This window comes from Coffea arabica, chromosome 4c (assembly GCF_036785885.1).
Source record: "Coffea arabica cultivar ET-39 chromosome 4c, Coffea Arabica ET-39 HiFi, whole genome shotgun sequence".
Lineage (NCBI taxonomy): Eukaryota > Viridiplantae > Streptophyta > Magnoliopsida > Gentianales > Rubiaceae > Coffea > Coffea arabica.
This window is the reverse complement of record NC_092316.1, coordinates 13,236,166-13,308,254: the sequence shown is the minus strand read 5'-3', so window position 1 is coordinate 13,308,254 and position 72,089 is coordinate 13,236,166. Positions and strand designations below refer to the sequence as shown.

Here is a 72,089-nt window from a genome sequence, read left to right as displayed (position 1 = left end):
TAAAAACATGATTTGAGCCTAACATTGTTTTTGTTGGTTAGGAACCCGAATATGGGTGGTGTGGTTTTCTTGGAGATGGGGTTTAGGGATTGGAGGGATATTGGGGCGACTTGGGGGGAGAGTGGGGAGATTTTTCCCGTGGTACTTTAGATAAGTTCTAATAACAATTTATGTGGTTTTATAATGTACTACAAATTTTTATGCATATGTTGGATCGAGTTTTTTTCCTTTACTCTAAGCTTTTTTTTTTTTTTTTGCTACCAAAAGAAAGAAAAAGAATTTACCTCAAAGGAAAAAAGGCAACTAAAGATCGAGACATGTTTGAACTATAAATATAAATATAAAAATCATTAAAATTAAGAAGTTGAACCATCATTTAATTTGTGTCTGTTGTACAGGTAGTAATATGTCGTTTAGAGTGGATTTTTGAATTTAAAGAATTATTCTGTTTCGTATCCTTTAAAGTGCTAGATAAAAAGTACTCTTGGAAAAAAGGGTAAGAATGTACTATAAGAATTATAAAATAGTAACCATTATGGATACTTTCTTGGAAAAAAAATATACCGTCTTGTGAAAAGGTTATATGTAGCTCATCTTCTATCTTGCGCTCTAGGGCACTAATTAGAAGGATCACAATTTAATGGGTCCAAGTTTCTTAATTATACTTAAAAGCAGTTGTCCTCTAAAATCTTCATTTCTCCTTAGTCTCATTGTTGTTTCTCCATTATTATGGAAAGGAGGGATGGACTGAAGAACTTCACAATTCTTAATCCCAATGGCTAATGGTGAAAGGTTAACTATGTGAGGAAAGCTTAGCCAGTAATGTACTTGGACACAGAAAGGTTAACTAAATAGGTACTATGTTGCAAATTAATGATTTCAGGGGTTGACCTACAATTATATCATTCTTTTAGGGTAAAAATTTGAAGAGGGAGTAATCAAATAGACAAAGGGATTGCGACTATTGGAATAAGTAAAAGGTCAAGGGGCTGCTACGCAAACCTAGATGGAATTGAACTGGGACGGGGGACTCATACGTGTGTGTATACGTGTATGCATTGTGGGCAGAACGTCTGTCCAAAGTGTTCCAATAAAAAAAATATTGTTGTGTGTCGATAAAATGCATTGGCATAAAGAATTGACTAAAGCCCCAGTCATTCAAAATTCTCTTGAATTCTCATTCTGTATACGTTTGAAGCTATCGACACTTGGAAATAAACAATAGATAAGGGTTTTGACCATTCAAATGGTCAATAGGCACATATCCAAAATGCACATGATATTAGTAATTTTGGCACCCTTCAGATATGTGTAGAGTGCAGTGTGCTAAATAAACAAAAAAAAAAAAAAGAAGAAAAAAAAAGATTAATTTTTCCTACACCAACAACAGTATATACAGTGATAGCGTTAGATGAATGATAATTATGCAAAATTTAAATTTAAAATTTAACTTTTACATATATATCATGGATCGAACGGTAATTGTGCATACACTGTCCGTAAATACAAAATTTACTCAAAAAAAAAAAAAAAAAAGAAAGGAAGATGGAAAGGACAAGGAATTATAAAACAATGGTGAGATTAGAGTAGACTACCAGTAGGGAGAGTTGCCAGTAAATAATTGTCAATATATATGCGGCAAAGATCTATTGAACAACACAATAAAACTTGACAGCCAGGGTGATATCATGCAATGTAATTGCTACAAAAGTGACACGTACAAGGCCACGTCAACAGCAGCTTAATATTATACCTTTGTTATAAATTTGTATGAATAGATTGCTACGAATTATAACGTATTTGAGAGCAGTTACACTGTTCAAGAATGACTGTATTGACAATTGTTACTGCCTCTGTTCTTGCATTGTGTGGCGTACTTCCTTAATTTATAGTGTGTTATTGGTAGGGATATCACGATCTTGTCCTGGCGTGTGAGGGCATTGTTGATATTTGAGAAAGTAACATAAAATGAGTAAAGTACCAAATCAGTTGCTCTTCCTTCATGTACAGTGTAATTAGACAAGCATGCCTATAATAGCATAACGTATATATACATGTCTCATGCTAGGCATGGGTGTAACATATTATATCCAAAAGTAGTTGTAAAAAGAAAAGACAATTTATTTAATTTGCAATTTTACCTTCTTTGATTCATCATTCATAGAAGCATGTAATGTTAAAAATACCAATAACTACTTATGATTTTGACACTATAACAGTCAGAATCTTTTACTAGAATTGTTTTCTTTTGATTTAGATGTGAAGGACGTTCCTTTAGAAAATATAATCCTTAACCATAAAAAATCTTATCCCTCCCCTGCCATCATGTATCTTGAATAAATGGAAATTATTACTCCCTCCGTCCCACTTTAATAGTTCTGTTTTCCTTTTTCGTCTGTCCCAAATTGTAGTCCACTTTTCAATTGAAAAATATAGTTATATTTTAATTTTTCTAAAATACCCTTATTAAATGTAAGTTGTTATTATTATAAATCTACCCCATTTAATGAGAGCTCATTCTTTTTTTTACCATCAATTCAAGTTCCCATAAAATTGTACTCTATTTAATTTGAGGGTATTTTAAGAAAATAGCAATCTAAATTTACTTTTTCAATAAAATTAACTATTTTTTCTTAAACTGTGTGAAAAAAGAAACAGAACTATCAAAGTGGAACGGAGGGAGTACTTTTAATTTTTCTCTAAAATTAGCCCATGTTCTTTGAGTCTTAGAACAATGAATCAAAGTTAATTTGGTGCAGCATGAACTTCAATGAGATGAGAAAATCATGATATCATGGAGTGGTAAAGCGGTATCATTCTTTAACGTTTTCCTACAAGCATCAAGTATCAACTACCATAGGTTTCAAGAATTTGAAGCCACTTCAATTTCCCACTTCACAAAAGTCAAGAAGAAAAAAAAGAACCGTAAAGTTTCATAACCACGTAGATGGTCACGTGCAACGGGAGAGTATTAGTAGAAAAACCGTGGTCGGCGCAGCTGATCATTTCAGCTCGATAGATAGCTATCAAAATATTTACTACTATTTCTTGAAACATGGAGCTAATACCCGGTGAAAATTATTACCAGCTCATTTGGGCAATTGCTCAGTCAATAGGTTATTATTATTACTGGCTCCTTTTGGCCAATTGCTCACCCAATAGGTTTCTTGGTCTGTTTTATTCGTTTTAGGTGGATGGGATTAAGGATGTCTAGCTTATACCTTTTCCCCATACATAGAGGAGGTAGAACTTTTACTGCGGGGTAAAAATAGTAACATATGAACTGAATAGTACAATGGCAAGTTCTGCAATTAAGTTCTTGTGGAATTAATCAGTTGTTTTATTGCTAAAGAAATCGAATTGAAAATTATAGAATTTTTAAAATCATGTCCCTTTCTCTTGCTCCGTCATGTCCCTATGGATTGTACCAGCAAGGATACAAGGGGTCAGGTGAAATTAAACTAAATCAAAGCTTTGTTTGAATTGTAATTTTTTAATGAAAAATTTTTATATTTTTGTGAATATATTTACTGATCATTTTTTTACTTCACATTCATCAAATCTCTATGATATTATTTTACAAAAATTTCAAAAATAGCAATCCAAACAGAACCTAACTTTTCTAGACGTGCAACCAAATTATAGAAACATTTCTTTCATCATTTTTTTTTTGACTACGTTATGCTTCTTTCTGATTTCAAAACTATTGGATGTATCCTTATCCTTGTGACACAGTCTAAAAGAATTGCTGCAATTTTCTTCAGTTAGATAGTTCACTTGACCAAGAGAAAGGAAGAAGCTATATGGTTCATTGACGATGAAATATCAAAAACATATTTCGTTGTACCAAAACTAGAGTAACTTTTTAACTACTTGGGAGTACAAATGACTAGAACGTAAAATGGATTCTAAAAGGTTGGTGTTTCAGTTCAGATAAGGATTACCTGATCTAAGTATGCAAACTATATGGGGTGGGCCGAGTGCTGCTTCTCATAAAAGGATGTACCATAAACTCTTATCACAACAGTTCTATTGATGTTCATCGAACATGCAGATATGCAATTGCTCTTTTGCCAATAGTAGATTCCTCATGAAGTATTTGCCAGAGATAAGTAAACTTTTTTTAGTACGTACGTTGTGAGAAAGGAACTTTCATTTCCTAGTTTTTCAACAAGATAAATATATATATATATATATATATATATATATTTATTTATTTATATGGTAACGATAGGCCAAGTTTTTATTTGTTTCATTTTGCCGCTTCTTTTTTTTGGGGGGGGGGGGTAAAATTAAAATTCTTTGAACCATGTAAACCCATTTTGAGATTCACTTGCACTTGCATATTTATTGATTAATCACAGATAAAGTAAAGAATAAAGATAGTAATCACTCCTACAACATATATTTTATGTTACATGTGCATGATTTGAATTCATATTATTGGTATGATCTAAATCTGTTAGTATAAAAAAAAATTACTATACTATTATGCCATTCTTAGTATAAAAAAATTTATGCCACTGTTCAGGTCTAATTCCCTACAAAAAAATTGGACCCCAAGCTATTACTATCACTAGCAGTATTAATTATTGACATCTACTTAACATTAATATCGAGTCAATTTGCCTTTTACTTGTAAGACAATGAACCTAACACTAAATTACGTGTGTTTGGATAATTGTTTATTTGGAAAATTTTTTATTATACCATAAACACATTTTTCAATAGCCTTTTTATCTTACGTACATTACATTAAAAAAAATGTTATAGTATATTTTCAAAATATTATTCCAAATAATCTCTTATTCAGACACATTATTTTTTGTCGGTTCGGATCAAAATTGGGTTAAGCCCAAATAATCCCATACACAATCCGGTCAACTTTGGGTCAACTTGCAAAACTGCCAAAATCATCCTACCTTAACCCATTTAAAGCATCTATTAGACATCTGTTAACTGTTTGCGCATTTCATGATTTCTGTTATCTGTTTAAGTTTAACCCATTTCATGAAAAAATGAACCATTTTCACCACCATCAGCCTTGAAAAATAGAGCTTCATTCTTTATTATCGTAAAAGCAAAAACTTTGTTCCGGGCATTCTTCATTTTCTGTGCTATAGAGCAATGAATTTGGATAATTGAGAGTATGCTTTTTTTAAACAACTAGGGTCAGTTCAGTGGTCAAAAGAGGGTTTTAGAATCCTTTCCATTATCAGGTTCAAAGTTTGATTCTTGTGCCTGACATAGCAAAACTTTTGCCCTATGTCATCTAATGGCTTTTGGTGCAGTGCAGTGGAGTAGGAATTTAAGAATTGACATCGAATTCTATACTTGGTAATGTAGTATCATTGTGTACATTTTTAGAAATTTTATTTAGGTGACATTCATCTAATCATAATAATATATATTGTCAATATATATAAAATTTATTCAAAAAAAAAATCATAAAAGTTTCATGCCCACGTGAATGGCCACGTGCCATCCTCGGGTCTTAGTAGAAAAACCGTGGTCGGCAAAGCTGATCATTTCATCTCTATAGCTATCAAAATACTTGTTTCTTGAAACGTGGAGTGAATACCAGATGAAAATTATTACTAGCTTATATTGGCAATTGCTCCTCCAATAGGTTTTATGGTCTATTTACTCATTTTAATGGATAGGGAAGGATTAAGTCTAGCTTTTACCCTTTTCCTACATACATATAGAAGCCAGCTAGAGCTTTTACTGAACGGTAAAAGTAGTTATCGTATGAACTGAATAGTGGAATGTGAAGTTTTACAAAAGTTTGGTGGAATCAAATATTTCATTGTTCATGTCAAAATTTTAAATTTTACACGGAACGTAATCAAACTAGATTAAATTAAACAACAAGGGGTCAGATGAAATTAAACTAGACTAATTTTCTTGACGTGCATGAAAATTAAAGAACCGTTTCTTTCAAGATTTTTCCGACTACATTATGCTTCTTTGTGATTTAAAAACTAATTGAAATATCCAAATCCTCGTGATAAAGTCTAAAAGAATCGATGAAATTTTCTTAAGTTAGACAATTCATTAGACCCAAAAAAAAAAAAAAAAAAAAGCTATATGTTCGCTAACAATGAAATATCTAACATATTTCGTTGTACCAAAACTAGAGTAATTAAGTTTTTAACTACTTGGGAGTACCAATGACCATTCATTTCGAGAAGTCAAAATGGCTTCAAAAAGGTTGGTATTTCAGTTCAGATGAGGATTCCAAGTGCTGCTTCCCATAGAAGGGTGTACCAAAACTCTTACCATCACAGTTCTATTGATGTTTACTGAACTTGCATTCGTATTGGGTGCAATTGCTCTTTACCTAATAGCAGCTAGATTCCTTATGAAGTGGTTGCCAAAGATATGTAGACGTTTTCTAAATACGTAGTGAGAAAGGGACTTTTTTGTCCCAGTTTTTCAACAAGACTACACATGAATGTATTTCTTGCTTCCCAAGTTTTGGTAACAATAGGCCGCCAAGTTTTTATCTTTTTCATTTTGCTGTTTCTTTTTTTTTTTGGGCAAAAGTAAAATTCTTTAAACTATTCAAACCCATTTTGGGATTTTCTTGTACTTGTATATTTACTAAAAAATCTCATATAAAGCAAAGAAAAAACACAATAATCACTATATATATATATATATAGCGACAATTTAGTTCAATTATTTATGCTCAGGTCAAATTCCTTAAAAAGATTGAACCCCAGACTATTACTATCTCTTGCAGTATTATTGACATCTATTTAACATTAATATGGAGTCAATTTGCTTTTTTGCTTGTAAGACAATCCTCCGGAATTATATGCCCCAAGATGTTAACATTCATATTACGTACTGCTAAAGAAACTTGATAGTTGATATTTATAGGCTTTTTCATCAAGATAATGTTTATTTCTTGGTTCGCAAGTTTTCACACAGGTTATTCTGAATTTATGTTTTTGTGCCTTTTATTTTCTTTTGTCCGGAAATGCATATTTTGTCATGCATAATGCATAGAGGTGGCCATGTCTGGCATGACCTAAAAACATAATTTGAGCCTAACATATTGTTTTTGTTGGTTAGGAACCCGAATAATGATCAACTCTGGGCAATTTGCAAAAAATCCAAAATCATCTCTTTTTTTTTTCTTTTTTTTGTTTTTTGTAAAAAGCAAATTTCATTAACAAATTGTTGGACGATTTCCTAAACCCTATATAAATTTTGAGTCAATGTTGGTCGTGTTTAGATAACATGCAAATATATAGGTTGGATTCAGATCAACAAATTTGACGCGAAAAGTTAAATGAGTCGTATCGTTAATTGATTATTTTTATTATGTGGGTTTGAACCTGAATCCTGAACCGGTGACATGACTTGGCTGCAACTCCTAATTTATTTTGAAAATGGAGCTAATGCTATTGGAGTTTCATACAATTTGGCTTCGTTATTGTACTTTTTACATTATTTAATGTACAACTACGTTACATTATTGTACTCATGAAAAAAGTGGTGTATATGAATAAAATATTTAACTTATATTCAATACAACGGTATAATAGAGTTGTATATCACAAATCTAAATATGTACAACAACTGCACCAAATTACATAGATCACAACCGTACTGACCTCACTCCTTTATTAGTGTATAACCAACCAGTTGTAAGTATTGCATTACCAGGTGATCCAAAGAATTTTAATTTGCAAATTTTACAAATCAATCTAAATTTAAGCAAACAAGAAAATATAATCTCTCAAAATGAAATATTTTGCAAAGTTATTTTCTTTCTTAATCTTTTTGTGGTTGTAAATTCTGTTGCAAAGCTCAATAACTCTGCACACATTGTTTGCCCCAACTCAAGATTTTCTGAAGCAAGCCGGCCAACTTCTTGAAACTAGAAGCATCATCCCTCGTAAGGAAACCCATCTTTCGTCCTATAAATAAATTAATATATAAAGAAGAATAAAGAAAAACAGTTTGGACGTTTAGTTGCTGGTCTCGTAAAATTTTCATCCTTCATTACGTTAATTTCTTGCTGGACGGCAGGCATAAAAGATGTAATACTCGCAGCAGTTTAGCATCAAACATCCATCAGTCTTGTTTAGTTACAAAAATATTGTAAGTTTCGCTGCAGTTTGACAGAAGATCCTTGGAATGCTTTCAGCATTCAGAAGATGGTATCCGTGGTCTTTTGAATTACCATGGATTTGTGAACATTGGAAATTCAATCCTTTTGTTGACAGATTTTTCGTATGCTTGCTCTAGCTGTCTCAGTGCGCTACATTTGGAGAAGTAGGAACCTGGTGTTGCTTCTACTGTGGCAATGGCAAATCAGATTATTGAAACTATTTGGCTCATTGGTGCCTCCTGGAGGAGTGTGCCTAAGTGCCATGAGAACTGGAAGCTGGTTATGGGGTGGGCTATTCCCCATGAGTGCTTTGATAGGCTTTATTACCTTGTACATGCATATTTGCCTTTGAAAGCTGTAGGTATCTTTTGTGGTATAGATAGCCTGTGCCATTACGTACAATTGACAAAGACTTAGTACAACTGTATTTTGTGCAGTTTTGTTAAGTTATTGTATATGTTAAAATTTTTAATGTACAGATATATCATAATGTTGTATTGAATATATATCAAATATTTTATTTATGTCTACCACTTTTACTCCGAATACAATAATGTAATACAATTGTACACCAAATAATATAAAATGTATAATAATCAAACAAAACCATACCAGACGGCATACTAAATATATATCAAATATTTTAATTATGTATACCACTTTTACTTTGAATACAATAATGTAATGTAATTGTATATTAAATAATGCAAAAAGTACAATAACCAAACGAAACCATACCAGAACCCAACCGTATTGTCCTATCTTCCACAACTCTTTTTTTTTTTTTTAGTTTTTTAAGTATAAGTGGGAGGTTTTGAATCCGGGACATCTCACTTATACTCACTCCCTCCATACCACCCAATCCATTCCTTCCCCTCCCCCCTCTTCCACAACATAAAAGTTAGAGTTCTTCTATTAATAAAATCTCAAAATTTACCTTTAGTGAAAAAACCTTTCATGAGGTTTTGCAATCCAAACAATTAGGTGCTTCCATCCAAATTGGGCCAAACAATATCAATTTTACCGCCATACCAAATCCATCAATAAAAAATAAACTAATTTCGCCACCATCAACCGTGAAAATAGAACTTCTTTCTTATCTTACTGTAAAGGGAAAAAAGTCCCAATGACTTTCAAACTTTTAACTACAAAAGGTTTTAACCCTTCAATAATTAGGAGTAAACTTTGGCCCCCGATTTATCAATAGTGTAATTTGCTTGCCCTTCTGTGAATTCCAGCCGTTTATGTGTGACGAAAATGAGGACATTTTTGTCCATTCAGGAATATTAATCGAATATCCAAAGTATCAACGGACACCTCAACCAAAATGGACATTAACTCACAAATATACACAGGAAAAAGCCTCAAAAATCCCATTTTTCCTATTCTCTTTTTAATGTTTTCACACAAGTCAGTGGATCTGAAACCAAACCTTATGTACCTCCTCCTCTGTGTGCTTTTCTCCATGTGAAATTGAGTGACAGAGAAAAATACTAATAAGACAAATATTCAACAATGGAGAGAGGAGGTGGCAATGGATCTATGTAATTTATGCTTTCTTCTCTGTGCTTGCTTTTCTACTTTCTCATCTTCTGTATCACGCTTCTATCAAGGATGGGTTTCTTAAGAAAAGGAAAAAGATGAAGGATGGGTTTATTGAGAAAATGAAGGATTCCAATCAAGATAATGGAAAGAAGATCAAAGAATCATTGGATTTGGGAAACCCGCTATGGATGTCATCGGACCCATCAGCTATTGTTCTTCTTTTGCTTTGAAGCCACAATGCTTACTACTTTTATCATCCAAGGGGTCACCCCTAAAGAGTTTCATATGGCATAAAATTAATGATTGTAAATATGTTGACTTTTTTTGCATTTGTAAGATTCAAAAAACCCATTTGTTGGTTTTACAAGTTCTGTACATATCTGTGTTACAGAGTGACTTTTGGGCTGTAAAAATTTGGAATTTTTGGAATTTCTTAATTTTTTTTAATTTTTTCCTTTAAATGGGCGTTCTAGGATTTGTTGCATTTGGGTAGCATTGTTAAAGTTGAGGAGAAGTTTGATTTCATAGATTTTTATTAGAGAAAATGGTTTTATTTTTTAGCAGGAGTTTGAGTTTACTGTCGTTTACTCGATTAATATTTCTACACGGACAAGAATGTCCTCATTTCCGTTACTCATAACGGCTGGAATTCACAGAAGGGTCAATAATTTACACTATTGATAGATCGGGGGCCAAAAGTTTCCTCATAATTATTGAAGGGCTAAAACTTTATCTGGCTAAAAGTTGAAGGACCATTAGGACTTTTTTCCCTACTGTAAAAACAAAACTTTGTTCAGGGTATTCTTCATTTTCCATATAACAGAGCAATGGAATTGAATAATTGAGAGTATGATGCTACTTTATCATTTTGTAGGCCCTGAAAGTTCGATCTAACACATAGTGATAAAAATGGTTGCCTATATTACACCGCCATCAACCTCAGTCTTGGAGGGCAAAAGGCATGTAATCTCAAGTAAATTTAGTATCGCCTTGGCAAGGAAAGGGATTCAGAAAATAGAGGAGGGCAAAACATATAGTAATGTATCGGCCGCGATGGTTTTTGGTGCAGCGTAGTGAAGATAGGACTTTAGGAATTAACATCAAATTCTGTACTTGGCAGTGTGGATTGCAACTTCAAATTTTGTGGCTTTGGTTGTGAGTAAATTAAAAAGTAAAAATACAAAGGAGTGTTCTCAAGATTCAACTTAATCACAAGACTTTGGTTAGGAGGCGATCATAAAGTCTCTAGTTTGATTTTCAAAAGCTTCTATATATATATATATATATGTAACTTGGAAACAATGGAAGAATTGAGAAGCAATGGACCAGACATAGAGCGGCAGTGGAGAAAATACGGAAAAAAAAGGATCACATGCGTTCAGGTCATATGTCTGCGGGAGCTCATTCTCCTTTTTTTTTTTATTCTGCAGAGAGACCGACTTCATTAAAGAGGTGAATTCTTCTAACATCAACACTACAGTCGATTTTTCTTAAATCAATTTTCACTCGTATGGATAACGAATAAAATTTGTCAATATTTATTCAATAGCGATAAAGAAACACATTATTATGGAAGATAACTCCAGATCGCTATATATGACCCAAAATGAATTTACATATATCTGTATTTCTTTATATGCCTCTGTCATGGTCACCATCCACAAGAAATCCAAGGCTGTTTTGTCAGTGAAGCTTGAGGAATATAGAGAAATAGGATGAACCTTTCTTTTTTTTTAATAGAGAAATAGGATGAACTCATTATATTACACAGGTGATCTATGCAGTGCCTATACATATTTACACTGAAAGGTGAAATGAAAATGCTCGACTTACAGCCTCACTGCATGTACGAAGTCAAGCATCGTGAACACCACCAAATAAATGGAACAAAAAGACTGAAGTGCAACCAAAAATGATGCTTAGAGAAGCAGAAGACTTCAATCTTGGATGATGGTTGTTATCACATCCAAGCCCCCCAGCCCGGAAACATTTGACTCAAACGATCAGGATCAATTGCATCTTGTACGAGTTGTTGAACCTGCCAAAAGAAATAGAAAAAAAAAAAAAAAAAAGAAAATTGAACGTTCAAGTTAAAGAACAAAAATAACCGTAGCAACCACTGCAGTCTTTTGCTTTAAAGCACAAATAGTGTTCTGTTTATGTTACCAAAATATTAAAGAAAGCCGGCTTTCCCATCATAATTACAAAATTTACCGATAGGAAGCAGATAAATAACAGAATTTCTAGATAGAGACATTCGCGTCATAAATTTCTCTTTGTATGCTAGCCGAAATACACTGTTTGAGGAGTAGTATGATATTGTTCTTGCTATCTGGAGTTACACAAACAAGGTATCTCTTCCTCTTTCAATGTGAAAGTTTCCCACCTAACCCAACAAAACAGTTTGGCTAATTTTTTTTCCTGTCAGAAACAAAGCTAGTTTTTGCCCTGCCCAAGCACTCACAACCAGATGCTCGGTACCAACCATGTCTTAAACCAATTCTACTTTTTCTGTCTTTTTAGTGTTTTTTCTCCCATTTCTGAAGAAATCCTCTGATTTCCTTATTTGTTTCTCCCCCATTACCAAACTCTCTCTCTCTCTCTCTCTCCCACAGAAAGCCACTTCCACCTTTCCAAGACCCAACAAAATAAAGGTGGAAGGTAAAAGACTGAGGATTATCTATTTCTGATCCATTAGCTAGTAGGTAACAACAATTTAATTACCTGTCCACGCACACTTCTCATTTCACCTTCTTCATATCCATCAAGTTTTTGTTTAACACGCAGCAAAGCTCTAGCAGCATCTTTGTTCCCCTCATATTCATCTTCTTCTGAGCCTTCCAAGCTTGTCTCCAAATCATAATCAGTTTCCTATACAACAGAGAAATTTCCACATAATTTAAGGACATCATAAGAAAACTGTTTGGCCACTGACATACTATGGATCATGGTGAAATGATACACCAATGTAAAAAGTCAAATGTAAAGGAATGGCTCAAGAACCTGAAAAAAAGAAAGAAAAGCATGAAAATGATGCAAATTAAAATTGAACCATGTATAAAGCTTTTGACCTAAAGGAATCTCATATTAGACTTGGCTAAATGTTTGGTCTTTTGCTTTTTTATTTTTTGTTTTTTTTTGTTTGTTTGAGGAAGCTAACCATTCTACACTTACAGATATGTCTCAATATACATACAACACTATAACCTTTTCTGTATGTTGAATTCCTAAGTCATCCAGATTAAAGTAAAACATGCTGCATTTTAAGTCTCAGCAGCAGAGATGCAACGAGGACTTGTGATCATTCTGCAACTGAGTTTTCCTCCAACTGTGGAGAGGGCTCGTGAACATTCCACAGCTGAAGAGTGCAACAATATATATATCTAAAGTTATTGATTGCTAACATATGCTCCAATAGTCCAAAATGGCTGAACTGTACTGCCTCTACTGCACATTTTCTATATGCATCTATGAAAACAATGACACTTTATACAGCATTGGCCAAAAAACTAGATGCATATAGAATACATGCACAATTTGCTAAGACCAAATTTATAATGAATATTTCTTCTTATCAGCTGCTCACCTTCAGCTTCAAAAGGTAGATGAAAAAAGAACTTTACAAGACCAAACTTTCCACAGAGGCCACGAAAAAACTCTAGGATTATTAATCATATAGTTCTGAAGACCAGAATCCATTACATTTATCTCATTTTTCTGTCCCATACTACTGCTCTAGAGCACATTGAAATCAATTTCATAGGAGATCAATACAAGAGACTTGGGCACACAAATAGTACCTTTTGACGCTGCAAAGCCTTCAAAGGGGATAAGGCCCACTTATACAGAGGATCATGGATAAAAACCTGCAGCAAAAGCCTATTTCTGTAAAGCATCTGAATACAATGTTCCAAGGGTCAAAGGATGTGCTCTCAATCAATAGTACCTCAACAATAGTCAATAATGCTTCTTTGTTTGCTCGCATGACAGAGAGAGTTTCCTCACAGCACCTCCTAAAAACCCCTTCCACACCTGTTACGCCCATACCATCTATGATATCCCTAGTCAACCGGAATGGCACCTACAAAAGAATGTTTATAAGCCAAGCACAAAGATCTTCAGTAACTGAAAGACTGCATTATTTGGACGGACTCGAGTAAGAGGAACAAACCCTCTCAGGTGTTTTCAGCATCAGGCCTTGCTCAAATGCTACACCAAGATCTATATGAACTACTTCTGCAGTTGCTTGATCAATAAGTATGTTCATGGAATGTCGATCTCCAAGCCCAACAATGTAACCAACCTGAATATCAGAAGAAGGCTTTAGTTAATTGAAACTTTGACTTATACTGCCAATAGTCAAGTAATGTTCGGGGAGCAGCCTGCTTAAGAGGTTCCATGTTTGGTAATAAATGAGAGACAAAATGATGGAAAACGAGGAATGACTGCACTAATAAGGAACCAAATGACATGATTTCCAGGCTTGCTACCCAAAAACAAATAAATATCTGCCACTCACGCTCACCATTGAACTAGTAGCCACACTTCTTGTATAAGCAAGCCTCTTTTCAAACCAATTAGCTGGATGTAGAAATCTTTCTAGGAAGAAGTAATGCATGACCGGCCTGCACTAAAAGAAAATGGATTCATCAAATGACTTAGCTCAAATTCAAACACAAGGTAGACAAGACAGAAGTAAGAAACCTGAAGTTCTCACAAACTTCTTGGAAAGCCCTGCGCTTGTCACTTTCCTGCAGACACAATCCATTTCAGCAACAAAGTATTATGTTTGAAACAGGAATAAGAAACATCAGAATATGAAAGGCAGCAAGCGGGGACGGTTTACACTTAGCCACACCACGGTGGCAAGCGCTCTTCTTCTAATTGCGGGTGACATTCAATAACTTATTGCTGGCTCTGAATACCACCCAATCCAGCAATAAGCTAAATACTTCGATAAGATAACGAATCGGCTAGTTTTATGCGGAGTAGAAAATTCTAGGGGTTAATATGCATATTTTATTCTTCGTAAAAGGACAGAAAAACATGATCCTCTTGGCTAATCTTCCTGGCATGCGACTATTGCCTAATATTCTCTTACAAATCAAGAGGCAGCAACAGCTGCTCCCCCTCCCCCCACCAAAAACACAAAAAAAAGAGCAAAAAGGAATTCAAACCCCAAAGAGGTCATCTTAACCAGAAGCACAGACCACTTTCAACTGTTCACAAACTACTTCTGACTGGAAAAAGATTAATTAAATAATATTGGCGCCTTTCAAAAGTCTTGCAGTTACAACACCATCAAAAAACAATTTCATTATGGTCATTTGAAACTAAAATAAGTTTAGAATGACAGATATGCAAAATTTAATTCAGCAGAACAAAATCAACCATGACAATGCCACTAAAATAAAAGAGGATGATCTGCAAAGATTGTCAACACTAATAAAAGATGAGGAAGAGAAAGCAGTTCCATAGACCATATTGGGAAACTGTACAGTGATATGAAAGCATTAGGAGATCACAAAGAAAGTGAATGTGCTCTGACACACCAAAGCAAAAACTTCACCTTTGGTTCCAAACATCTGAACCACATTATTTGGAAAAACATTCCCCACTCAATATCATGGAAACTAACAAGGGAAATTTTCAAATTCTCCCTGCTGTATCTTTGTGCAATATTTTTCTATTCCAGAATCCAACAAACCATCAATAATTGTATTTCACTGGTCCAACAACAGCAATAGGCAATTAAAACATTACTCAGGCCATTGAAGTGATGTTTAATCAATGGCAAATCAAAACATCAAATTACCTACTTGGAGGTCCGTGGTCATTATTAAAGTTTCTGTTCCAAACCTCTTAAACCTCATTTGCATATGCACAGTCAAGTTTGCGGAAAAATATAGAAATGATGTCGACTGGTGGTTTTCACTTCATGTTTAAAGTTGCGGTTCCTAATTTCTAAATGTCAATGATGGTAAAGTAAATGGACCAATTACAGTTCAAAGGTTTTATGTGAGTCTAAGGAACAAATGCCTTTGTCTTAGAGAACTACATCCCAGCATTGTGGAAAGTGATGTTCATCTACATACAACAATTAACTCCAACAAAGTAGAAACCTGATCTATATAAGCTTGCTTCTATTGGTCTATGCAAAACCTTAGTAAATCAATCATTTGGATTCTGATTTTTCTAAACAAATTAGAAATAGTGCAGGGAATGGATTGAAAGTTCTGGTCAAAAAAGAAAAGGAAACAATAAAGATAAGGCTATATGCTACTTGCCGTTGCCATGTGATGCCTACATTTGAGGAATGTCCAATCTCCTTGTCCATAGCGTCCATGGGCTCCTCCATTTCTCGTGCTGGAAGTAAGATCAATTATAAATTTAGTATGTAAGTGCTTTACCACATCATATTTGCCGCTTGAAAACTATGAAGTCAATGTGACTTTACTAACCTTCCGGTAAGATAATCACCTAGAGGTACAGTGCCAGTCACCCATTCAATAACGCCCGCACATGGGGTAAAAGGAACTACCTGTCTCAGGGATAACATAAATTTGTATGTATTCTGTTGTTTATAGTTGGTAGCAAAAGAATGCATTCATCTTTGCAGACTAATAATACATATCCTCATCTTTGTAGATAACCACCTTATATGTGTGTATTCTCAATCTTCTCTTCCACGTCTCCCGGTGGTTCTGTAAGAAAGTGTTAACCAAACTGAAAAACTGTTCCATTACCTGCAGATGTTGCAAGATTTCTGTTAGTGCAGTTATGCCATGCATATGAGGCTTCAAATATAATATGATAACATGTGTATGCAATCAAGCATATCCCAAGAATGACATGACAACACAAGAAAAGAAAAGTTCTTTTAAGTGAATCTGAAAGTGCATACAAGACAACAAGATTTCCATGTAATAGCAAAAGTTGTCATACGCAATTAAATTATCGTAAGCTGATAGGTAATAGGGATATTGTTCCATATAATTAGAGTTAGGAAACAAGAAATTATCTGTTTAAAATTAACTCGTACAACAATGGAATATCAATACGCAATTAAATTATTGTAAGCTGATAGGTAATAGGGACATTATTCCATATAATTTCAGTTAGGAAAAAAGAAATTATCTGTTTAAAATTAACTCATACAACAATGGAATATCAATACGCATTTGTAAAACAAAGATAAAACCAAAATTTGTCACCAGGCTAAATCTTTCATCTGCAGCTCACCATGCTGCAATGCAATTTATTATAACTTAAAATTAGAATCAATGCAACTTCTTTCCCTTTTATCCTAACATTTGTGACTTTGATTCACGGAAACACTAGGCAGTTATGCATGCTAAGCATTCAATAATTGCCTCATTTTTGTTACTAAGAACATTACTCTCCACACTGTGATATCCAAGACCAACTAGATAACATGATCTTGCATCCTACTCAGACTATAAACAGCATGATACATCAGTAAAAAGCAGAACGCAGAGGGAGTCATACAGCATCCTGCCGCAGGTCATCATTGCCTGATTTTGCAAGTTGTCGATACATTTTACCATCAGAACCCAAGCATTCAACCGCTTTTGGCGCATTTATACCATTCATCACACTGAAAAGTTGTAGCATATGGATCTAAAGTCAACATTTATGAGAAATCAGTAGCAGAACTACAAGAAGCTCGTAAGGCCCCTATCCCAATACTTACGTGACAGAATCTGTAAAGCCTTTGAAGTGAGGAAAAGATCCTTCACAATATTGGCAACTCCGGTCAACAGGAAAATTAGATGTTATGACAGGAACCTGAAGATGCACGTATCCATGTCATTGGCATGGACAGTGTTGAAGGGCATAGTTGAACAGATTAATAACCATATGAAATAGTACTTTAACAAATTCTGTAGATTAGAACAAACAGGATTTGTAAATCTAATTATCTTACGGAAATCATTTAGATGTTTTATAAACAAACACCAGCAAGCATATGCTGAATTTATTTTCACTACATTGACCCAGAAATTCCATATTTGAACATAGACTATATGTTGGAAGGCCATCCATGAACACCAAGAAACCAGAATATCTGATGCACTACTCCAAAGCAAGGCTGGGACACAAAATCCTAATTGTTGTGAAACGACAGACAAAACAATTGACATCAATTCTGTTCAGGAATGCCAAGGGAAAAATGAAAATAAACTGAACACGTAGTTGAAAGTTTTAAAGATATGGTTGCACATAAACAGGTTCATTCGTACAACACTCATTTGAAATATCCCATGCACATTCTTGTCAGGACTTTTACACATAAGCAGGAAGCTCCATGACATAATACTACCAATGACGTTGCTCATCCCTTCTTGAGACGAATTTTTGACCAGACATAAGAAATCAGACTAAACTTCCAATTCCGCATGATTGAAAGGTTCCCATTCTGCAGTTCAACAGGTTAATTCCCACTCATCAAGAAACAACAGATAGAAGTGCTGTACTTACAAGTTCGAGTTCTCGAACACTACGAATATCTCTAGGTAGTGTAACCTTTCTGTTTGTGTCCTGTTGAAAGTATCTAGTGATTAGTCATCAACAACATTTCAGTGACTGGAAACCAGACTAAATACCAAATTAAGACTGAGTTATGAGTAACTGGTAGCAACAAAGGAAATAAATGAAGAGGGAATAAAAATAACCAACTTTTGGTTTACCTCTCTCTTTGTTTCCATTTCTGCAAGTTTGATATAAATCTCCACCATTTGTTTCATCTACATAAAACACAATATTGCGTAGCAACTAATAAGAAGCCAAACCTTCAATATAGTTGCTCAAAAATTATACGAAAAACAATAGCTGGTGAAGGATTATACTTGTCTGATGACATCCCCATGATATGAATGCAGTTCTATCAAGAGATTTTCTGCAGCAACCTTTTTGTCCATATCCGCCACAAATGAATTTCTACTACGCTGCTTCTCTTTAATCCGATCACCATTTGCCAGAGCAAGGAGCTAAGAGCCACAATGGAAACAAAACGGAAGAAATAATAATGAACACACTTCAATTTGTTGACTGGAGCAGAAATAACTTACACCTTTCATTTGAATTGTATGGGACAAAATAAACATTCTTTCTTTGGACTAAATCACCAAAGGTAAGAAGTATAAAAACATATCATCAGTGTAACTTATAGGAATACTAAATAAAATACCTGGAATATGGTATGATAAGGATGTTCAATGGCCATTTTCTTCACAAGAGAAACCAAAGCAAACTGCAAAGCAGATGTTCCATACATTAAACAGATTTATATAAAATTTAGCAGAGAAAGGAAAACCCACTTTATGGTGATAAATTGCATGGCATGCATACACACCTCATACTTAAATCAGGAGGAAAGCACAAGCTAAACATCAATTAAAAACCTGAAAACTATGTGGTCCCTGATCTTTTGTGCTACCCATTCTTGAAGCAATTTGGTATGCCAATGGTATGAACTTGTGAGACTGAACCTGCACGCTCATTTTGATTGCAAGGCAAAGAAGTGTTTTCACAAAGAACCGAACGAATTATACATTAAAGGACTAGTTTCCTAAAGAGAAATACTATATTAGTAATTAATACCTGATTACCTCTGTCCAAACAAATATTGTTGAATAATTATTTAATACCATTTTTCCAGCTTACCTCCTTGATTGTGCTAATCATGCCATTGATAACAATTGGCCTGGGTGAAAGACCAAACCACAAGGAAACAAGTCGAAACACCTGAAACGATATACATGCCGTTTCAAGATCAAACCAGAACTCAATTAAAATGATCAAACTTACAATACATCTGACTGTACCAAGAATTGACTTGCTACAGAAACAGTTCATCTGGATATTTCTATTCACAGATCTCAAAAAAATGATTCAATTTATTAGTGCGAAGAAATCCAACAAATTATTAGCAATATTGTGATTGTACTTATGCAGATGGTGCCAAGCAGAGCATTCCATCTAACATTCATGTACAATGTACAAAGCACCAAAGCTGGTAAGTTATTTCCACAATAAAACCTGGATTATGAATACATACCACTCTGACATCATATTCATCCCCAATGACCAAACAGCGTTTATACCCTTCTAAAGCAGTAGTTAAGAAGTTGTCCCTGTCTTCCTGCTCAGCAAGAATAGACATCAACATGGTTTGACTAAAATCCAAGTACCAGAACATCTGATGAGATTAAAATAGATAATAGAAATAAAAGATGAAAGGGAGCAGAAGCAATTTAAACATCAATAATTTGTTAGATAACTCGGTAGAAAACAATGCATGCATAAGAAAATCCATCCAGTATTTTGGCACATCAAATACCTGATCTAGACGGGTCAACCTTTGGACCACTGTATTTACTCAACAGAGGAAAGCGCTAGGAAGCTTCCACAAGTCAGACCCATTGCAGTTAAGAATAGTTAGAATTACTCCACTTCTTCAGTAAGTTTAAAGGCAATGACAAATTATGTGAGTGAACGCTCTGACGTTCCAAGTTACCATCAACTATTCTTAAGAGATGGCTTGTACACCCAATGGTCAATAATATCTCACAGTCAAACTCAATGATCACCACATAAGGGGCAGCTATTGGCCAGTAAACATGCATGTTACACTGTTCAGTATAATATGATCATCGGCACAAGTACCTTTCCAGTCATAAACCACTAAAGCATCTTAGCCAGAAAGAGTAAAATAGGAAGGAAGTTATGGCTTTTCTCACTACTATTATATTAACTATGGGTTTTAATGTAAAATGCCTTCATGTTATAGAATATCAGTATACAAGAGAAAAGATAAACACTCTCTAATGATTGGTTGGTATTCACTATTCAAAATGACCACTCGAATACACCTTTACCAAATAAAAGGTATGGAAGTGCTCAACATATACATATTAAAAGGATTTAGAATTATGAATTTCATTGTTGTTGTTTTCTCGTCATTCGCTTTTCCTCCCTCTTTTATTCCTTAGGCAAATCAAATATGAATATAATATAATAAAGCATCAAGCAGAAGATATGACCACAATACAGTATGATTGAGAACTCGCACCAATGTGAATATTAACAAAATCTAAATAACTAGCCACCACCTGCAACTTTTCTTCCTCTTCCCCATCCATTGCAAGTTGCTTCTGCAGCTCTTGTATTTTTAATGAATACTCAGTTTGTTCTCCCTAAAACCATGTACAGAAAAGTCAGCCACCACCTAAAGGTCCATAAGCACTCTTTTGCAACAGCACCTTGAGATTCGACATTTAGAGAAGGACCTTGCCTTTGATGAACTTTTAAGACGTTTAATTAGAGCTTTCAGCTCCTTTGCCTACAATAAGTAAGCAAGTTACAGTGAATATCAAAAGCCCAGAACTCCTTCCAATTTCAGTTTCTTCAATATGATGGATTTCTTCCATTCATTATGTACCTTGAATTTCCTTAAGCGCATTGCTGCTTGCCACTCATTGGAGTTCAGTCTCTCTTCATTAGTACGATAGAGTGCATCAGCATAATGAGAAAGATGGAAATGCATTTGGCATTGTTTTGCTATAGACTTTCTGTCTGTAGCCTTGAGATTGTCTGCCAGTGATACTGCATGTTTCAGGTATTTATCCAATACAGTCCTAGAACTGCAAAAAAGGCTGTCACAAGAGAGCAAAAACTACTTGTTGACAGGCTAATCAATATGATACTGCTGGCTCCTATAATGATGTGAGACTAACTTGCTTGAACGAGTTTCGGCAAGCCATTTCCCAACTAAGCGAAATACATCTGAGGTATAATCATCAAATTGGGAATCTTGGGCTATATACTTAGCAAGGTTTATTGCCATCTCATGCTGACCTTGGGCCCGCAGAAGCTTAGCTTCTTCAAGCTGCTAAGAGAAAAAATCTATCATATACCTATCATATACAAGCAATTTCCAGATCTCTGGAAAAGCCAACATTTTACCAATTCAATGAGAACTGAGACCTTCAAGAAATAGTGGTCAGAAATAAGTTTTGGACCCGCAAATAACAAAAAACAACAATAGTGAAAATCTTCTGTAGTGATTCAACCCAAGCAACAATTTGGAGAACAAATTTTTCTGTGGAAAGATGACAACTTAAATATCCAATTAAGAAGATATACCATGACAACTTAACACTCCTGTAATAATCCAAAACAACAGCAAATATTTGGTTCATGCCAACATGAATATGAAAGTAAGGGTATGACAAAAACCATATCCAAATATTGGCTGAATGCTTCTTGATCCAACAGCAATTGAGAACATGATGCATAACACAGGAACCTATCTCCAGCTCTAAAATTCATGGAGGGATAAAGTAGAGGAGCTTTGGATTTGAGCATCACATAAATCCACAGTTGTGAAAAGAAGTTCATACCCTTCCATGCCAATAAACATTGGAATGTTCTTTCCCCATAGCTGTGCAAAGGGACTTAAATTCGTGCAAAGATGCAGCAGCCTGAGAAAACTGAATGCCCTATGTAACATGAGGAAATGTCAGACAAAGGAGACCAGGTTGCTTCCAGAAGTACTGCTGAAATTTAGGATTATTACTTTCCGAAGTGTAGATGCTGCTTCCAGAAGATGTTGCAATTTGAAGTCTCTACAATTTAAGATCTCAAATAAGACCCTCCTGAATGCTATGAATGGTTCTAGCAAATTCATGTGCAACTGCGCTTGTTCCAATATTCGCCTCCAATCTTTATTCAGCCATGACAGCTACAAGTTGGAAAAAAAAAAAAAAAAAAGTTTCGAGTGTCAGTGAAGGTAAATAGTTACAATCATGAATTACATGGTAAATACCAAGGGAAGAAGGGGTGAATCTCATTTTCGTCACTCAGCTCTTGGCTATATGCTATTATGTGAACTTGACATTCAAGATAAGGCAATTTATTTTGTCCTCTCAGCAGAACATGTTAACAATTAGTTATTTGATGAGAAAAGTTTGGAAAAACTTTGAGGAAGAAGTAAATCCCAAAAGTTTGTACCTGAAGAAACCGTTAAGATTACCTGGTCAGAAAAACAAAAATGTACACGTACTTCATGCAGGAATTTGACTTAAGCCAGTTCCTTTGCCTTTCTTTTGGTTCTTTAAGCTTCTTCTGTTAATCTTTTTCGATATGGCTCAACATTTGCTCAACAACTTTCATGGCCCTTTTCCACTTCATTCTTCTTAATACAAGGGTGGCCCTTTATTTTATATTTGTCTTGATTATTTAGTTATTTAGTAGTACAATCATCATTATTATTTTATTAATTTATTCTGTTTGGTGCAAAACAGCAGTGGCTTTATTTTCTTCTGTTGCTGATACTGTTAGAAGATCTACTTGGCACTAACGGGGATGCAAACTGACTAAAATATTTGTCAAGACAAGTGTATTAACAGCACTGCATCTAGCTATGCAAACAGTTTGTATTAAAAATGATATTTTTGTTTTACATTTTCTTTTTGGCAGGGGAGATGTTTCATGCAACTTGTTCTTCTTGCAGCTAATTGCAAAATTAAAGGAAGCATCCAAAACTCGGTGGCATGTCAATCAGCATAGAGCCCAAAGGTTAAGCATTCTAATTTATGAACACGAAACAGCAAAATTAACCATCGTCAAGGAATGGAAAACTGTCAAAAGCTGATTTGGAGTTTTAATCTGATTGATGTCACTGCATAGTCAGGAGAATAAAGAACCTAAAGCATGAACTTATTAACAGATACAGCAACTAACAGGCAAACATCTCAATCACAAGAGTACCTGGTCCATGAAGGGGTCAATAGGTTCAGATGACAACCTCAATGTCACAGACGAAGCAACTGTTTTTTTGCATAACATACTCCAACGTAAACCCCAAGCCATTCCAACATGATAAAAGATCTGCAACAAAACCCAGAAATGAAGATTACAAGGAAAATGTGATAAGAATCTTAGTTTTACATAATCCAAACCAAATTCAATTTCAAATTCTGCTGAAAAACTTCCTCATTTCTTTCCAACTGAGACTCTTATGCAATTCACAATCTTTGTATAACCTCATCTGCAATAAGATCATTTTCTGGTGGACTTTTGTCAGTTAGTTGGATTGATGTTAGAGATGAGGCTAACCAAGTTTGGCAATTTAAAAGGGTGCCAATGTAACTCGACATTGGAAGTAGAAACATGAGTTATAAATCTAGAATGATGATTACAAGGCCAACCAAATGAAATCTTTTCAGCAATAATTTTAATTCCTTGTTTCAGAAGTGGACAAATATGAATAAATATGTCCCCGTGTCTATTAGAAGAACAGCAGTATAATCTTCAACTATGGATTACCTGAAGTTTAACCATGGCTGAGTATATGTATTCAGTGCTCTCCTTACTTGCATGACAGATGGACAGCAGAAGCTCCTGAGAGACAAGAAATGTTGTAAATGATGCAATTCAAAAATGCAAGTCATTCAAATGTCAAGACCAATCACAAGACCATTAAATACCTTCTTGGAATCTCTCAATTTTGTGTGAAACTCATCAAATTCCCCTTCCTCTAAAGCCCTTAAACAGCTGCTTCACAAGATGGAAGCACAGATTACAAAATGCGCTATGAAGTGAGCATTATTAACATTTGCAGTGCCTATTTTTTAGATTAATTTGCTTTGTGGTAAGCACCATATCTAACATGAAGAAAGAAATCTCAGATCCTCAAGAGAAGAAACCTCCCTCACTTAGGTTGGATAGCCGTTGATACCTCCAGATGTTGCAATCATAATATCAAATTCCTAGACACTATACAGATCAGTCATCGAAAAGATTGCTCACACATCCTCAAAGACAAAGTATAAGACCCTGATATGGAAATCCACACAATTGTATGGCCCCTGGTGGCTTTTCTCTTTATTATCAATGTTATGAATAGTTGCAGTAGCAAATTATATTGGCTTTTCCAACAATGCAGTAGGTCTTTTCAGATAGATTGAAAAAGAAAAGTCTTTCAACAATGCATGTGCTCCCATCTCCAACATTTGAAAGCAAATTACAATAAAATTCTTGTTTTTACGAGTCTAAAACTAACTACTCGCAGGAAAAGAAAGAGTTCAGGCACTGAAATCACAGGATCATACTTTCCATCGTCTTTATGAAGAGTTGAAAAAGATTGAGTGTGTTTGGATTGTAAGTTATTTGCCCAAATATATTTACTTACATCACCATTGTAATTTCCAATACACCTTTTTATCTTCCCAATTACCTTTTTATCTCACATACATCACATCACAAAAAGTGCTACAATAAAAATATCTCAAATAACTTATAATCCAAACACACTCATTATCTCAGTAGTGGAGCAAAGCATAATGACAAGAATCAAGGAATCCCCAAAAAAAAAAGCCCACCGACCCACCAAAAACTAGGAATAGTGCAAATAAAGGAATAATGAAAAGGCAACCACATTGAGGTCAGATAGGAGATAATGATATAGTAGTGTAATGTCAAGAGACAATTTCATTCGGTAATATGTAGCCAGAAGCAGCCTTAAATCACATAGCATGAAGTCCGCATAAAAATGATACTAAAAGTTTCCATTTATTTGTTAAATTACCTGTGCAAATTCTCATTAAAATGACCACATTTAATTTTTTGATCAAGAACCGGAGTAGCTACACCATTAAGTAGAGAAAAATCCCAATTACCAGCACGCCAAGCAGCTTCATACTGCACAGTTTGACAAACACAATTCAGGAGAAAATAAATTGTATAACACATGAAGCAAAAGAAGATAACCAAAATCTGCAGACATTGGCATCCCAGTATGTGTGCCTTAATTTGTTGCTAAACACACACAAAGACCAATTTCGTTCTGGCTGTCCGTTGATGACATAAAATAAGACAGACCTGCAGTTCAGTGAATTCTAAATCGTGTTGAAGTTGGCCTTTCAGAGAAGCTAATCCCTGGCAATATACGTCCAGCACATGGGTGCAGCCAATTTGCTGCAAAGATCTAATCAAACCTTTAAAAGGTCTCTTTTGCATAATCTGATCTTTTGATTTAGAAAGCAGTGCTGGAACCACTGGTTGAGACTCGTCAGAAGAAAGACTTTTTGGATGGCCACTTATTGGCTCCTTCAGTCCCGATTGTACTAGTAAATCATAGTGCTCAAGGGCTTTAGTCCAATTTCCTTCATGTTCGAACATGGTTATTTGAGAGGTCAACTGTCAAAAAAACCACCAATAAACTTTCAAAGGCCAAAAATGCAACAATGAGGATAAAGTGCTGATATTTTAAATGGTCCAAAAATTCTCAAGGACTAGGATGCAAGTGCAATGCCAAATTATGAAGCAATCATTTTTCAATAAAAACATAAAGTTTAAATTATTTTCATTGCAATAATCTAAAATTTAAAATTTTTTCCCATAAATTCAGCATCAATTTTTCACTGCTTATGGCAACTCACAAACTTTAGGGAGAAAATTTTCAGTATATTTCACTGTTTATAATAACTCACAAAGTTTAAGAAGAAAATTGATTTACACAGCTATTGCGGCCAAAACAGTAGTACTGGGGAAGAAGATAATTGTTGGAGGAACACTATTGTAAGCTTGTTCCAGTGCTTCATAACTTAGACCAGAACAAGTTGAACCCGGATAACATCATCCCCTTGATAACAATAATACCTACAAGTTGTTTAATGCATCAGTATTAAGTAACTACTAGATGATACTTAGGCTTTGGCAAATTTTCAACCAATAAACTCCCTTGCCTCACCCATTTCATTAAGTAAATTACGTGAGTGCAAAGCTCCAGCAAGATACTCCCGGTGTCCCACAATGAGTGTCATGCTTTTCCTTTTGGCTTATGTCAAAAAATTTTAGTCACTGACCAAAATGACGAACAAATTTTTTATCTTTCCAACAAATGCATACTGTTCACGTGGTCGGAAAAGCTTTTAATAATAATTATTGGTCGGCTCCAATTGATATTTCATTTGTTTACCAAGACTGTAAGAAAAGGAGAGTGTGGCTTTGCTTAGGAGTATCAAACCACGTGAACCTCTAATGGATGTTTACCAACTATCCGAACAATTGTGGCCCCACAAACAACTGTTGACAAATAGCACAGATCCCCAAATGTGACCAAAAGATTGGGAGGGAGGGAGTACATGTTTGGTTATACAAAACACTAAATATATCTGCAAAATTCCTAGATTTCCATTCGTAGAGGCAGAGGCAGAAATGCCGTTCACTGGTCCAGGTTCACCTGATGCATCATATTAGTTTTTCATGTACAGAGGGATCCATTAAACAAGATCCTTCTTCCCTTTTTTTGGAAGAAAAGGACTATTCGAAGAAATTCGATGAAACTGGAGATCTTAGTGAATGGAAAGGAAAAAACTAAGGAAAAATTCCACTTTCACTTTACAGAGACAGGCTATAACAATATCAATTTTATGACTGAGGATTCTTATCTGAATATGAATGGGATGCTTGTGAAATGCCACTTGATATTAGAGTTTGGCCATGTAACAAATGAGATATAAGAGTCCCCAAGTTCTTTATTCAGACGAGTAGAGAATTGTTTATGTGGATGCTCAAAATTAACCAAAAGCTGCCAGCCCAGTGGATAGAATAAGATGGTGAAGCAAAGATTAGGGAAATACTATGATATATTTAAAAAAGTTGCAGTCTTAGTGCTATGGCATTTTTAGGCATTGTCTAAGAGAAATGTTCTCCATAATGTCTGAAATTTTTTCTGCACAACATATTCTAGGCCACTCATATACTAGTAAAATGATTTCGAAGCTGGTATAACAAAATACTAATAATGATATGACGAATTAGCTCAAAAAAGGCCAAAACACATCCTACTAAAGGCTACGCCCCAAATGCTATGACATTCACAAGCAACAAAAGCATTTCAGCATCAATCCATAGCCATTTATAACCCCTGACTTGCTACTTTTCAACAGCATTTCGAAACAGTATGTTCAATATACAAGTTGGTACAAGATTGTAATTCACAAAATTTGTAAACAGTAGCATGTAGAGAATAACTGACCTTGTGAGATTGAATTATCCCATAGAGGCTATCAGGCTCATTGATTTGCGTGACTGCTGAGACAAGTATTTCAATGTGGCTTGGCAGCTACAGAAAAAAGAACACTTAGGATTTCTTGAAACTTCACATTACAAGCTTCGTCTATGCAAGAGTACATATTCTACTATTCAAAATCCCAATCAATCCCTTCTTCTTTCTAGCCACATAACTAAAACTACAAACTAGTTGAAATCAACTTTAACAGTAAGCAGAGAGGAAATTCCAGAGGAAAAGCAATACAACTCACTATTTCAAGATGGGAGAAATCTGGGCTCCCTAGTGTGAGGCTATCAAAGTGGTGCTCACACCAGTGTTCCACATAGAGAACAGCAGTAAAGTAAGAACCACAATTCTGCCAGGCAAAACCAGAAACTATGAGTAAAAAAAAGGTCGGTTAAGGCAACCAACTTCCACAGCACATTTCCATGAAAAAAAGAGTGAAGTTTTGATACTTACAATGGCAGACTTTGCAACCACAAGATAATCAATAGGAAGCCAGTAAACCTAATAGAACATAGGACATAAGAAAACAACATTCCACAATCTTAACATGCTAGAAAAGCAAAGGTACAAATTTAACGGTTTATTCATGAATCTGCTCTACAATATGTTCCTATTGATAATTCCAAAAAATAAACAATAAAAAATAAAAGCAACAAATATCCACAAAAATCCCTATTAACTTTGCAATATCAGTTCAGACAATGATGGTGTCCCTGACTATATTCTAAAGCATGAGAATTAAAAGAATCCCTAGCAAATAATGTTTGCACTAAGTTCTTGTGATTTCAAAGACATTTATACATCAAATAGAAACTTTATTTGCCGGATACCCCATAAGTTTGTGGTGCAAATGGGCTTTATCTGATTAAAAACCCTGCCAAATCTTTACGCAATCTACAAGTATTGGATGCACAAAGTCATGAAACTGTCTTAGAGTTTTCTAGAGATTCAGTTCTTCATTTCACCACACCGCACCAACACACTTCAACTTTGTAGCTATCCATCTTATCCCCAATTAGTTCTTTAAAATTGTTCACTTCGTACATCAAAATCAGGAAAAGCAAGTTTGTACTTTATTCCTCTATGATTGTGGTGATTAAATTTCACCTCTCCTGAACCCATGATGGTATTTTGTTGCATAGTCAAGTAAAAGGACCTCTTATACCATCTCCATCCCTTCCCGACTGTGGGGAGAGATATAGAAAAGAAAAGATGAAGAGTAAAAGTCAAATGAAGCCCAGTAATGATAAAATTTTTCCAGAAATACTCAGCCAAATAAAAACATTCTCCATAAACTCTTTGGGCTTCTGTCTGCAATCCATTGTTCATCATTTGGTAACATTTAAAGCTATTTATTTGTAAAAGAAGAGGCAATGACTGATGAGACACAATACCTGATACAACATTAGTGCATTTTTATCAAACGCAAGGAAACCCGAAAAACAAGCTCCTGCAATTTAGGCTCTAGGAAGTACCAATTCCGCCTGGTTTACCATAATATTCACCCTTCAAATTTTATCTTTCATTTTTGTTCTTCTTCTTCTTCTTTTTTTTTTTCGGGGTGAAGAACTTGGAAACACATTTATGATCAGAGATCCATATTTGAAAAAGGTAATACTTAATTCAGAGACACTGCTATATGCCATGATAAGCAGTGAGATGAAATAAGAACAAAAGGAGGAACTGATCTTTTGGAAACAGGGTCCATAATTTACCAGGATAACAAACATACCTTTTCCCACGATAATGTTGATGTTACCAATCTAGATGACGAATTGTCCTTCGGCTTCCCTGATGTAGAATGGGATTTTGATCCATAACTAGAAGCCTTAGTGTGCTGTTGAATCATCCATCAGTATATCATTTCAGTTGATTTTCATTAAATGAAACAAAAGAACTCCTCTAGTTTACGTTTCCACTTTTTAGCAACAAAGTTGATTAAACCCACAAATAACACGCATGTATAAGGTTACCTTTGAGTTTTCTCGCTTACATGACCCAGGCAATGATGTGGATCTCTCCAGCATATGACACAGCCGAAGCTGATTAAGTGCATCCAACATAACTTTTATTGATTTCATCAGCGTATTGGACTCAATGAATATGTTTTCCCGAACCTGACCATATTCACAGTATAAGTGTTTCATCTAACAATGCAATCGATCAAACTGCTATAATCCCAAGGGGTCACAAATCAAAAAGGAAGGAATGTTATCATTCAAAACAGAACAATACAAAATTTAAGTACAACATGAACCACATCAGAAAACGAAACAATACAGGACTTCAGAAGAGACTTATGCGGTGACAGATTAATGCTATTAGAGTTTGACGGCACTAAGTATTCAAGAGGTTATGAACAAGTTATGAAGAACAGATATGATAATTCTGTTACATGAAAATTTACATTCATATTATATAATTTGCTCCACAAGTCATGTATGAGACATTCAACATCATAGCATTAACTAACTCTAAAGATTCTAATACCAAGCATCTACAGCATTGGATTAACCTATTAAGTTACAATCAAAGTCAACATTAGAAAATAAATCATAACCTAAAACTAAGAAATAAACCTTATGGAAAAGTTTGGGTAGTAAGTTTGGTCTAACTGCCCAACTAATCTTGTAGCTTGCACTACTCAAAAGAAGAAGAGGCAACGAGATGACACTTGGCAGCCCCATCGCATTTTGATGGCTCCTTTACCCTAAGAGAGCAAGGAAACAATGAAAACCAAAAGCAATAAGAAGATACTGGAGTATCTCTCTCGATCATAGCTATGCGTCAGTCTCATCCTTTTCCACCAAAGGATGCCCTGTGGTGCCTTGTCACCAAACTCAAGTCATAATCTTAGTGGACACAGGAAGAAGCTTGGGATTGGCCCCATTGGCAGGCTTCCACAGGGGTCAAATGTCAATAAAATGAAGGTCACCTACTAAAGGCAGTATAGAAGCCAAATTTCAAGCTTACAACAGAGCTAACCACAGCAAAAATATATGCTCTCTCTCTCTCTCTCTCTCTCTCTCTGTTATATCCTGAGTTTAACCACAGCTAAGCTCATTATACCCAAAATCCCTATATCTACTCCTTGTCCAAAAGCATTAGTGTCCAGATCAGTATTTCCATTGAATAAATGCGTTAACCATATCATGAGAGCAAATACAGATAGCTACAAACTTCAGGACAATGAGAAGAAAATCAATGAAATTCTATGTTCATGTTCTCCCCTCAGCCAACTCCTAATCCCAGAAGAATCATCATGGTTAACATTTCCACCAACATTGTCTAACTTTGTAAATCTTATAGAACACTGCCAATAGTATCAATTCGCCCACTACCTCAAATTCATGCAAACTTCAAGCCAAAACCTAGGGAAAAGGAGGATTAGAGATAAAAATGTTAGTCTTAAAGGAAGAGAAGTACATAGGTAATGGTCATCCATAACACTACAAAGAAAGAGGCTTAACACATTAAGTCATCCAGCTGTTGCAGGCATTTATAGAATTAGCATGCCTATTCAGTGTGATTATATGAATCAAGAAGGTTAACTCTTACCAACTCATTGCATTGGCAAAGAAAACTAAAAATTACAAAAGAAATTGATCAGCAATGGTTTTTAAGACAACCTGGAAAGATATCAACTTGCATAGGTCAACATCCAAATCTTTTCTCCATGCTAGATTAACCATGACACTTGGGAACAAAAGCTCTGCAACTTCAGATTTTACCAAACATATATCTTGACATAACCTGAAAAGAACAGGAAAATTCTAATTAAATGCTTTACAAAAAAAGAACAAAAAAATCCTAAAAAGCCAGAAGAGCACCATAACTACTAAAGCCATGCAGGTAAGAAGTACCTTATGATAATATCATCACAGTAACCAATCAGTCCATAAACCAGCGGACAAACCCACATATCAAAAGTTTTGTCACGAGTCTTCCACATAGCAGAGTTCTCCAGAGAAATTGCTTCAGCTGTTATGAAACTTTGTACTCTCAACAAACTTGGAAGATTGATATGCCATACAAACATATGGAATAATGATATAAAATAAAGAATCTGCAGCACCACAACAGCTATAGGATATCTTACAATCCTTAGACAAAGTTTGTCAGCAATCAAACTACCAAAACAATCTTCCAAAAGACACTTGGATGGTAATAGAATTATATGTCATGAAAACCTCATCTACAAAAAAAATTTTGTAGAGATCCAGGGTTCATATCCCCCCTCCCCCTCCCGGCTTCTTAAATCCCACCTCTCCCCTTCAAAGGAAAAAAAAAACTCATCTACAAAACTGGATATTGCTTAATGTAAACCATTATCTTATTAAGGACTTCTAACAAACCCTTTGACAACATGAACTAATAGAATCTGCAGTGCTGCTCTTACGATGGAAAAAGCTGAAGTACAAGTACATTCAGTTATTGAATCTACCACCCGCTAAGTTGGGATGTTTTATAGTTGTCAATGGGAATACAAATTTCAGATTACCATTGACTGTGTTCAGTACACCTCTCATGGAAATTCCAATTACCCACTTTTGGATCTTGAAGCCAACAAACCCATTAGCCAACACATCAGGCACTAACAACTCTCATTCCCTATTCTCTAAAAGTTAAAAATATAATGTGCTTCTCTCTCTCCCCTCTCTGAAACTTCCAAGTTCCAAGTTAGCTTCCTTCCCACTATTTCTTCTTTCTCAATTTTTACCAAGCTTGGGTTCTTGCAATGGACAGCCTGAAAAGCATCTCTTCACAGGAGAGATATGGAGCCGAGTAACAAAGGCAGAAAGAAATGGGAGTTGTTAAAAACAACTTGGGCAGAGTTGGAAGACTCAAATTATGATAAATGTCCAAGCAAAATAACCAAGAATACAGGGCCTTATTGGTTTTCATGAAGTCTGTTTTTATTTCTCTGATGAAGCAATAAAGATATATTTTCACTGTCTGGACAAATTTGGCTCTCATTTAGTTCCTGAGAAAATCCACAATCAGTTGATGCCGATTTTGATGTGTTTTACATATGAGAGTTTCTCAAAAATGTTCAATAGCAGAAAGAGTTGCTGCCCGATAGTGTAGAAGGTGGCATGCAGGTAGAATATTTTAGGAGAGTGAAACTATATTGACCAAGAAAAGGCAACTTCTGTGCTAGAAAATACCAACAAGAAGCATGGAAAGAAAAAAATAAAAAATAAAAAAGGAAAACCCAAAAAAAAAGACAGGGAATAAAAAGGAATGGTAAGTTCCAATTCCAGTGCAGCTGCAAATTTTAGTTCAAGAAAACGATATCCTCACAAACACATTAACATCAAGGTGGTCCTTGATACACATTGTCATTGCCACTCCTTAGTAGCTACCAAACAGGTGGCTGACACATAGCATATTACCAACTTAAACAAATGCTCAAGTTTATAAACAGGACAAATTCTTTTCTATATTCGTTCTGATTTGTCCAGAATCTCAGAATCCAGAACGATAGAGAAAAAAAATCATTGATGTTTAAATCAATGATTTCTGTTATCATTTCCCCATATTAAGCATTGTGATTAAGCTCGTTTCTCACACAAATTTCCGAACAATCTATAAAATGCCATTGAATAGAGAGTGAATTTTGGGTAAAGAAATTAAACAGGTGCTTTGGAGCCAACCATAATATTTGTGGTTTTTGAATGTGTCCAGTTTCAGAATATGCATATCAAAGGAGAAGATTAAGAGGCACTAATTAATTTAGGAGTCCTATGTGGACTTATGCCTATGGGTCTTTCTATATAAAAAGGAAATAAAAAATGTGATAAAAATTCTTTTAAAATGCCATTGAATAGAGAAGTGAATTTTGGGTAAAGAAATTAAACAGGTGCTTTGAAGCCAACCATAAGATTTGTGGTTTTTGAAATCAGTTTCAGAATATGCACATCAAAGCAGAAGATTTAAGAGGCACTAATTAATTTGGGAGTCCTATTTGGACTTACGCCTATGGGTCTTTCTATATAAAAAGGAAATATGTGATAAAAATTCTTCTAAAATGTGCAAGCATAGAATATCATCATAAAAGGAATGGGAAGACAGATGATACTTGAATAAGTTTCAGAAGAGTAGGGAAGAAAGAAAAACAAGTTAGGAAAAAACATAAGGAAAAGGTAAGGGAAAGAAGCCAATGATACTTGCAGAAACGATTAGAGAGATGGTTCTACTACAAGGTAACATCACAAAATGCATCCAGGGTACCACAAGAGAGAGAGAGAGAGAGAGAGAGAGATTTCCTCATGGGGGTTATACCATTGAACTTTGCTTCCAGATCTGATACCAGTTTCTGTACGAGCTCCGTGTTGACACCCTTGGAGTGAACCTACATCATGAAATAAATGTAGAGCCATAACTACTGGAACAATCTATCAACAGATACAGCCAGAAAAAGTACAAAATATAATGATCATGATCATAATTTAATAAACACTGTAAAATCAAGCCTTTCAATAGGAACATTACTCTAGTGGTACTAGGTTTTAATCTCACTTGCAAAGTATTCATAGACAAAAGATAATAAAAGATAGATGGCTACACATCTATAGACATTTATAAATGCATATACAACTAGGAGACAGGCAAAAATGATGTGGATCCATCATACAAACTTGCGCAAAATTATTGGAATTATGATGTAGTGGCTTCAGCAAACTACCAAATCAACAAGTTGACTTTTGTAAGCACATGATACCACAAGCCACCAACTTGTAAGCCCAGCTGATTCATATGTATCATTTATTTCATAACTATTTCGTCAAATGCCACATGTAATCTGATCAATTACTAAACATGCTAGTAATCCACAATGCAATGCAGCAGCGCTGAAAATAGTCCAATAGCTATTTTTCCAGGGACCCAAGGGGGGCCTTAAAAAGACAGTCAAAACTAAAGTATATTTATGCATAGTTTATTCTTTGAATTTTATGCACCAAAAACAAAACTAAAATCCAGCGGAAGTTGTGCATCAGCTATCATTTAGCTTTACAAGAGCTTTCCCTACAGTTTTAAGTACAAGATATCAAAAGATATGTTAGTTGACTGGCAATATTAACTCATGACAGACAAGCAGTTCATATCTCTCCTTTACTCTAAATATTTGCATTTTCAGATAGACATGGCAATGAAAAGGAGCCATGGCTTTAAACCTCCGATGATATTGCTGTAATCCAAAGTCTCTTTGTTACATACAGCCAAAGCTCCAATGAATCTATTACTGCCATAACACTTGGAATATATTAAAATTCATGTCTGAATACTTCATTCCAAATTAAGTTAATCCTAGGAAGCTAGTTAATGAAATAACCCATCCAGTGATGCAGTTTAATTTTGATCTAAAATTATTCCAAAATGCAGTGCAACAATGGTCCTGAAAAGAACTGCTCATACCTCAATAAGAGATTTCTCATGTTGATCAAATAATAGCAAAGCTCTTTGACCTTTCTCTGTTGAAAGTATCCCCTGCTCAGAAAATGTACATAAATCAGACTTTTCTTACTCCAAAAATCAGTTTTTGGAGCCACAAATACCACAGAGGCCAGCAAATTATTCTCCACAGAGGAAACATTATAAACCAAGCATCAAGATTGGCACCATAATCATCACATCATTTTAATTAAACTATCAAGCGCTCAATAAATCCAATACCAATGAGAAGCAAAAGATAAAGTCTCAAGATTGCATATTTACAATTACTGCAAGATATCAGGTACAATAAGGATCACAGCTAATCCAATATCAGGTACAATAAGCAGAAAGACAAACACCACAATCCCTAATCCAATATATGAGATTTTAAAAATCCCCATCTCCAATTATGAAAAGCAAATAACTCCTTGAACAAGAAAGCGCAACATCAGACAGACAGGAGAAACCCTGCCTTCAGACCAAATAAGAGAAATTTCAAAAGACAAGGAACAAGAAAGTGCAAGATGGAAAAGACCAGAGAATCCTACTTTCAGACAAAATAAGAGAAATTTCTAAAGCTAATAACTCCTTGAACAAGAAAGTGCAACATCGGAAAGATAGGAGAAATCCTACATTCAGACCAAAAAAGGGAAATTTCTAAAGACAAGCAACAAGAAAGTGCGACATGGGAAAAGACATGAGAATCCTACTTTCAGACCAAATAAGAGAAATTTCTCCAGACTAACAAGATATTTATCATCTTATTACCTCAAAGTGCAATGCAACACCACCTTTACCGACTGACTTTTATACTTCAGCTAAATTCTAAGACATCTCAAGAATTTCGACTTTCTTGAGAGATCGTATTCCAAAACTTACCAATTTCAGAATTACAACTTTAACTCCCAAGAAACACGATCATCTCTGATGTCAACTCTTTGACAAACTCAAAGGAATAATATAAGATTTCGCTTGATCACAAATAATGACCAATTCTACAACCCTATACATGCAATACAAAAATAACTGCCCAAAGAAGGAAATCAAGTCCACATTTCAACACAAGTAAAATCAATGCTTTCTATACACAAACCCGCAAAGCTTGAGATGTCATATCAATTATCTTAACAGAGTCATCCATCAAATACTTCTTCAAAAGCCTTATAAGTGAATTCAAAAGTTTGTCAGATACAACTGTATCCAGTTGAACAAGCCGATCTGTTCCCTTTTCAGCTTTATCTTCTTCAAAGCGAGGTGCATGGCTAATCTCCCCAGGGAGATGGAGAACAACGCGATGGGGATCATCAATACCAACCTGCATCCCAACAGAAACAGACATCAAAAGATATGAACATGCCCAAATGAAGTATTTTGAAAAGGAGAAAACAAAAATAGCAGTACCCTAGACACAAAATCAGAAACCAATGTGGCAAAGTTGTCAGTATCATCCAAGCTACACATTCGAACAAGATGCCAAATTGCAGAAACAATATCTTGGTCAGAGTGCCAATATTCATTCAAAAAACCAAGTTTTGCTCTCTTCCACCCTTGACAAGCTTCCTCTTCAAAGAATCTTTTGTGCAACGCTTGAAGGCTGCAAGAAACAATAATTATGATTATCAAAAGCAAGACTAGCAAGCTGCATGAAACCATGTACACTTCTTCCATTAACTGAAATGCCCTCTAGCTCCAGGCAACTCTTTAACTTCAGCAATACAGAAAATTTCATGCACTCCTCAAATCTCATTACTGATTTCCTGCTTCCATTTCCAGTACCCTAAAATCTATTTAGTTTAGAACAAAAGGCATCATTTATGAGGTTGATTCTTAGTACTCATTACAAAGTTATGCTCCAACAAATTTGAGTTTGGAGGATAAACTTTGGAACAAGCGTGCTCCTACCATCCACAAAAAAGGTCTAGTCTTATTGTTAGATTCAATTAAACATAAAGGACCACATAATTCACAAAAGTTACGTCTCACCTGAGCAAGAAAACATGTTCTTAAAGATCTGTGAGCAAGTAGTCTGCCAGTCAACATGCTATATTCAATCATGTTTTAGGCCATCTCTCTTTCTCTCTCTCTCTATCTCATGTGGAAAAAAAAAACCTCCAAATTCCGATCATTCAGATTAACAAAACCAAGAAATCCATAAGATAATGTTTCCCTACAAAGATATTATACAGTTTAGTCATGACCACCGTGAACTCATTCAGTTATGATGTTGTGAACCACTTCATTTAGCATCAAATAATGCAGCAAAATGAAGCATTGCACTGCCTTATAACTCCCTCTCTTTCCAAGTTGAATCTGCTTCCTTTGAATGAGAACCTTATATTCTGCTGTTCAAATATTTCATATGAATTGCATCTATTAGTGGCAACATGTTCCCACATGTTTGTCACAACTACCTAAATTTTACTTTCAGCTCTTTCACTCTTACTAACCAAGCATGTCAAACTAAAACGCTTAATTTGGAATGAGTGGAGTAACAAGCAAAGTGCTAAAGAATCAATCGCTGCGAGGTCTGAGATGTAAAAACGTCAATAATGATCTTCCTACATTGATTTAAGAGTATACTAGAGTTGACTATCCCTACCAATATAAGTCATTTAAGAAACATATATCCAAATACTTAGTTAAAGAGACAAGGAGGTGACACAGAAAATGAAAAGGACAGGAACAGAAAAAGGGATGAATAAGGAAATAAAGCATCTTGGAAAGCAACATGCACATCACTCCTGCTCCTGAAACTCATTTAACTAACAGAATCAAAAATAAAAGAATCCACACATCCACTATGTGAATGAGTTAACACACCTGGTTAAAACCATAAAGAGACATTTCAAAACAGGGAACATAACTACTGTATTAACATCATTTTCCCATCTTATTGCTACTAACACCCTAATACATTTCAAGCCAAACCTTCTGTAAGTAATGGAACAAAGAAATACAACGAATATAGGGAATGACATGAAAGCACCTCCAAACAAGTACTCTTGGTGGAAGGTAGAGAGACCTTTTTGCCAGCTGAAATCACCAATTGAGGAAAAAAAACGATAAGATGGTAATTAAGATTATGATAACAATCAATCAAATTCACAAAAGTTGCCAGAGGGCTTTACATTTACTAAGTGATTCTTTGCTGAGTAGTCTAGACATAATTCCTCATGGAACTTTCGTATGTCAGAAAACATATCCAAGTCAGGCAAGGGCTCAAGCTCCTGAAATGAAATTACTTAAGAACATTAAAACAGTCTATGATGCTAGATTACCACACAAAAAAAAAGGGCTAGCCTTTAAAATATTCTCCTCCACACTGCATAACTTACATCATAAAAACAGAGTCCTTTATTCCAGAAAACAAGGCAGAGAAAGATACCTTGATGTACTCATAAAGCGATGCATCAGAATGCAAAATAAGCTCACGGAGCAGCGGCAGAACATCAGATGAACAAGCAACGGGATTTTCACCATCATTGTCATATGGCGAATAACACAAAACCAATTTAGATATCAAAAACTGCATCAGCAAAGGCAACAGTATGAGAATAGAAACCTAACAGCAGATAACCCCCCCCCCCCAAAAAAAATCACTGCAAATGAAATAGTTAGAAACATTACCTGAAGTTGTTCACCGAGCACGCGTGTAGTCTCATCTGATGGACAATCTTTGTAAATCTTAAGCAGCGTTGAAATAATACGACAACATTGGTTAAGCAAAGCATCCCGACCAATACATTGGCCAACAAGGTTGAGAAGGTAACTAACAAAATCAAATGTCAAATTAATACTCAACAAAAATCTGGTTCGCATAAATGAGTACTCAATTTTGGAAAATAATGGGAAAAGTGCAAATATACAAACAGATTATAATAGTGGCAACAATAATTGTAATAACGCAATTGGATAGCTACAGTAATGGAAGCCCTGCTTCTTACAATTCTTGAGTAGGTAAAGTGGAAAATTGATAACAAAGGCTTTCCAAAGTAACAACAAGGAAAAATATACCCCAATATTGGGGACAATTCACTCAAACTTCAGGGTGGCTTCCAGTCCTTAACAGAATTGAAAAATAGATGAATCAGGGATCCAAGGTAAGGTCCAAAATTCTAGCATTCATAAGCAACACTGCAAGGGCTTTTACCGTAACTATTGGCGTTCCAACAACATGAATACATTCAACATGATCATCCAATCATGCTATGCAAGATTTTTTTGCTTTTGCAATTTGATTGCTAATATTTCCATTCTCTATTTACAAAAGAAAAAATACAGGCGACCAAATCCACATCAAATTAAGCAGCAAACTTGCGGGATAACAGAACCATTTTTGCTATCCAAGAATAACAGAAGTAGCATACTTAGCATGAAGCATAACAATTAACCAGAGCAGAAAGAATAAGTCTCCAAAAAAATTAATTTCCTAGAAGTTCTAGACGCATCGATTCAATGACCTTCCACTCCAGTTGATTTTAGAAATGAACAATTTATACTTAGATGTGAACAATAATAAGAAATTTTGATAAATTTATCACATATATCTAATGTTACAACTCAAATTTTGCAAAACGAAGGATCTAAAATCACTTAAGAAAAAATAATCTGTAACCTAAATACTTGATTTGTATCTTTAGAATTCAAAGGAGGAAAAAGAGAGAAGCCAGGAGAACAAGAGACTGGTAGTATAAAACCATATGCTTTATGAGCTATTTTTGAAAATTCTAATTATAAACTGTTTTGTTAGTTGATTTATCTAAAGTTCAATAAGCAGTATCAATATCATATGACACTGCATACATCTTCAATTGCATACATGTGTGGCACTTAGGAAAACATACACTGCATGCTCTACATAACATTCACCAGACATGACATTTTGTAATACTTATTCTCCAATCTGATTATATACCACAATAAGTATGTGTTGACCTTATAGAGAGTATAAACAATGATAATGATCCACATTATCACAATACGATTAGGACATTCTACAAAAAAACAGGTTAGACAGGATATCAACAATTTTCTTTCCAACATGTTAGGTCTCTGGATCAGCTCAAGCACTGATCTGTGGAATTCCTATCATTACAAAATCTATTAAGTGACCAAATTTATTATGTAAGAGAGCAAAAGACAGATTGAGAGAGAGAGAGACATACACACACAGAGAAACAAACACACACACATACACACACAGAGAGAAGGCTCTACAAAATAAGTGCTAGACATAGACAGTGTATAAGAGATTACAAACTTTTTTCTTCTCATTACCCAAAAATCAGGATTGATAACCAAAAAAATCTTAAAAAAAACAGAGAGAGAGAGAGAGAAGGCATAAAAAACATGTTAAAAGAATCAACATTTACAAATTCACCCAAAACATTAAAAGGCTAGACCTTTCAAAGTTCTTTAAAATAGCAAAAATGACCTCAAAACAATACAAAATGGTCATGTGAAACAGAGATACAGCATGTGATTTACAGATTGTTTTAGATATATTAATCATGTAGGACATACTGGGACATGCAAATTGAACTACAGCATTGTTATAAGAACATACATGAAACTACTTGAAACACCAGCTCTGTGGCCAAGTACATTAACTAGCACCTCAATGCCACCTAATCTATGACATTTGTGCCTTTGATGAGCTGCTGCAGTAACTTTGTAATGCATCTCAACTATAAACTGCATATTAGTAAGTTCAAAAGTAGTTACATATGATTAATCATGTACTATAAGTTATTCTTTGAGCTAATAGACCAAAAGTCAGCAGTCTTACAGAAAATACTCTATCAGGTCGGAAAATATTAATTTTGTCAACCAGGCCAGCACTTCTAGAACGATCCTCCCTGAAGCAAATAACAGTAATACATACTTCAGACTTGTAAAAAGAGAAAGAAGAAATGAAGAAATAACTAAAGAACTGAGTCAAGGTGAGGTGCCAAACATCTCCAAGAATCCATCAACAACAGTTTCAATGGCATGCACAATCGTATCTCTGGAAAAGAGAGGAGGTGCAGGGTCTGCAGAAGCAGCAGCAAGAGAAAAAAGATGGTTGACAATAGAAACCTGCATGCACAATGATGGCATTGAAAAGTCAGAATATGTTTTCATGTTAACGCCACCAAATTCATTAGGATGGCAAGAAACTGCTATTGCAGAAGCACTCAGTAGAGATTATTAAATAACACTAGCACATGACAGACAAATCAAAAAGGAGTAATGATGGAAAAGGTAAAAAGAAAGAAATATAGCGCAAGCCATAGGGGAACAAGGTCTCTTGCGATCTCAGACCTAGACAAAAGGCAAAGGGCACACCCCACCAATCAGAATCGTATAATATGATTTGTCCAGAGTTTTCAGTTATGTCTAATCTACAGCATCACTTGATGAAAGAATCAGTGTCAAGAACCCTTTCATTATCTTCCATAGGAAGAAAGAAAGAAATAAAGACAGAACAGAAGTGAAAAAATTAGGACGGAAAAAGAGATGCCAAAATGTGTTGGGGAAGAGTGGGAAAAGAAATGAAGATAAAAGTTCTTCACTTGGTTGATATAGCGTCATCAATTTGAGTAGGGCATATAACAGATCTTACATGCTATATACTTTGTTACAGCAACTGATTAGGGCATAAGTCAATCAAAACCGAAAAACAGAAGTAGAAATCAAAGAAAACATAATAAAAATTTTATGGGGATGAACTTCATGGCCTTGCACAAAAGCTGAGAAGGAGACTCCTTTCTAGAAGCTGTTAGGCACTACATATTTGCATATAAATCAAAGCTTCATGAGGTAGCTTTTCAAACAACAAAAGGACAACTAAAGGCATTGAGATATATATGAGGTAGAGAGGTAGTTTCATACAATGCAAAAGGGCAAATACACTTCCATTGTTAAAAAAATGTAAAATTATCTCAGTCCAAACAAAGATGAAAAATTGCAAAATGCGATAAGTGACAAAAAATTAATGTTTACTCAGTCAAACTATTGGAAACATTAAAAAAAGAGCTATCAGAACATAAAGTTATCTCCCCTTGGTAGAAGCAATCCCTATAGTCGAAAAAACAAAAACAAGGCCCTATCTATAATAAGAGATAACGATGAATACCAACAATCGGTCATAATTAGTTTTTGAAAAAAAAAGCTTCATATTCCCAATGAAAATATCCAACAAATACTCTGGTGTAGGAAACCTCTTTCCATCACAATCCAAAAGCACTATTTTTGATAAAAGAACAAAGCAACTCAATATCACTTGGAAATAGTTATAGCTTTATTGAAGGTGCACAATTTTCTTGTAGGTGTTAATTAAATTAACTACTGGCATAAATGACATTTCGTTGGTATATTAGGCCAACACAGATCAGATTAATACTCAAGTAAAAGCAAAGGAACCAAATCCCATGTGATTTTGATAAGAATAGCAAAAACTGGTTGAAAAAGATTCAGATCAGGAGAGATCAGTTTCTGTCTAGTGCAGAGGGAACCGCACCTATGGAGATTCAAAAGAGATTGATTTGATCCAAGTAATAATTTTTATGGGATTCACAATTGCTAGAAAATCAATCATGAGGAATTGAAGAACTACAGACAACACTACAAAAAGAATCCCAACAAAAGGAATAATACCATGTGCCTTTTGATGAGCTTGTCTCTCTCATTCTCAGATATCTCAGCAATCCTCAAAATCAAACTTTCCAGCACAGCTGATCCCTTTTTCCATCCAGTCTTTTTACTACAATGCAGTGCCATACAAACTGAAAACACATGCACAAAGTGAATCTTGACCAAAGTTGCTAGGGGCTGACAGGCAATCTGAAAAGAAATAAGTGCTTGTATCTGTCAGCTAAAATATAAGTTAACATGAGGATTACAAACTCAAAACGGTACTCCCTTAATACTGAAAATACTCATAGCACCTCAAAGACTTTTTAGTGCAAATTGAAAGTTTATTCTGTCAAAATCAAGGCAGACATATACCAAGGCAGGAAAAATGTAATTTTGCTCAACAGCAAACTAAGAGATGAGTTTGCTAACAATAATCAGATTCACCTTTGATATAAAAGATATGCAATACAAATTTTCCTACCTTAGCAACCCAATTCAAATTGGAGAAGTCCTCATTCAGGAGCAGAGCTGGAAGAAGCCATTGGCAACAGTACAGGATGAAATTACAAGGTTCCACACTCGAGACAAACAGGTCCCTTATCTACAAGATCAACATTTTACCAGAATTAGATTAAATTATTTTTATACATTGAACAATTATGAGCAGGTCATAACTCTACACCAAAACATGAAATGATGCATTACCTCCACAAGTGCCACTAAACTTACACCACAAGCAACCCACCAAAAAAGAAGTGGCCCGATCAGCTCCTCCATATACTGTAAATTCCATAAAATCAAGCTATCAGTAAAAGGTACAAGCTATCTACTCACAATGAATATGAAATGGAATCAAGTAAAACCTTTTTTTATCACCTTTGCCCTGCTAGTATAATTTAATTCTCTCGATAAATTATCAAGCACAGCAGTGACCAATTCCCTGAAAACAGAATTAGAAATATTCTAAATAAAGGAACAGGTGATAGAGAAGAAAAACACACAAAGATCCTATTACCTTTGAGAAGGATCAATTGCAGCAACAACAGACATCATAAAAACAGCCTGCATATGAAGTTTCAACATCAAGCAATGTGACAATGGAGGACAAGCAGGAAAATACATCCACAAATTATTTTATCAGTTAATTACATGACTTCAAATAGAGGCAAGACTGAAGTTGGTTCGATGGTGTTCCTTGTATTCTATTTCACATCAGCGTATACAGAAACAACATTTAATTCCTCTGATATACAAAAACAATATTTGGTTACTCTGATACAGAAACCGGATACACCAGACCACCTAGCCCCACACGCAAATACTAAAAGAAAAGTACCTCTAACTCTATTTTCTCACTCTCCACTGCAAGATGCATGAGGGTTATTATCGTGGTTTCCAACAGGGATCCAGCCTGAGGACCAGCAGCCAAAACTTCCTTTGCTGTAACAACTCTATCTTTTGAGAAAATCACCAACCTTGGACCAAAATTGGAACTGTAACAAAAATTTTAAGAGTGATGTAAACACGTCATCCTAGTTGTTGGGGTGGGCGAAGGCAGGACAGGACAGGAAACCAAATTAACATGAAAAAAGAAAAATGTTATAAACCATAACAAACAACCAAATCCATCAATTTATAAGCTAAAAATTAGAGCCCCAAAACCAAAAGAGCAGCCTACAGATCACAAACATGGTAGCCAATCAACATATCTGTTTAAAAGCTAACACGTAAGAGCTACATAAGAAAGAGGAAAGTATTCCTTGGGTGAATACATAACAAGCTAGAAACAAGGCTAGAACTTCCCAACTGCACTGTTTAGAGAATATCATATCTTAACAATGCCTACAGACACATACAGACAACAGTCATATGATCTTTGTAACTGACCCTGTTATACTATTCCACCATGTCTCCAACTTTAGCTATAAAAAGTCCAGGAAGGCCAGCGAATGACAGAAAAACTAAAACGAAGTTAGAAGCAGAAAGGATGCATCATGAACCATTGTAAAGCTGTCAACAAGCCAAACAAGCTTTTACAGAATAAGCTACAAAGCAACTTCGAAAAACCTACCATATATCTTGGAAGAGTTCATTGTGACCGTCCCAAGTTTGGAATAATATGCCAATTCGTTGTGCCAGGCAGAACCGAACTCGGTAATCAGAATCTCGAAGCATACCAAGCAACTTCTCAATCATGGACTAAAACAAATGCAACACAATCACTTTATCAAGATCAAGAAGAAACTCAAACAAATGCTATAGGAGAATAATACATAAAATGTCATTCCACACTCAATTTTCTCAACAAAACAAGAAAAAGAAGTAATCACCTGACCAATTTCAGGTTTAAGCAACACAAAATCACATATGCAACCAATAAGCTTAGTACGCCCGCACCAATCAACTAGATTCTTCTCATCAACTTTGTTAATCAAATCTCCAAGAGAAATCAATTCCTGTCAGTTCAAGAGAAAATTCAGATATTCAGGAACATCTCATTCTACAAATGATAAAGAATCACAGACTTCTTAATAGAATCTTAAAAATAACAAAACAGCTCCCTGTTTTGCCTCGTATTCACAACAAAAATGATAGAAACAACCAGAAACTTGCACCAGTAAAATTCAATGCTTCAGATGCAGTTATAAACTAGGAAAACACAAATACAACTAGAGACCAAATAATAATGTAGATACATGCCTGAAATGCAAACATTGGACTTGCTAAAGACTAGCCCCAAAAATTATCCTCCACTGCCGACTTCTATTGATGAACTTGTGAAAACAGTGAGTGCAGCCAAGATAATGAATACATCCAGGAGATTGCTTATTATTTTCAGCATTAAAATTTTATCAGTACATGCCTTTCTCAAGGTCACATATGACACCAACTTTTATTTACACTACTCAATTTGACAAGACTATTCTCCTCATCATCTCCTCTGACTGTTCAATACAAATTTAAGAGAACCTAATTATGTTAGAGAACTTGTGGAAAGAAGATGGAATTTATACTTTTCCGTTTCTTTCGTGTTTTATCTTTTGACCATGTCTTAAAAGTACAAAACAAGCACTCAAAACATACTGGAGCTTTGGTAGATGATATACCTGTTATGACACATTTTCACAGTTATGTACATATGAATGTCCAATACACGTGCACAGAAATGCATATCAAGAACCATAACTCAAGAATAAAAGCATACAAATGACAGACTTATATCCTCAGTAAGACACCCCAAACTGTTTCAGTCAAGCATTTGTCAACACTAAATACCTCTTCAGATATTCTATCCCATAATGAAGAGACATTTTTATCCTTTGCAGTTCTTGCCAACAAGATGTTGCGCACCAAACTGCAGATGGCATCAAGGGTACGAATGCACTGGAGTTTGAGGTTTGCTTGCATATCTACAACATTATTCAGAGACATAATCTGTGGAGAAAAGAATTGATTAAGATGAAAATTAATAAGTACAGCCTTCAAAGTTCAAAGAAAAAGAAAACTGCAGCTAGAATTGCCAAAATAAGACTCAATCCATTACAGTACCAATTCAGAAACTCTTCTATGGGAAGACCAGTGAGGATGCTGGCATAAACAGGAAACAAGATTTTCCAGCACCTGATGGAAAATTCTGTTCAATATCATATTTATGTACCAAAATGATGGTACCAGTATTGCAATGTCAATAACAATCTCTTAAAAGAAACACTGTAAGTTAAACATAACATACCCTTTGGTTGCCGTCCTTTTCAATAAGGTCAAACAAGGTATCCCATGTTAGAGAAGGCAAAACTGAGAAAAAACTGGAAATGAAAGACAAAACATCCATCTTCAGATTTTCAGATGAAAAAGCAAACCCATGAGTAACTTTCCCATCCAAATTTAAAATATCCATGTCTTTAGAATCACTGTTGACGTCCAACTCCATATCCACAATGATGCTTTTACTATTATCGGCTGGATCATTCTGTAACATCTTATTATCAAAATCATCAGGAAGATCTACTCCTGAACAAACATCTTTTCCATTGTCAGAACACGCATCATATAGGTTAGCTAAACCCTTCAGAAGTCTCTCAATAGATTCTACAATCCCAGTATAGATTACAACGTCGATATCATTCTTATCTCTCCATTTGCTAAAAAAAGGAGAGGAAACAAAACTGTTAAACGAAGCAACAATAGAATCCATGCTATTAAAAACAGGACTGGAGCCTGCACAACCACATATGATATCGTTATGAGTTCTTTCTAAGATTGAAGCAGACTGATCCAACAACCCTATCATGTACTCTCCCAGCTTGGTTAAGAAATAGGACTTCTCATCTCTATGCCTGAAAGTGCACAAAAGATTGAGACACTTAATTAACATACGAAACATAAGAGTACTAAATTCTCATGCAAAAAGTCAAACTAACTTGTGAATAACAAATTACACCTAATTCCATGAAAAAATTTGGAAGCTGAGAAAGACAATTCAACAAATGAAAGAAAAGGACAAATCAGATTTTTCCACTTGAGTACAATTCTACAATCTGCATACATGCACAATTGTAGAAAAGGTATAAATAATGCAACCCTAAAACATGTAAATTCAAAATGAATCAAGAATGCCTTATACTTCAGAAGAACAAAACCTGCATTTTAACCAGAATCAGAAGTAAATTCTGCTTAATTATCCAACATAGAAAGCATAGACTAGTCAATTTTCATGAAAAAGTCAAATTCACTCGTTAATAACAAAATAAACCTAATCCACGCAAAAATTTGAAAGCAGAAGAAGACACTTCAAAAACTAAAAGAAAAGGACAAATTTAGAGTTATGCAAAAAGTTAATAAATTATAATCAGAAGCTACTCCTGAATAGATTATATATTTTAGCTTTTTTTTGACTATTAAAACATCTAAAATCTAGGACAAAAGTAAATGATGACTCCAAAAAAACTGATTTTCCAAAATCAGAAAACAAAACCGTGTGAAATAATCAAATAAGAACACCACCAATGTGATTACACAAGTCTAGTTTCAAAAGTTGCAAGAATGTCACCACACTTCGTCCAATTTGTATGGAATATAAGCAAAAACACAAAACCAAAAAGCCGAGATATATATATAAATATAGAGAGAGAGAGAGAGAGAGAGAGAGCATTTTCATATAGTAGATTAACAAACCTCATTGAACATGAGCAGTAAATCAAATTAGATAAGAGAGCGCATGTCAAGAAGATATCAGAAAGGAGCATCTTCTTAATCTCTATCTCCTTTAGAGCTTCAAGAGTACGAGTTTCCACTTCATGACATAGCAAATCTCTTAACTTCATTGGAAGACGCACATTTTGGCAGCATTCAGGTAGAAAATCCTGATTTCATGACATCAACTGATAATCAGACAACATAACACAGGCACCTTTCATGAAATGAAGCAAAAGCTACCAACTGTAGCACCTGAGGAGTGGATTCATGACTAATGCTTGCAAGGACTTCCACAGAGAGTTCACAAAACTCATGCACATTTTCTTGCTCCTGTTCTTCTGCCTAAATAACAGTGGCAATTCACCACTTATCCAAATTCATAAAAAGATAAAACATTAAAAAAATATATAACAAACACAAGAATAAAAAGATAAACATACCATAACCCAGTTCATTCCAGCTTCAGGAACAGAGTGTGACAAAGGAGCACAACCAGCACAAAGAGCATAAACAGCTGGCGGCAACATCACCACCAATTGGTCATTTAACATAGAGGACTCCTGCAAACAACAAAAAAGGCAACAATCAACAAGTTTTAGAGCAACATTTTGGGAGTTAAATTCCCTACCAACTAAATGAATGTTTAATTCATTTTCACGCTGCTATGACAGAAGGGTGATAATATTGGCACTCTAATTCTATTATCGCTGCTTCATTTACCATTTAAAGTTCCTAAAACAACAGTAACCTTCTAATATCTCATAACATAATCGTGAAACAATATTAAAAAGTATCTAAATAAATTTCAATACATATTGTTATTTTTAATTTCTATCCTAAGAAACAGCTTGATGACAGATTAATTTGCTAATACAAGTTTACAGTCAACTTGGCTCGTCTAGAAGTATGAACAATATAACATCCACATACAAATAGAATATTAAGCAATCATTTTTAAATCATTGAGTCTCATCAAATTCTTTTTCTTCACTACAAAAAAAAAACATGCTATTGACTCAGAGACTATATAACAAAAAGTTATTAATGTACATTAAAACAAATTCAAGTCCCACTATTGCCACCCTAACAAAAAACACACAGGGTACAAAAGTTTTTCAGCTTTATGTTAGTTCAACAAAATCACAGCTTTTCACATTTTAGCAGTTCTCACAAAGGGCACAACTGAAGAAGTAAAGCTGACAAAATACATGCAGGAGAATCTAGTGGACATACAACAGGGACATGCATTGTCCTATAAAATGCCAAGTATCTAAAAGATCAGCACATATAAACACACCTTCCAGTTCAGAAGAGCTAAAACAGCTTTTAAGAGATTCTGTCTGACATGCAAAGCCTCATGGAGATCACCCTGTCAAGATAACAAGTATCAGACTTGCATATGAAAATAACACCTATGTTCAAGTGCAAAATGTGGAAGAACAATCTCAACGATGCAGCTTATTGAGAGAAAGTACTAAAAAGAATGAGAAGATTAAATGCATTGGCCATCTAAACTATTCTATTAATCCAGCCCCAAATTATTGTGCATTAGATTAGCATCAAATCCATAATTTGAACAACATGAAGCATATGCACTCCTCTCTTAAGCTTGTCTTTTAAACTCTTCTCCAGGATAATTCAAACTCTTCATGTTATGATCTTGGCAACAACAAAAACAGGATGAAGTCTGAACTTTTCGTCATATGCGCTTAAGCCTAGCTTAAACAGGAGAATAGTTTCTAAAATATAAACTGTTTAACCAAAAAACACTGATTCTGGACAAAATACATATTAAAATTATGGCACAATGTAAAAGTACTGTTTGTGCAATCCTTTAGCACAAAACTACATGTATGAAATCTTTGGATGCATATCACAGTATGCTGCTTCCACTCAACAAAACTAATTTTCCACTTAGCAAGACTCAACAACGTACCCGCCAAGTAACATTATAAAATGAACCAACTAGATAATTAGATTGACCAAAGAAGCTTATACAATAGTTGTATGGCAATAGAAACACAAAATTAGTGACCGAGGCACCAAGCTTAATACCCCAAACAATCTTAAGATAGCAGTTTATATGTTAGCTGAAAAACACCAAATGTCTCCAATACTTCTTAGTGGAAAAGCCGTCTTTATGAAAGCTGAAAACCAGTATTACTTGTAACAAAACAGAAAGAAAATTATCACCACAAGTATCGTTTTTCCAGCATAAATGTACCAGAAATATTATCATAGACAAGCCTAAGAGAAGTAGCCAGTTGAGCACTTACTTGAGAGGCTCTACTAGAGAAGTAGCAAGACACAAAGCACAAAACAGATCTGAAAGAAGTCACGACCCAAAGTCAGAGAGCTGTTACATTTTACATGATACCAAAAGTAAAATAAAATAAAGTCACCAAAGGTGAACCTAATAGATCTTAGATCCATGCAGTCGGACATGAAAAGGCAAGTAATGAATTGATAAGAATAAATCTTATTTTAACAGAAAGAACACCAGAATCATGTACACTATGCTACACAATATTGGACTTGCAATTATTTACATTGAAACAAAAGGAGGAAGATATTCGCAGTGGGATATGAAAGCCAAGTAATGAATTTATGAGGATAAATTTATCTTCAAAAAAGAGGAAGGAAGATATACAAGACTTTTAACTTATAAAGAGCCTGAGGCATCAAGACCCTTTCATGTGTGTCCCGATAAAGAGATGGAAAGACGCTAAAAATGGAACAGCAGAAAACACCAAAATCACCATGCTGCACAATATCGGACTAATTGGCTTTTCATACTGAAGTTATTTTAATTGAAGAAAGAGGAAGAGACTTTTCCATGTTGTGCTTAACCAATCAATTAAAAGCTGCTAGACTTCTTTTTCTTGTTTCATCATACTGTTGCTAAAAAAATGGTAATTAGCATCCAGGATAAACATCAACAGTTTCTTATGAATGTTAAGGGTTTCATCCTCATGAGAAACAAAATTGCAATCACTATATTACTGGTTTAGGCAACTGCAAATTCAATATGACAGTAAAGATATATAAAGGAGCTTGCATAGAAAGGTAAATCTAGTCACCACAATTACTATCTCAAAATGAGCACATACTGTTATTTTCCAAGATAGGGAATGTCGCTAGAAAAGCATGCTAAGTCAAAGGACTTCGTAACGAATTGTTTGCAATAGGAACCTATTGAAAGTCAATAAAAGTTCCAAATGCCAAAATGACTATGGCATATTTCTGGAATTGGTATTCATATAAAAGAACCCTTGGACACTCTTATGACACTAAACCAAATGTATTTAAGAAACCAATGCTCAGAGAACACCAATTTCTATCACAAACTCTATTTCATGGATGACATCTTTAACTGGAGACTGTATGCCCTATGAGCATGTCACCACCATAACTAAAGAAAAAATTATGCCAAAAGTTGAAGGGCTGGGTAACTTTCAGCACCAGCAAGAGAAGGTTGGAAACAATTTCCTAAAATGCAAATATTAGATAGAACAACTATTATTTTGTCACAAAGTTTCCTAAATAAATACCAAAATTGAAACCATAAAGAGCAGGAAGACTAGGAGCCACTTCTCTTTCATGGACAATGTTCAAATGATCCAATGCCGTACAAAGAGCACCAGTAAGCAAACATTTTATGTTTTTATGAAGACTGCACAAAGAACCCACACTCAAAGAGGCTGAATGTACAGAAGTACAAAAACTATGTGTATACAGTTAGTGTGTACAGTCAAGCAAATCTTACGCTGATGGTAAATGAGTGAATAACCGGAGATCCCATATATCTCGAGGAACAGAAAATGTAATGAGCTTATCCTGGAAACATGATGTCATCAGAAAAATTATATGGGAATTGCATAGATGCCACTAGCAGATATGCCTCTAAAGACATGTTTTGCATTGATAAAACAGATATGCCTAATAGAAAAGGATCTTAAGTAAATAACAATATTCTACTTACGCTCAATATCATGTTGCGAAGGAGCACTAAAGCGGCTTCCGCCTGAACATAAAGCAAAATGTAAATGTGTATAAATAGGAAGCATAATCAGCACCCAAATATTTCTAGTATCTGAGCATCAAGAAGTTCTGACAACAGATAAGCAAGTGAGTAGCAACTTTCCTGAAAAGTTGAGATCTAGTCTGTGTGTGCATGAAGAATTCCCAATAAGAAGGGGGGGGGGGGGGGGGGGGGGGGGGAGGACTTCAGATATGGCACATTGCTACATAATAATGGTAGCGAGTGCCGTTTTACTTTATTCTGAAGATAATTAAGGTTCTCAAAAAAGAATCAATATCCTGACCATCAAATATTATATACGTAAACATTCTATATCTCACGAACAATAATTTATTATCTAAATCCCTTTTGAAGCTCAAACATCCTATTAATTTAAATTACTCAAGGAGTTATCTGTAAATGAATATCAATTGTGACTAATTTATGAGTTGCCCTGAACACATGTACCGCAACCCATTATTAAGGTAATGGAAATTAAAACCTAGGAGCAGTTACAAGTAGAATCATCAAGTTCATGCAATATCTTTTGTTTCAGTCGTAAAAACATCGAAAGCAGATTCTCCCTTAAACTTAACAATTTTTATTAAAAATGCTAACCAGACCAAGATTGAAGCTGCTATTTGCTAATAAAAATACAATTGTTAAATAAAGAGATGACAACTTCCATTTAACGAATGTCTTCCAAATGCCATTCTTTTTGAAACTTCATTCCCATCCCAACCCACAACCCTCTGCCTTTCTCTTTTCTCACTCATCAATCACTACATAGCCTAAACACAGAAAAGCCAGAAAAAGGCAATATTCTTTAGATATTTCAGAGCTCTATTACGTTGATGATGCAGTCAACAAAGAGCTCAAAAAGATTTTAAGTTAAAAGATTGTCTTTCTTCAGCTTCAATTAGACATCTGGCAAAGATTACAGCCAATTTGGAAGTTGGACTGCATCAATTAAGATTCTTTATTTAAGTGTTATAGTAGTAGATACTTAAGTGTCTGAGTTTAGTAAATTATAGAATTTTAAATCTTAAAGGAGTATTTTGGTCTTTTGTTTACTCATAAGAAGTTCTGAAAAACGTGTCATTGACTCTTATTTTGTTATTTGATTACACTAGGAAACTAATTGGAGTTGCAATTGTAATAGGAAGTTCCAGAAAAATTTTACAAGTATTTTGCTTGTGTATTAGAATGGCAAATAGGATCTCAATTCATGATAGGTTTCCATCTTCTAGGAAAGTTTGTCACTTATAAGTACTCTTGTTACTAGGTTATTCTTCATTAAGATGATTACTAAAAATTTGAGTCATTTGTTCAGTTGTTTTGTTCTTCTTCCTCCAGATCTCCTAAATCCCTTCTTCTTCCCCACCTTACCGTTCACCAACCCAAAATTAAGTACAGAATTTTCCCCCAAAACTCTTAACAGTTCATTGATGTCATAATTTGCAAAATACAATATGATAAATGAAATTTCAAGAGTACAAGTGGAGTATGAGTGACCTGTGTAGCCATTGTATATTGTTATCCATTTAACAATCTTTACCAAATAAGTGTAATGTGTCAACTTATCTAAATCAGGTATGAGTGACGTGTAGCCATTGTCTATTGTTATCCATTTAACAATCTTTACCAAATAAGTGTAATGTGCCAACAGATTACCTATCGTAGAATAGACACTAATAGGTATGCTTAGAAGATGACATCTGTAGACCAAAACTTACAACTGAAGTGATATTACTGAATATTGGCAAACCACGAACAGTACAGCTCCATATTGTATGCCAAAATTTGCCAAACTGCAGAAGTTTCCCCAACAGCGAAGTCAATAAAATCAAACAACAGATAATAAGAAGATATGATATAGTTGCACAATCTGCATTTACACTATACAAATGAAGCAATTATCAGAGGCTTAGGAGACTAAATTAGAAGTTGCCAGTTTCTTAAAATACAAGCCTTCTAAAAATATTTTGCAGTTCTTCCTCCATCCAAACCAATGCCAACGTTATCTACACAAATATCTGTAGTTGTTCTTCTATATAAGCTCGAATTTGAATTGCAATTTTGATGACAGTAACCCCCATCAGGGTAGCATAATATAGAGACCACTCAAAAAAATTCTTGAAATTACACTTAAGTCAAACAGAAACATTGGGGAGGTGGACACTGCTACCAGCAAAGCCAAAATTGGAGTCAATAACACCAACACTGCCACCACAGACTCAAAAACTACAACCCAAAGATTTAACCACCAGGTCAAAGAACACGGCCACCATTATCACATAAAGTAAATGGCCCCCGAAACCTACACTAAACGATCATTTGCTTATATTAGCCAACATGTTTACTGTTCACATGTCATTGGAAGATATATGCCAGTACACAGCAGAATCCAGTGTCGAACACAGTTTTCGAACCAATGAACTTGCAAGAAAGAACATAGAAGGTTTCTAAAATCCTTTTGGTGTAGCTTAAATTTTATACATGGAGCACTAAAGCAGCTGATACTGTGCAGCTAACTTGATGAACAAATACAAAACGAGGTCTAAAACTTAAGATCATCAAACATTTCCTCAATGATCAGAACTATGATTGCTATTGGCTGTAAATCAAACCAAGTATTCACCAATTACCTCGTTCATGAAAAAAGATGACTTTGGTGAAAGGTCCCCTCTTGAACTAGGAAAAAGCAGCAAAGAAGAAAGTCTCTGCAGACTCCTACAGATGCACATAAGTTCATGGGAAAAAATCATTGGGAAATGTAAGAATCAAATGACACATTGTACCAACTAAGGAGTATTGAGTTTAAACTTTCAAAAAAGTTAACTACTTAAAATCACATACACTATTGTAAAGTGTTGAAAAAAAGATACGTAAGGGCAGCACAATATCTTCACCAATATGACTCCACTTCATGTTAGATGCAAGTAACTTACCGCAAAGTCCACAGCAGGCCATCATAAGTATGCTCCACATTTGCATCATTTATGATTCTGTTGGAAAACGTAGCATCCCATGTTATCACTGAATTTGAGAAAAGCATTTACGCAAACTAGGTGTACTGTGTAACGATAGGAGAACATGTCTCCACATCAAAGAATATGAGAAATTGACGATGCAACGTGATTAACTGTATGTTTAGAAGGTCAGCCATTAAAGCATTTCAATAAAGCAATAGAAATATTTGACAAATGAGTATCACATTTACACATCAGAGCAATTAACAGAGCACATTATTTGAGTAACAACAAAAAAATGGCATGGACTTAAGAAACGCATCCCCACACCCAACTTCCATCCCAAGCAATAAATGATACCTTCTGATATATGAAATTGTTCACCTTCAAAAAGGAACAACTGTACTTAGCAAAATAGAAACCATATAGTATCATATGCCGACTAATATCTACCTGTCAAAGCTTGCACATATGCTTTCAAACCAATAGATGATAAGATCCTTTCTGATGCGACTAGAGTAATTACGAATAAGAAAACAGAAAGCAGCATGCCTGCCAAACAAACGGTCAATATTACCCACAAAATAAAGTAAGACTATGCGAGTATTACTGAAGCATAATTAAGTTAATCACATCTCACAAAAAACAATAAAACCAAAACACTATTTGTAAGAAGACAGTGGCTCACACTGATCCAAAACAGTAATCAACTGACAACAAAGAGCACTGCACCCTAGACTTGCTTTTATTAATGAGGATAATTTCTTTCAGAAAGAACCATAGAGTGACACCAAGTCATCTTGACCCAAAAAATGAATTTTAAGAAAAATATTTGCTTCTAAATAAAAAAAAAAAATTTTGATTTCAGACCACCAACTAAAGAAAACAAAATAGAAAGCATCCCATCATGTTCTATTTTGACAAACTCCAGAGTGCACTTTGAAGAATGGGGAAACTGAAGATAGTATGAAAAAGGAAGAAAGGAAAGCAAAAGAAATGTATTACACGATAAGAAAGATGTTTCCAGAAAACAAATGCTTCCAAAATCAATCTCTAAAGAAACAAATGATCCCCAATTTTAAAATCTCCCTCCATTACAAATACTCTATGAAACCCACCATGACCACTTTCCATTCATCAGCCCGTCTTTCACTTGTACCACCATGTGCTCTCTCCTTGCTCGTTTTTCAGCTGATGCTGGTTTCGATGTGTTAGCGCATGCCTGAAGAAAGGAAGTCAGAATATTGAGTAACATTCACCTTAAGTGCAACAGTCTTTAAACTTTGGCAAACTCCATCTGGTTAAAAGACAAGAAGTTGAGTAGCCAGGGCAACCAACATGTATACTTTAGTTGCAAAAAGTGCCTTAGGAATTACATGTTGATAATTTACAGGGAAAAAGCAAAAAATCTCATAAAGAAAAGCCTCAAAGTTGAAGAAGCTGGTTCTAAAGACATTGAAAAATACTATAGAACCCTAAAGAAAGAAATAAGCATATGAAGGAAGAAGGGAACAAAGCACAGCATAAATGCTGCTATAGAATCATGAAAATTGCAGAGCACATACCCGCCAAAAAACAACAGCTGCAAGCTCCAAGAACCTTTGCTGTGAACATGTTAAGATACCACATTTTTCATCTCTTGTTATATCATTCCTACAAACAGTGGAATAGACAAATTTTGCAATAAAACTCCAAAGAAATTTTCAACCCGTACATTGAAGAAACATGAACTAACCAGGGTAAATTACTGCTGGAAGTAGTCATTTGATCCAGTTCCTTGCTTAGCACCTCCTCGAGTTGTTCTAACAAAGCATTCCCATCACCAGTAACCCTGGTCAAATTCAGTTGCAACCTTGCATAAAGAACAAGTGCATCCTGCAAAAAAAGGCCAGGAGAAAACTTTTAGGCCAATTCTGATATGCGGAATTAGCGAAAGGTTACTATGCAAGGCATAAAACACCTTTAAGCTTCGATCATGTGTAGTTAACCAGCAGCGGAACACAAATTGCTGAACAGAATCATGGATTTCAAGGTTTTGGGAATCCAAATTTGGACCATCCTTTAACAAATATGTGTTGAGGCATTCAATTAGCTTGCGTGAAATTTTCCCCTCCTCCCTTGCATCCAGCAGAAAAAGTTTAGCAAATGGAATTCCAGCTTAAAGCCATATCACCACACCAAAAGGAAAAAGTGAATTGTGCTGAGAAGACTCAGGAAATATTACCTGATATGACAGAAAATTCCAATGAAGCTCTTGACAATGTCCCCTCGAAGATCAGCAGGAAAATCCCCAGGAGGATTTTCAAGAAGAGAGTGAAGAGTTAAAATGCAACGAAAGACCTCCTCTTTAGGATTCGAGTAGCTACTAGTTTTCACATCCAAGCTTGTTTCCACTTTTTCCATATACAAAAGCACAAGACCTTTGACCAAAATCAAAAAAAGGAACTTCAGAAAAAATAACAGCAAACCATAACTGATATAAGATCTATACAACAGTAGGAAAAGCATACTCACCAGAGTATACACGCTTTCTGATATGTAATCGATAATGTTGTACTTGCAACAGGTGCCGGAGAATGACCCCATACTCAGATTGAAAGCTGGGGACATCTCTTAAGACATCCCAGATGTGATTAAAAAGCAATTTCACAACAGGAACAAGAAGCAAATTCTTGCCTGCAAATAATCCAACAACAACTATATCATTCTAATATAGACAGCTGTTAGATCGTTTACATAATCAATAGGAAATATAATGGCAACAGAACTCAGTTTTTTTTTTCACATTTCTAAGATATTTGGGATATGAAAAATGAAAACCGTAAAGCTTTTTCCAGAGTTTTACCATATCAGTATCTTCTCATGTTTTCACAACCTGATGCAAATTATCTAGATTAATCACATTAATTCAACTAAATGCACGACCAAGGGAATATCTATATCCATCATAACACTCACTAGAACTAATATGAATTTTTCCTAAAGTCCTACATGTTAGAATCTTCACATATTTCCTTGAGCTGATGCGAACTAGCTAACTAAATTTATATCAATAATTTAATCAAATTCACGATCAAGGGAAACATTTCTATCCACCATTTCACTAACCGGAAATTATGTGAAGTTCTTCCCATAGTTCTACCACATGAGAATCTTAATATATTTCTCTACCACATCTTAATCAAACTAATCTTAATAACTCAAACAAATTCATTACGGAGGGTATATAGGTTTCTACGATTATACTAACCAGAAACAATGTGAAGGTTTATTCCAATTTTCTACCAAAACAGAATTCTTGGATATTTCCTCAAGCTCATGCAACTTAACAAAATTAAATTCAATGATTCAATCAATCTCACTACGAAGGGGAATATATATATCTATTACATTACTAAATAAACCTAATCTGAAGTTCTTACCAAGAGTTCCACATATTAGAATCTTAACATATTTTCAACTAATACCAATAATTCAATCAATTTCACAACAAACCGGGAAAAATGCAGCTATATCAATACAAACCGGAAAATTTACGATCCTCAGCACGTTGAACTACAATCCTAAGAGTCTTCGCAAAACCTAATTTCGGCAAACGCTTTTTGCTTGATTGTATCTCCAGCGTCACACATTGTGCAAGCAACGATATAATAAAAGGCCACGTCTCCGCTGCTCAAAACATCAATCAAATTAACCATTCGATTATTCATTAAATTTCAAAAAATGAATAAATATGAATACTGATGAAAAAAGTATTTCTTACAGTGAGGAAGTTCATCAGGTTTAAGCAATGCAGATTTTTCCGAGATGTATTTACAAAATACAATCGATCTTTCGCCTTCAAGCCAAGTATTCAACAGCTTTATCCCATCCTATATCACAAAAATTTAAAAAAAAATTAGTTCATTTTTAGAACAAATTGCGAAATCATAATCAAAAATTAATATCAATTACTTCTCTGGCTTTAGCTTTATCGGAGGAGAGTTTGGAAACAATCTCTTGAACATCTCTGGAAGTGACCTTGGCGGTCATATTCGAAATTTCACGCCAAACTCTTCGTCGCCGTCGCCGTCTTCTTCTTCGTCTTCTCAGTAATCAAATACTTATCATTCAATCGGATTGGTTTTTTACAAAATTCCGATGAAGTTCGATTATGGAGATGGAATTTTGGCGGGAAAATGAGGCGTCATAGATAAAAAAAATAGGGTTTAAGGCAAAATGAGAACAAGAAGGGCTTTTGTAAACGGTGACGTCAGAGAATCATATGACGCAGTGGATTTTTTTTTTTTTTTTTTTTGGGTTTTGGTAGGCTGGCGCTGGATTAGCGGACTGGACTGATCAGAGGCGTGGACTTTACTTGAGAATTTATTAAGATCCTTTTTTTTTTTACGAGGTTTGATGTAATTCGTAAAAATGTATTCTATTCTATGTAGGAAAACATTTCCATAATATTTTTTAAATGAATATTCGATGTTTTGATGAAAATTTTGAAAGTCTTTTCTCCTTGTGCTTTACATTATTTCTCTTTTTATTTCTAAAATTGTGATCATGAAATTAAAAAGTGTGGCTCTAGTTCCATATAGATTAGGTATTTTTTTAAAAAGTTTACTGTAACTGTGTAATAAAAAATTTTTACTGTAGATTGATACGTGTTTTTTGATATATTTTTTTGAAATATTCTTAGAGGTATTTTAGTCCTTTTAGATGATGTATTTTGGATATTTTTAAAATTTAAAATTTTTTTGAAGTATTTTTCACCATTATCACCCACCACCTCGACCACCCCTCTCTGTTCTCGTCTCTACTTTGTCTTCCTCTCTACTTTGTCTTCCTTTTCCTCCCTCCCTCTCTTCTCCGGCCTCTTTTCTCCTCCTTTCCCCTTCCTTGTCTCCTCCCTTTCCTAGTAAGACAAAATTCTGCTTTTACTAAGCTCATGGTATTTTATAAGTATGGATATAGATGTATGTTTTGATTAAAGAAGTTGGAGGCTCAAAATAATGTCAAGTTATTGTCCATGGTATTCAATTTCATCTTTAAAATAATCGATGGATTTCGGACTCGGGGCTAGAACTGTTGCAGAAGCAACCGTTTTCTGACGGTTATGTACATTTTGCACACGGCGTAACTCTATTTGCACATGATGTAATTTACTTTCAACAACGCGTAACTTTAGAACAAAATTTTGTGAATTTCACACATATTATTAAAAACAATGTACAAAATGAAATCTGAATCTTACAAATTTTTTTGATCAAATCATGGCCGTAAACTGCCAGGGACGGTTGCAGGTTGCAAGCGTCCGTGCCCCTCATCCATGGATTTCTTTGTGGACTGCCTTACTTGACTGCCTATGACAGTTCTGTACTTGTCAAATAAGGAATTTAGAACAGTAATTAGAAGTTTAATAAGATTCTCTGACTAGTGTACCTTGTTGGGATGTTCATTAGAGGTGTAATATGGAAAGAATATCCCATTTTAGAATCCATTAGTAATATCTTAAGTGACAGGAACTGGCAAGAGCTGGTCTCCTGACAAGATAACAACAATAATTAATAGCACATGATTCATAAAAATTTCTCTTGGTCTCGGACAAGAACTGCCTTCTGGACTTGCCTGTATAATTTGAGCTGAATAATTTCCTTCTTTCCTGTTTGGAGGCCACATCCTCCTATATCACAAAGGAAAAATTGAAAAATAAGAGAAAGAAAAAGGAAATATCAATTGATGACAAGCAAGTATGTGTATATCCCACAAAAAGGATTTTGAGTAATCCTCTCTCTAGTAGGGGCCCTTTCTCTCTCTAAAAAGAGAGCATCTCTTCCCTGGGTGGAAGCTTTTCATTGTTTATAAAGGTTCAAACTTTTTCACTTTTAGGTAATCTCCAAGTACTAATCCAGCAAGCGGTCATGAATTATTGTCGGATTCTAGTATTAGTAAGTGGGAGCTGACGAGTCACTGTGCTCACAAAGTTTCTTTAGCTCAGAGGCTGTGGTCCAGATCTGTCAAACCATACTCAACAATCATACACTAAACCAAGCATGAAGGAGCAGCATTCATGGAGTGGCTACGACAGCAGATAGGTAAGCTTATTGCCATAGTCTCTTCTTGCCTTGTCTGGTAGTTTAGGTGCATTAGCAGTAGGTGCATTGTACTCTGTTTTTCCTTTTTCTGTTGCCTACCAGATAGACATTTACCTTGAGAAAAGCATATTTTCTTCGGTTTTCCTCTGGGAATTACCGGGTTTTCATTGAGATTATTGGTGTGAGAGTGAGAGGTATACCAGCAGTACATTGTGTTAAGTCTCATGGCTGAGGATATTACTGACATTTTGAGAAGCTTTACACTTTCGAGCAAGGAGTTACAAATAACAGAAGTGGGGAGAGATGAGCTATCTTCAGGTATAACAGAATGTCAAAGTAGTTTGATAGGGAAGATTGTGGGTGAGAAAGTAGCCAATTATACGGGGGTCAAGAATTTCGTTACTACAGCTTGGGGGTACCCTAAAGATCTGACAGTGTCGGAACTCGGCCCAAATCTGTTCCAGTTTTTTATGCCTAAGGAAAATGATCGGGAACGTATTGCTAAGGGAGGCCCTTGGATATTGGATAATCAAATCATGGTTGTTAACAGGTGGTACGAGGGGATTGAGGAGGATGACAAAGCTTTTAACTTGGCACCCCTTTGGGTGCAAGTATGGAACCTCCCTGTTCACTGGATTTCAAAGGATATTGGCAAGAAGATTGGCTCTGTGTTCAATCAGGTTAGGGATGTCATTATACCACAAACAGGGGGAAAAGAAGGAAGGCATATTAAGATAGCGGCACTGGTGGACATTGACCAACCTCTTCTGCGAGGGACAACAATTAAAGTGGCAGGAGGAGTTAAATGGGTGAACTTTAAGTACGAGCATTGCCCAGATTTTTGTTACAGCTGTGGAAGAATCGGACACAGTGAGAGATCATGTGGATTGTTATTGGGTGAGAACGAAAGGAAAAAGGATAACCAATATGGTATTTGGATGAGGGCAGGGAATGCAAATGGAAAACTGTATACGCAGAACAATCAAATAGGTGTTAGATATAACCCCCAACAACATCACTGGAGGTACCAGGATGGGAATTGGGTAGATAATGAGAGGGGGGTCAACATGGGTAGTGATGATTCTAGAGGATTAGATGAGGTACCTGCGAGTGTAACTCAGCAACAGGACCAACAAATTAACCCTGCAGAGCCTTTGCCTGACGCACGTATAGATATTACACCCTCCTCAATTTTGGAGGGAGTTGATGAAGCTAGCACTTCTAAAATTTCTTACGAAGGGGGAATGAATCAGCTTGTAGAAGTGAAGGTTGGGATGGAACAGGATATAGGGTGTATCCAGAAGGAGAAGGGAATCCAGAAGGTTTCGCAACCTGGACTCGAGGAGGGAAACAATGAGGTAACACTCATGCAAGTCGATATGGGCAGTACAGATAGGAAGCAAGTGGTAGTTCACAAGCAGACCAAAAGGATTCAAAGGTCTCTGAGGTCACCCATAAAAAGGAGACAGACGCTTAAAGGAATAAGTATCAACTTGGGGGTATTGGCAGATCAAGGGAAAAGGAAAAGCAATGAATTGGATGAGACTATGGAGAATGTTGAGCCTGATATTCAGATTTTGAAAAGATCTAAGAGGGATGTTTCTGGGGGTTTAGAGCAGAATGCTTTTGATGGCGAAGGGTCCATGCCTGTTTGGGCCCCAAAGGGTAAATGAGAGTTCAAGTGTGGAATTGTCAAGGAGTGGGGAGTCCCTTGACAATTTTCCAGCTAAGGGAGGTGAATAACCTCTTCTCTCCAAGCATGGTGTTTTTAAGTGAGACTAAAAATAGGACAATTTACATGAAAAAGGTGAAAAACATTTTAAGATTTGATGAGATGGTTGTTGTTGAAACAATGAACAAGGCAGGCGGGCTGGCCCTATTGTGGAAAGAGGAAGTTAAGGTTCTTCAAGTTTTGAAGACTGCATTCACCATAGAGGCGCATGTGGTGGATTTGGAAAATAATTATGATTGGTGGTTTGTTGGCATTTATGCGAGTTGCGACAATCACATTAGGAAACAACAGTGGAAAGTCATTGAAAGAAGGAAATCTCTGTGGGGAGAAAGATGGATCTTAGCTGGTGACTTTAATGATATCATTTCCAACGAAGAAAAATGGGGTGGTATTTACAGACAGGAAACAAGTTTTCAGGATTTCAAGCAATTCATTAATGGAAATCAACTTATGGATATTGGATTCACTGGACATCCATGGACTTGGTGTAACAATTGGGAAGATACGGGGGAGATCAAACAGCGATTAGATAGGGGTCTTTGTAGTCTCTCTTGGTCACAGGTTTATGAGAACATAGTGTGCAGACATATAGATTCTTATGCATCTGATCACAGCATTTTGATCATAGACACTAAGCCGAACTCTAGTCGGCGGCGTAAAAGATTTTATTTTGACAAGACGTGGCTACAAAAAGCAGACATTGGGGATGTGATCAGGGAGGCATGGCAGCAGGAGACTCAAGGATCTAGAATGTATCAAGTTACTAGCAAGATAAAAAACTGCCGTCTAGCTCTCAGTAAATGGAAGAACAGGTTCCAAACAAACTCTAGGCAGAAGATAGAGAATATTCAATTTCAATTGAGTGAGCTGAAAAAGTCAACAGGGAGCACCAGAAATGGTTTTAAGGCATCTCTAAAGAGACAATTGAAGGACGCATACCACGAGGAAGAACAATACTGGCAGCAGAAATCAAGGATCCAATGGCTCAGGGAGGGAGATAAAAATACAAAATATTTCCATGCCTTGGTTCAAGGTCGGCGAAGGCGAAATAGGCTGAACAAATTACAGCGAGACAATGGTACATGGACTGAAGGTGAGGAGAAGTTGTGCAAAGAAATGTGGACTATTACCGGAATCTTCTGAATGGGAATGAGGGAGGGGACTTAACTGAAGTACTGGATGGTATACCACACTCTATCACGGATGAAATGAATGAAAACTTGCTCAAACCAGTCTTGGAAGACGAAATTAAATCTGTTGTTTTCTCTATGAATCCGGACAAAGCTCCTGGGATTGATGGTATGTCACCTTTATTCTTTCAAAAATTCTGGACTACCATCAAACAAGATGTGGTAAATGCCATCCAAACTTTTTTCCATACTGGTTACCTTTTAAAGAGTGTTAATCATACAGTGATTACTCTTATTCCCAAAGTGCTAAACCCTACATCCTTGAAGCAGTTTAGACCCATTAGTCTCTGTACTACCATGTACAAGATCATAGCTAAAATCTTAGCCAATAGGATTAAAAGTGTCTTGCATTGTTGCATTTGCAAAAATCAATCTGCTTTCATTTCTGGTAGGCAAATTCTTGACAACATTATGGTTTCTCATGAATATTTGCATTATCTAAAAAACATGCGACATGGCAAGGAGGGGTTTATGGCAGTTAAGTTTGACATGTCTAAAGCCTACGACCGTGTGGAGTGGAGCTTTTAGGAAGCAATGATGCATAAGATGGGATTTCACAGTACATGGATAAATTGGATAATGCAGTGCCTAAGTTCTGTTTCCTTCTCTTTTAATATTAATGGGAAGGTTAAAGGGTATGTCATCCCCAAGAGAGGAATTAGACAAGGGGACCCTCTATCCCCTTATCTATTTCTAATTTGTTCAGAGGGCTTATCCAATCTGCTTAGGAAGGCTAAGGCTAATAGGATGTTGTCAGGGATGAATATAAGCAGAAGGGGACCTAGTATAACTCACCTTTTCTTCGCGGATGATTCCTTAATTTTTTACAAAGCAAATCAAGATCAAACAAAGGAGTTAATGAGAGTGCTGGATGTCTATGGCTTGGCGTCTGGTTAAGTGATTAACCTGGAAAAGTCCTCCGTTCTATTCAGCAAGAACGTGCAACCAGGTTTGATGCTCCTGATTTGCCGAACCATGGGGAATATGCAAAGAGTCTGTCAAGGCAAGTATCTCGGATTACCAATGGTAGTTTCGAGAACAAAACAACAGCTTTTTGGTTTTGTTAAATCGAACATACAACAGAGAGTGCTCCAGTGGAAGAACAAGTTTCTAAGTACGGCAGGCAAGGAAATATTACTTAAATCAGTGGCTCAAGCTATGCCTACTTATACTATGTCATGCTTCAAGGTGCCATCCAGATTGTGCAAGGAAATCAGCTCACTCATGTCAAACTTTTGGTGGGAAGACATCAATGGAAATAATAAAATTCATTGGTGTTCCTGGAGAAAGATCACTCAGGAGAAGGACAAGGGGGGTTTAGGATTCAAGGATTTGGAGGCCTTTAACACTACACTATTGGGTAAACAGGTATGGCGTTTGATTTCTCAACCCAACCTGTTAGTTAGCCAAGTAATGCGGGCTAAGTACTACTCCAGAACTTCAATATTCAGGTGTAAAATCCCCAATAATGCCTCATGGTTATGGAGAAGTCTGATGAGCGCGAGACACGTGATGGAACAAGGCACTAGAAGACGGATTGGTAATGGAAAGAATACACATATCTGGGAAGATAACTGGCTTCTGGACACAACAAATGGGAGAGTAACTACTTGCAGAGCTACGGATGGTGGACTGCAGAAAGTAGCAGATTTGATTTGCCAAAAAAGATGGAACCGCAATTTGGTTTTCCAAACTTTTAACACCAAAGATGCGGACAGAATTTTGAGTATCCCAATCAGTCTAGCTGGCAGGGAAGATTCTCATTTTTGGTTACATGGTGTGGATGGGAATTACTCCGTCAATTCAGGGTATAAGGTGTTGATGGCTAGAAAGAAAACCAAGCAGAAAATAAATCAGAATGACAGCACTACTAGTTGGGCGCATCAGTCTAAGAAGATTTGGAAGCAATTGTGGAGCTTAAAGATTAAGCACAAACAGAAAATATTTCTCTGGAAATGTCTAAACAATGCTTTACCGGTCAGAGATATCATCTATGGTAGAATCAAAGCTGGAGACCCTATTTGTATGCGATGTGGAGAGGAAAGGGAGACGATTGAACATACATTTCTGAATTGTGTGGATGCAAAAATGACATGGAAGTTAGCCCCAATCCAATGGGAAGGCATATTGGAACAACATGGCTGTTTTAGAAGATGGTGGACATCCATCATTGAAGCTAGACATAGACCACAAGGTTGGCAACATATTGCTCTATCGGTCCATATACTCTGGCAAATATGGAAAGGGAGGAATGTGGCAGAATTCAATGGCAAGAAATACAGGCCATGGACGGCTATTCAGAAGGCATTAAAGGAATGGTTAGAATTGTGAGAAGTAGATAGACTGGAAACTAGGATGAGTACGACCGAAACAGAAGCTCTACATCTGCAATATCCACAGCTTTGTTCACAACATGGTGTCCTGCAATTCAGCATTGCAATTACAAGGGACAAGCACGAATCATGGGTTGGCATTGGAATCTGTCTAATAGGAGGAGCTCAGGGAACACACACAGGCTGGGCAATGCGTGAAACCAGTTCAGGATCTTTTTTGCTGGATGAAGCATTAGCTCTAAAATTGGCAATGTGTAAAGTTGCTGAAATGCAACACAGGGTGGTCCAATTCCAAGTTCAGAATCAGTAGCTCCTCAACCTTATTCAATCCAAACAAACACGGGATATCAGATTAGCAACTGTGGTGGAGGATATTGTTCAACTTAGACTTCTGTTTCACATGTGCTCCTTTTGTCTAGTTCAAAATGATAACTATCATCTAAGCTCCAAGCTTAGTTCTTATGCTTTAGGCATTACTTTTGATGAGGAACTTTTGTTTCCTTAGTGGTTAAATGACTGCTTGTATAGTTTCATCGAGCCTTTGTTCGTACTTGTACATCTTTTGAAAAGGAATACAACCATATATCGTTTCGGGAAAAAAAAAGTATGTGTATATCCCACGGGGAGGAAATAATCAAGCGCAGCCATCCAAAAGGAACAAAACCATCACAAAAAACATGATAGCAACATGCTAATTTCACTCTTTTTCTTGCATATACGTGTATTACAATAGTTAGTTGCTAAGGTTAAAATTTTAGAATTAATTGTTTGGATAGGAGGTTATTTGAAATAGTTACTATAGTACTTTTTGTGATGTAATGCATGTGAGATAAAAAAGTGATTGAAAATTGTGTGCATAATGTAAGCAAAACAAAATTTAAAATATTTTTTGAAAATCTTGTAATCCAAACAATTTCGGCCCTCTCTCTTCATGTTTTTTAAATTCCATCTTTCCCTTATTAGAAAAAAAAAAGAGATTTTAAAGATTGTTTGTGAGCATACTTGATTAAAAGAAAATACATGCCGTTGCCACCTAATTTATTATTTGAAATAACTGCATCTACAATAATTCTATATTTTTGTAACTACAAAGAAAAGATAAATAGAATTAAATTGACTAACTTCATCTCTAAATTAGCGCTACCAAATTCACACTAACACTTAGAACAAAATGAATAAAGATTGTATACTACTTTCTGGTGTTACAACATATTGTTATTTCTTAAACTTCCATTTGTAGCCCCAATTAATTGTAAGGGTAACTTCATTATAATTAGGAAAAAAGAATTCTTAAACCTGGTCCTGATTACGATCATCTGATGCCTCATTTAAGAAAATTTCTTATCTCATAGCTAAAATAAAAACAAAAAATCACCTATCTTATGCCTTATCATCGTGATCTTAATTATATTAGTTGTTAATTGATTTCCAGCAGTATTAACTACTGTGTTTTTTTCGCTCTTTTAACATTTCATATTTTTACATTAAACTATTGTTTTATAATTACAATGAATTTTATAATTTACATACTTCACAGTACAATAATTACTAGTTTAAATAAACGAATTACAACACACAACAGAAAATCTAGTACCAAACCTTTTCAGGGAAAGTCCATCCGGCCCAATATGCTGGCGGACTAATGCACTACTACGTGGACTTTATAAGCGGCTTTAGAGTGAATACCTCATTTGAATTGTGATTTTTTGCATAAAAACTTATATATATATTTTTTAAACAAATTTCTCAATAATCTTTTTATTTCATATATATTAAATTATTATAGTACTTTTTTTTATAAAAATTTCTAAAAATAGCAATCCATCTAATGGGCTGTTAGGCCCTGCAATACTCAAAAAATGTTGTGGTTTTATTTACTCTCTCTCTCTTAATTGGTTGAAACATTTACACAACTCTTATACCAACTCATATTAGAAGAAGAGCCAAATATGTAGAGAATTAGGGGGAAAGAATTATAACTTTAAATTAGAATGGTGCACAACGACACACTATATAAATTTAATTAAAGACGTAGAAGTCTGAATTTTTTACCCACAGACTACAACAGATAGAACTACATCCCTTATGCAGTGCATGATCGTCAACTGGCATGAGCCTATTTGAATAATAAGCGGTAGCACTTATTTGACAATGAAAAATGAAACATAATGAAGTAGGTTTTATCCAATGAATATTTTACGACTTATATTCGACCAAGTTTGGGGTACGGGAGAGAAGAAAAAAAAATGATGCTGTGAGTTGCGATTTTACTCTCAGTGAGCCAGAATTGAGAATCAATTCATTGAAGCTCCATTTGGTTCATTCAACGATAGAAGATTGGATTAATGATCACATGTCTTCTCCTGCTTCGCTCAATTTTGTATATGGAATTAATATCATAGTTATCCAAAATAAATCCCATTTTATGGGAACAAAGATTCAAATGGGCAAGTGGTATTCTTCGTACTTGCATGATAGATGGATGGGAAAAACCAATTTGTAATATAAGCAAGTTGGCTATGACTAGGGATTTAAAATCTCTCTTTTGGCTTGTAGGTTAAAGTTTCATGCCTCACATCTTGTAATTAGAAAATTTTAAATAGTGTGTCATTGCAGTTGCACCCTTCTGGTTGTTTAGATGGGCTTTCATTCTAACTCCTCATGTAACGCAATTAGTTTCTATCCACTTAAGTGTAAGATAGTGTAAGTGTTTTTTATCGTAAAAACTAGGGAGGGATAGCCCGCACGACACGCGGAAATTTGATGCTTGTGATTCAAGATAATTAATAATTATTGTTTAATATTTTGTAGTATAGGAACTAAAGTATGATGATTTTATCATGTGATTTTAATAGAAAAATCATAAGTTACATAGTGAGTCAATAAAACTAATGTGCAATGAAACATTCTTATCATTATACTATATAAGAATCCGCTGTAGTCAAAGGTTATGTTTGAATTTCAACTATAAATATAAGGGTAGTTTGAAAATGTAAGAATGTTTGAAGTGCAATTGAAAAGTATCCAAAAGTCTCTTCTAAAAATTATCCAAGATGATAAAACATTTTAAAGTATCAGTTGGACCCTTCATCTCTCGAATCTATATATGTTCGTGAAAGATCCCTCAAGCAATGTTTCTGATTTCTCCCTCGACTTAAGCTCATCCTGAATTATCAAGTCAAATTTATCCATCAATCACTTTGCGTCCAATCTAATCTAAAATAATTTTATTTTTGACTAACTATTTATATAATTAGGTGGGTATAATATGACTTAATCACATGTTTCTTACAGATATAATAATGCCCAAAAATGATAGATAGAAAAGAAACTTAAGTGGTCTTTTTCAAAGTTTTGTAGAAACTATACAGATTTGGTGTTTTTTGCTAGGGACATTTCTTTATAATCTCATAAATAAGTTCAAATCTGCATAATTGTTAAACATCTGAATTGAAACTATCTTGATTATAAAAAATTGGTGCAAATAATATTTTCTAAATTTGAAATTGTAGAAAATGGTAACTAAAATCAGAAGAAATTCCTCATATAAATTCAAATTGCAAACTATAGGTAGAAACTACTTAATAATATTTTTCAATGTTTACTTATATAAGTATCTAATGTAGCATCTCTACTTAATTGACTCGTTTGAACTATGGATAATAGTTGCTTCAACCAAATCAAGAAACATTATTTATCATTGTACAACATACAATTGTAAGTAAATGAGTTAATACAATGCAATCAAAATGGTGCTGTAGTTAAAGCATTTAAACTCATCAAGTTCCACTACAATTTCTTTTAGATAGCATAAAAAGCAATTTTTTTGTATTTGGAACTATATAAATGGTAGAATACAAGAACGAGATCATAACATGGAAAGCAAATAGAGTGCAAATGACATCTTAATGCTATGTAGCATGATTAGTACGTTTTATTTTTGGAATTAGAAGTATCAAAAAGTAAACTATATGGAGTTCTTGAATAAACCAATCATCAGAAAAAAAAAACTACAATCGAAAAAGACAAACCCAAAAAACTCACCTCAATTTAAAGGAAAAGTTACGTCTTCCACCAAATATTTAATAGTCATAATAAAACTAAAGGGGTGAAACCGAAAAAGAAAAAAGGGTATAGACTAAACATGGGGGCATAAATATGATAATAATTGTCCAGATAATAATTAAGTTAATTAATTGTAATTAAAATCTAATTATGCAAACATCCAATTAATTCCTTAACGGATGAGAAAGGTTTCACGAAATTGGAAGGCTTTGATGTTAGTATAATAAATGATTAAAATGACTTTTATGTACTTCTATCAAAACACAAGTTTAATTCAGTTGTATTTGATACTCAATTTGGCATCAAACATTGTAACATACCAAACCTGCCCCTAATCTTAAATGTCTGAAAGGTTATATAAGTAATTATAGTGAAATTAAAGCTGTAATGACTTGTACTCAATGCTCCAATTACACTTCAAACACTCTCACATTCCCAAAATAGCCTTACTCTTGCGGTTGAAATCTAAAGTCCTAAACTCATTCTTATATAGTATAAGGATACATATTAAAAAAAAGAGTAGATGTATGGCATAAGAAATTCATAACTTTACCTACTGAATATAAAAAGATTAATCAATCCTAGACTGTGAACTTCTACTTAGGCATGACCATGGTTCCATTTGGAACCGGGAATCGGATTGGAATCGGACCATTTGGAACTAGACTAGAACCGGAACCAAAATCATGGAATCAGAACCGTGGTAGAACCTTAGCTAAAGGTTCCGATTCTGGTTCTCTAAAAAATAGAACCAGAACCAGAACCGCCGGTTCCAGAACCGTTAAAAATAATTAATATAAGTAGTGAGATAATTCAAAAAAAATTAGTTGTGTTTAATAGGTTTTAAGAAAGTTTAAATTTTATGGACTTTCTATATATTTTATTAATTATTTAATTCTTTCTATTCATCTAATATCTATCATTATAATTTGTAAGTATTAAATTATTACTTACAATTTTTTTTTTTTTTTGCTTATTTGCTATCAAATGACAAGTTTTGATGGTAGTAGCTCATCTTCCAAATCAAGCAAGCAAAAAAATATTTTTTGCAATATTTCTTCAAATGGAATCTTCAACATTGATGATTGTCCAACTCAAGAAAGTCAACACATGACAACCATTTGATAGTGTAATGTATTTTTTTACTTGACAATAATGTAATGTACTTTTCATAAAATTTATATTATCTATTTATTACTTCCTACTTTGTAGAACAATAATAAAATTGAAATATGATCTTTATTTTGTATTTATTTTTTTTACATTTTATTTGAAATTTTAAATATATTGTTATATTCGTATTAAATTTGGTAAGGATAAGGAATTAAATAAAATTGTATACAACCATACGGAACCGGAAACCAGAACCAGAACCAAAACCATAAGGAACCAAAATCAGAACTATATAGTTCTGGTTCTACCTCTTTGAAGAACCAGAACCGTCGACCGTGGCCATGCCTACTCCTACTATTGTATACATTGTCTAATTGGAAGATTAATCCATAATAGAATCCTAGTACAAGTAATTGAAGAACAATTTATCCTGATATCACTCACCTTCTCTTAAACCAAACGAGCTCAATACTTTCACAATCTGCAAATTCTTCGAGCACGTAGCCTTGGATTGGGTGACAATTGGACACAAGTGACAAGTGCTAGTGCCA

General features: G+C 35.1%; 2 protein-coding genes across 5 annotated transcripts; one reads left to right on the top strand and one right to left on the bottom strand.

The window, feature by feature from the left end:
- Positions 1-11,376: 11,376 nt before the first annotated feature.
- On the bottom strand, positions 11,377-59,358 carry LOC140005296 (serine/threonine-protein kinase ATM-like). Of its 4 annotated transcripts, none has more exons than XM_072046078.1 (79): positions 58,980-59,353; positions 58,789-58,897; positions 58,551-58,694; positions 57,540-57,701; positions 57,250-57,445; positions 56,986-57,142; positions 56,761-56,900; positions 56,591-56,678; positions 56,144-56,247; positions 55,479-55,577; positions 55,005-55,061; positions 54,702-54,786; positions 53,790-53,864; positions 52,015-52,056; positions 51,799-51,869; positions 50,309-50,357; positions 49,330-49,401; positions 48,473-48,592; positions 48,285-48,374; positions 48,012-48,199; positions 46,570-47,173; positions 46,386-46,457; positions 46,113-46,271; positions 45,167-45,292; positions 44,908-45,035; positions 44,173-44,329; positions 43,852-43,898; positions 43,713-43,776; positions 43,542-43,616; positions 43,318-43,437; positions 42,858-43,043; positions 41,176-41,297; positions 41,008-41,077; positions 40,786-40,913; positions 38,847-38,988; positions 38,605-38,745; positions 38,348-38,446; positions 38,206-38,252; positions 36,621-36,813; positions 36,313-36,534; positions 35,202-35,273; positions 34,068-34,137; positions 31,646-31,763; positions 31,412-31,535; positions 29,756-29,899; positions 29,515-29,619; positions 28,236-28,283; positions 28,027-28,131; positions 27,741-27,827; positions 25,580-25,897; positions 25,287-25,399; positions 24,187-24,253; positions 24,026-24,100; positions 23,468-23,587; positions 22,275-22,439; positions 22,099-22,197; positions 21,433-21,587; positions 21,138-21,339; positions 20,991-21,038; positions 20,809-20,892; positions 19,755-19,838; positions 19,361-19,441; positions 19,099-19,185; positions 18,885-18,947; positions 18,544-18,684; positions 18,385-18,441; positions 18,176-18,235; positions 17,388-17,482; positions 17,183-17,291; positions 16,330-16,419; positions 16,135-16,214; positions 15,961-16,039; positions 14,378-14,424; positions 14,199-14,298; positions 13,845-13,976; positions 13,620-13,754; positions 13,474-13,539; positions 12,398-12,544; positions 11,377-11,711 (listed from the first exon to the last, which is right to left on the bottom strand). In XM_072046078.1, the coding sequence occupies exons 1-79, from the start codon at positions 59,055-59,057 to the stop codon at positions 11,634-11,636; spliced, it is 9,078 nt and encodes a 3,025-aa protein (XP_071902179.1). In that variant the 5' UTR covers positions 59,058-59,353; the 3' UTR covers positions 11,377-11,633. The 4 variants fall into 4 exon arrangements, 3 of the variants coding, with proteins under 3 accessions (XP_071902179.1, XP_071902180.1, XP_071902182.1); XM_072046079.1 differs by having other exon boundaries at positions 21,433-21,584; XR_011813088.1 differs by lacking the exons at positions 11,377-11,711; positions 12,398-12,544; positions 13,474-13,539; positions 13,620-13,754 and having other exon boundaries at positions 13,856-13,976; positions 14,199-14,303; positions 58,980-59,356.
- Positions 59,359-62,774: 3,416 nt separating this feature from the next.
- LOC140004690 (uncharacterized) lies at positions 62,775-63,980 on the top strand. Its single transcript, XM_072044832.1, has one exon. It carries the CDS (start codon positions 62,775-62,777, stop codon positions 63,978-63,980), a length of 1,206 nt encoding a protein of 401 aa, XP_071900933.1.
- The last annotated feature ends 8,109 nt before the right edge of the window (positions 63,981-72,089 follow it).

Bases quoted from the DNA above. Each gene is read 5' to 3' on its own strand.
- LOC140004690 (XM_072044832.1), top strand. From the start codon at position 62,775: ATGAGAGTTCAAGTGTGGAATTGTCAAGGAGTGGGGAGTCCCTTGACA.
- LOC140005296 (XM_072046078.1), bottom strand. From the start codon at position 59,057: ATGACCGCCAAGGTCACTTCCAGAGATGTTCAAGAGATTGTTTCCAAA. The intron at 56,901-56,985 runs GTGTTTTATGCC...CTTTTTTTGCAG, and splicing joins CACATGATCGAAGCTTAAAG to GATGCACTTGTTCTTTATGC. The intron at 56,679-56,760 runs GTTAGTTCATGT...CACTGTTTGTAG, and splicing joins TCCAGCAGTAATTTACCCTG to GAATGATATAACAAGAGATG.